The sequence below is a fragment of the Euleptes europaea genome, chromosome 4, assembly GCF_029931775.1.
Source record: "Euleptes europaea isolate rEulEur1 chromosome 4, rEulEur1.hap1, whole genome shotgun sequence".
In the NCBI taxonomy this organism is placed as follows: Eukaryota; Metazoa; Chordata; class Lepidosauria; order Squamata; family Sphaerodactylidae; genus Euleptes; species Euleptes europaea.
Window position 1 is genome coordinate 66,273,010 of NC_079315.1, and position 72,089 is coordinate 66,345,098.

The following is a 72,089-nucleotide window of genomic DNA, read 5'->3' on the forward strand; positions in this document are numbered from 1 at the left end:
GTGAGATGGGCACTCTAATCCTGAAGGGGGGGCAGATCCATGGCAACCGAGAGCAGTGCAATGGTGCCTTCTCCTCAAAAAACAAAAAAAGGGGGAAATCCCCCATTGCCACCAATGGGCAGCTCCTCCCCCAGGAATACCCCAGGACCCCCCCAAAGCCCGCGCCTGCCTGGACACTGGTGTGTTTACCCCCACACTGGAGTAGGTGCCACCTTATTCCATGATTATAACCCAGCATTAAGGCTCTACGATGAGTTTAAAAGAAATGAGGCTTAGAAAAGGGGTAAGTCATATTATTTGCTATACTAAAATTTGATTTCTATATGACAGAGGCACAACAGAACTGCTGCAATTGCAATTCTACTTTTAACTCAGTAACTTAGTGTTATTAATGTGTACAGAGTATGCACTAAAAAAAAAAAAGAATTAAGGCAATTAAGTAGAAAGATTCCTATCCTGTATTGTAGACATAATGGTACTTTGGAGGAAAACAAGAGAGAGAGTTGAAATTGAATGCAAATTGATTCATTGTTCACACACACACAAATACTTGGCAATCTGTAGTGAGGGATGTGGATTCTATAATTGATTTGCAGTTTCATACTAAATATTTCTTATGGTTCAAGCACCATACAGGTATCTGGCCTTGAGCTCAAGAGATGGGGTGGGTTTAGGATTATACAGCGTTCAATGTAACTCGATTTTTCACAACAAAATATTAACTTAGATTCACAGTAGTTTGTAATGAGTTTTCCACCTTTCCCCCCTCTGTATCCCTCCACACAAGCTTCATCCTTCTATCTCCCTCCCTCCCTCCCTCACACACACACACACACACACACACACACACACAAGATTAGAAGTGCTTTCTGTTCATTCAAGGAGTTCTCTGGATCCAAGCCTCTGTTTATCAATTTATTTTTAAACTGACCAATTGCCTTTCCATTGAAAAAGAGCCAAGGTAGTAAATGTTTTGACAAGATCTACCTACATTTGCTTAATGGGTGACCTTAATGATCTGAACTCTCACACATTTCACTCCTTGTTTTTTAGGTCTCAGACACTTTTTATTTATTTACCTCAAGCCACAATCCGAAGCTCCTGAATACCGAAGTCAATACTAATCTAGAGTAAATGGTTCCAAGACTGTAACCTATGGCAATGAACATCTGACAACAGGGCACTTAAAACCCTATTCAGCCATTTATTTTTTTCGTTATGTTGTTTTTAAAAAAGGCTATCCTATAACCAGACCGGGATGGCCCAGGCTAGCCTGATCTCGTCAGATCTCAGAAGCTAAGCAGGGTCAGCCCTGGTTAGTATTTGGATGGGAGACCACCAAGGAATACCACGGTTGCTGTGCAGAGGAAGGCACTGGCAAACCACCTCTGTTAGTCTCTTGCCATGAAAACCCCCAAAAGGGGTCGCCATAAGTCGGCTGCGACTTGACGGCACTTTACACACACACACTCATAACCAGAAAGGAAAAGCCCGTGAAATGACAGGCTTCTGCAGAGATGTCCATATTAGGGTTGATCGGCTGGCATCCAGTGGGAGATGGGGGGATATGAGGGGGTAGCATCACCTGGAAAACCAGAAGTAGCTGGTGATTTAAATCCCCCCCCCCTTCTGCCCAAAGAGGTGGAAGAGCAAACTGCCAGCAGGACAATAGGAGGCAGAACATTTCAGGGAACAGCACAAAAGGACAAAGATGGGTGCTAGGAGAAGAGATATTAGACTTTGTACACAGAATATCAGAGGGAAGATAAAGAGGCAACAAAGCAAAAGAAGAGAGGTAGTGAGGGACAAGAGAATGTAAAGTTTTGAAAGCGAAGAAGAGAAGTTTAAAAGGAGTGTGATGGGGAAAGGAAGCCAAAGAACAGTAGAAAGATGATGAAAAATATGAACAAGCCAGGAAGCCGAAATACTAGATGAACAACAGATTTGAGAACTAAAAACAGAGGTCAGAAATGAGCATTTAAGCAAGCCTGAGGGAATCTGTTGTTTAATGCTACAGGCACTTCTTTTGGAATTTTTAAAACTTTTTTTTTTTTTTTTTAGATTCTGCATTTTTTTGCAAAATTAGGGCTCTTTTTAGGTTTGTAGAAAGGTCTGTCTTGCCCATTCACAGCTCTAGTCACCGGATTTAAGCATCGTCAGATTTGGCCGACTTCACTATTAGTATATAGATCAGGAGTCCCGCTGACACCTTTCCTGGCACCCACCAAGTGTTTTTAGGAGGTGAACAGGGCCAGGTAGGGCTTCTGCCCAGCAAGGCTTTTGATTGACTATTGGAGATTTGATTGGCCAAGCAGATTTTTTAAAATGTTACTTTGGCAGTAGCTGCTACCACAGCACAAGGATCTGCATTGTGTTACTGAAGTTAAGCTGTGGCAATCATTTTGTGGGTGGTTCCGCCTCCTGCAGCAGCCATTTTGTTGCTTTGCTCACTGTGCCATGTCAGAATTCCAAAGGTGCCTGCAGGCTCAAAAATGTTGGGGGCCCGGGTACAGAAGATGGTTAAGAATAGTGCACCTGAAAGAAGCATGAAAACAAACAGATGAAAATAAAGGCTGGAAATATGAAGAAAATGGGGGCAAATGCATGAACCTGAGTGCTAACAAAAGTAGACAGAATGGGCTTAAGACACCAAGCAGCTATTCAGAGTTTAACAGAAACAGTCAAGCTCCAGCAGAGCTGAGAAACATGAAAAGAAAAATACAGAACTGAAAAGAGCAAAGATATGAAACTTCATCTATAAAGTCTATTACTTGCCTATTTTTAGAAAGTGGGTGGGGGTTTTGTCCAGCAGGGCTTTTGACTGGCTGTTTCAGCAGCAGCTACCATCACTGCACAAAGATTTTCACTGCATAACTGATGGTAAGCAGTATGTATGCAAAAAAAATATTTTTTCAACAATATGTTGATTTTAAAAGGTATCCTGTTAAACAGAACTTCTGCCTAAAATGTTGAACAGTTACTATTAGAGCTATGCATGGCCTCACTCTCTTCTAGCAGCCATTTTGTGGTTGCACCCACCATCCAGTGTCAGAATTCCAAAGGTGCCTGCGCTGTCAAAAGGGTTGGGGACCCCTGCTGTACCCAATACAACACATTGGGTCTCTGTGTTGAAGTTCAGTGCTAATGTTTTATAAGTACATTTAACACTTTTCATAGGAGAGAGCAGAACCTGTGAAAACCTATTACAACGTGCCTTTTCTAGGAATTAAAGGCCTTTTATACACGGGTTGTTCCCATCGTGGTCACGTTCCGACTACTTCAGGGATACATTTTAATTATGCATGTATTTCCTGACCTCCAGAAGTTGCCTTGCTCTCCCTTTATGTTTCCCCCACATTTTCAGGATGCTGTTTTACCCTGAGTTTCAAGTCTGCCTCAATCCCAAATCAAAAGCTGGTTCTGTGCATACTTGTCACTTTGTGTTTTTCTCGCCCATTCTCGCTTCCTCCCAAGTGTCTGTCTCCCTCATCCAACCCCTTCCCTTGAAGCCATTTACAAGCGCAATAGCAAGAGAATAATGCTGGAATACCATGAGGCTGCTTATTTGGTCAGTTTCACAGTGAGTGTGGGTCAGTTTCAGATCAAGCAGTTGAGAGAATGCTGAAACGATCACAAACAACCTAGGTGGCTGCTTATTTGGTCAGTTTCACAGCGAGTGTGGGTCAGTTTCAGTTCTTAGCAGGACGGAACAGAGCCAGGCTGATTTGTCACCCTCCCCTTATACGCGTCCTCTTATAGGCATTAAATCCTTTTCTTTCTTTCTTTTTTTGCAAATGCAAGACTACCGTTGGAATGACAAAATGGTGACAAATGACCATGTAAGTGTTTTTATGTTCTTATGACCCCTGCATTGAGGTAGCCAGAAACAAATTGGTTGGAGGGGAGGTTGTCCAGACCCTTCTCTGCTTTGGCTGTAAAACAGCCACTCGGTCCAGATCAAATGAAAGAATCCTGCTGCGGGGCTGGTCATGTCTTTCAAAAAAATACTATGGCCAATTACAAAGCAGCATTTTTAGGGGAGAGGGACTCACACATGGTTCAGAAACTCTGCTGAGGATGCATAATTGATCACAAAATACTCCTGGAATTTCTACGGGGGGAAAGCCCCTGTGCATAGTGTTTTGAGAATTCAACTGCAAATACTGTGCAGTTAGAAGTAGCAGATCCAGTGGAAACAGACCATGCATAAAAGGCTAAAGCTGACACAATAGGCAGTATAAGCATCTAACTTGGGCTACATAATACAGGAGAGACTGATATATTTGGGGAGGGCACAATTTACCCAATCCAGGCCCTTGGGACAACAGAGACTGGGACAGAGGCATCTGTGTTGAATCCCCTGCACACCATTTTCCTGACTGCAGCCTTTTCACCTAGAGTTGCTATGATTTAGGCCTCGGCCCTAAGATTCAGGGCTTGAGGCTTGTTCTCAGGGCCTCGGGTTGCCATGTTGAATTCTCAAGGCCATCAACTTGTCCACTCACTGGATGGCATCTATGTCTGCCTGCTTATGATTACTATGACACATATATACACTAGAGATTGGTGGCAGTGATTAGGCACTAACAGCCAACTACTGTATATGCTAAATATATCACACAATTAATTTCCATGATATTATTTTATTTGTGTGTGTGATGAGTCCATCATTTGCACATTCCATACAGTACAAATCTTAGTGTTATAAGGAAGTACAATGCAGTGTGATCAGTATTCACTGCTGTCTTAATATTTAGTCCCCACCTCATGAGTCGCAAAGGTTGGATGTTCGGGATCAGGCAACCTGACTTTCACTTCACTCCACTTACTTGTACTAAGCAGAAGAAAGATGATGCAATTAAGAACACACCTGGCAAGGACAACAAAGGATCCTCTCCAAACAATAATATTGGGCTGCGTCCACAAATTGTTAGATATTATGCTACCGTTGCTTTCACACTGGGATTTTCCAGTGAGGGCAAGAATCCAGGAGGTGAACGATTGCTATAGTGCAGCAATAGTTCAATAGTGTATGGATGCAACCTTTGTTTATGAGGAAGGATTAGTTTTCACACAGGATAACTTGAGCTAGATCTGTTATTAAATAAACAGGCTGCTTATCAGCAATTAGACCTTAAAGCAGACAGATTCAAGTAAAACATTGTGATGCTGCTTCCCTGTAAAATCAAGCTGCTACATTGTGGGCAAGAATATGGTACCAAACAGATATTCTTGGCTAAATACCATTAGCATTATTATACATTATTTATATATTTAAAATATTCATTACCTTAAACCAGCGGGCAACTGGCCCAAAATCACTTAAGTGTGCAGAGCGGCTTTTGTTTTCCCAAGGATGACAAACAGAGAATGATACATAATGGGGGATGTATTTGATTCCTGGTTCCACTAAGAAACAAACAATTATATGACTTCAGCAGAGCTCTTCACAGGTAGATGACTTTAGAACTATGGTCATGCAATGCACGACAAAGACACCCCTTTAAACGGTGTTATTTAACGGACTACAAATTAAATCTTTCTCTTTTGCTGCAGCTTCGGCACAAATCAGTACAGGAGAAGCAGAGGTGAGGGGAAAAAACTAGGAGAAGAAGTTCAGGAGTAGAGCCAAAGTACAATGGTGAATAAGCCATTGAACTGATATAGCTAAACTGTGACTTCCAGAAAGTACACAGCAATTCAGTAAGAAACACATGTAATTGAGACACTAGCAGATATATTAATTTTATTTCACCCTTTCTCTAAGAAGCTCAGGGCAGCACATATGATTCTCCCCTCCCCCACTTTATAATCATAACCGTCCGGTGAGATACTGACTGGCCCTGCAAGAATTAGGATTTGAAACTCAGGTCGCCTCAGTCCCAGTCCAACCACTACACTATACTGGTTCGTGCCAGATACTATTTTAAATTGCTCCCTATGGCAGCGGAGGCACCAGAAAACACAGTGGGGGAGAATGGGAAGAGTATGCTTTGACAGGCAATCTGTGTCACACATACACAAGTTAAGAACATTTTTCAGAACTTGTTTTCTCATTCTGTTCAGCAGCTGCCTGCAAGTGCTGCCAATAGTGACAAAACAGTAAGGTTGTTAAGATGGAAGAACCAATTTTCTAGAGCACAGTGCTTGTCCAGGCTTGCTTTCTTCTCCTCCCCCTAGTGTAATGAGACAACACACTATAAGCCGTTATGTGGAAAACCGCCTTTCTCTGTATAACCTCAAATCTACAAAATTCAATAGGTGAGGTGATATTTAAAGGGTTTAAAGATACATGAGCACCGCCAGAATAAGAGGCAACCAGAATCTGAAACAGAGAAAGAGAAGGTAATTAAAGTGGTGGCAGTGGCCAGTGCATGACTTTTTTCTCTCATCCATATCAAGACAGATGCTGGCCTACGACCACTCCTAAGTAATAGCTGTTGATAGAAGCCTACAGACATCTGAGTGGCTTAATCCATGTATAGGGTACTGTGATTTTACATTAGTAATAAGCTGTTAAAAAGGCAAACCATATGCATATAGAGAGAGACGTACAGGAGAGAAGAGGTTGCATCCCATTTAGCGTTCTGGGAAGCAGTTTCACACATAAGCCAAGGAGAAAGCACAAAACCATAATGAGGTAAAGTATGAGCTCCAGGCTGAGAGCGCAGCTGGAGTCAAGGTCGAGTAGCTCAGAGGTTTGTTATGACGGCCTGCGCCCCGGCGCGATAACTGTGATCTGTCATGGGAACCAGGCTCAGCCTGGTAGCCAACAGTGCCTTTCTGATGTATATGTTTCAACCGGCCCGCTTCCCCCCACTTGAGTCCTCGTACCTTTTCCTGTAAGTTGCTGCTATACACCTTATGCTTCCCAAATAAACTGCTTCTTAGACGACTCTGTCTGGATGTTGTTGTTTGGGATTTGACAGGTGGACTCAGACCTTACAGCAGGAGACCTTTAAGTGGTTCACAGTGCATTCCTGAGCCTGGGGATCGAATGGGCTTAGGAGGCACCCAGACCCCAACACCGGCATTCATGCCACTTGAACCGGCCCCTAGGGCTGCCATGGCAGTGCGGCCCTCGGACGCCGACTCAACCTCCCACTGGCATCATGTAGGTACAAGTGCTTGTGCCAACATCCCAGGAGGCAATACTGGGGTGTTTCTGGGGGTGGAGCTGCCGGTAGACAGACTCCTAACCCCTTCCAGTCCGGGAACACCCCCTTACGCTTCAGTGGTGTTGCTCCAGGTTTATGCTGGCACAGCATCACTTTCCTCTGTGGGGCTTTCCCCACTCCTTTTAAATTTTTAACATTAAAATACCCCCTTCCCCCCCTGCAGAGGCTGTGAAATCTCCTTGGAGACGCTGCAGCCACTCCATCCTCAGCTGCTGCAGGGTTCAGGAATAGTAAAACTGTCCGGATAGTAAAACTAAACTCACATCTGGCACCAAGTTTTCATCTTTGATGCCATATGAAGAATATAGCACAAGAGAAAGCGTGAGAGGAAAAATGGGAAATTTGAGTCCGTGTGAGGTGACAAACAAACATCCATGCAGGAATATCAAACAAGCAATGAGAGATGCAGAACGGCATGGAGGAAGAAGGTTCAGGAATTGTAAAACAGGTCATTCCTACAACCTGGAAAGCCATGGTACAGTATTTACTTGAGCGCAAGGCTAGGGTTGTTTTTCCCCCAGATATGCCATAAAAAGGGGGGGGGGGTCATCTTAAATTGGCATGCAAGTTACAGTTATGTTTAGTAATAAAATATTTGGGGGTATAACATGGAGGGAGTCATCTTGCACTCAGGGTCATGCTCCTTCTGAGTAAATACGGAATTTAATAAGGCAGCTCAGGGAAAGCAAGCAAAGAAGAGTTGGTTTTTATATGCTGACTTTCTCTACCACTTAAAGAATCAAACCAGCTTACAATTACCTTCCCTGCCCCACAACAGAGACCTTGTGAGGTAGGTGGGGCTGAGAGAGCGTGACTAGCCCAAGGTCATCCAGCTGGCTTCATGTGTAGGAGTGGGGGAACACATCCAGTTCACCAGATTAGCCTCCACCGCTCATGGGAGAAGACCAAGCACAGATCCCTGTTAAGAGTTCAACAGAAAGAGGAACTGCGAAGAGATAGCACCCCCTGAAGAAAACAGAAATTACAAGTAACGCGTAGGTGAGAAAGAAATAAGCCTTTAACTGGGAGAAGGGCAGAAAGAAAAAAAATTGAATATTTTATTAAGCTTCAACACATTTTATTTTTAATAGATATTTTAGCTTATTTCGGATATGCTGAGCTGTTCTCAGCTTACTCGGAGCATAACCTTAGTATATGGCATAGAAAAAGAAGACACCAACAGCTGTGCGTACTGCAATTCAACCCTGCCTACGCAACCCTCCCACCTTCTAGTATTCAATCCCACAAGAGCAGCGTCTCCTCCTCCCCATTGTCCCTCTCCTCGATGTGAAATCTGCTGCACCGCCAACAGGTGTCGCTGCCACGTATTCACTTCGCCGCCGCTCACGCCGCCGAGTCGCCATAGAGCGCGACAGGCGGCGCCCTTTTTGAACGGGGGTCGTTCTTCGGCGGCCGCACAGAGGATCCGGAAGTGGTTCGGCGTTTCGAAAGGGCCGCTCTTGGCCCCTTCCTCCCCAGCCTCGGTGTCTCTTCCTCCGCCCGGTTGCTAAGCGGCGGAGGCTGTGCCGAGAGCAACGTCGAGGCGCCAAAGGCTGTCCGGCCGGCGGGCTCAGGGAGACGCTTGCTGGGCTGGATGTGGAGGCCCGGCGCGGGAGGGCAGCCTCGAGGCCGGCGGCCCGCTCGTTTCCCCTAGAGCGGAGACCTCCGTGGCCCCTCGGCCGGCAGCCGGCCTGGGAAATGGGCTCCAAGTCCGACCAGCTTCTGATTGTGGTTTCAATCCTGGAAGGTACATTGCAGAGGGGGGCCGGGTGGGTGGGAAAGAAGGAAAAGGCGCCCGCGCGTCTGACGCTCCTGTGAATGGTCTCCCCGGTGTCGGCCCGGGTCATTGTCCCTGGGTGGCTCTTGAGCGAGACAAGATGCCGAATGAGCACGAAGCGAGGCTGGACCGACGTGCCCTGAAGTTTTCCTTACTGTTCGGCGAGTTTGGAGAACTCCTGGGGCTTATTTCCGTTCTGGGAACAAAAACAAACAAACAAAAAGAGGGCAGCAAAACCCCACCGAAAAACAAAAGCTGGGCACCCAAGGTTGGGTGAAAAGAAAACATAGATAAGTCTGTGTATAAATACTGAAAGTCTAATTTATTAGAAGCGCTGTGTGACATTTAAAATGATTTAAAAGCATTAAAATAGCGCAATGGCATATCCTGAGGTTGATAACTAACCACATACCAAACGCATTTCGGCCTATGGGGCCTTCATCAGAGGTTAATTGAAACCCTTTCTTAAGCCTGCGCAGATTTACAGACATACATTAGTGAATACAAATACAAACAGTTCAAACCCAACCAGGCATGTGTATTTGTTGTAAATTCTATTCCCAATTACTCAGACATCTGGTATAATAGGTTCTTGTTGTAATACTGGTTAGTATAAGTCTCTCATATACTATGTGTGCAGGTATCAACCTAGTAAAGCAGTCAGTTTGTCCTAAAGTGCGTGCTAAGTAATAGTAACAACGAGAGCATCCCTGTGCGTATCCACAGTACATCTCTTCCAAGTGGCTACCCTCCCTCCTCCAACATATTAGCTAAGGTAGAAAGGTTTCCAGGTCAGGCTGCAACTGCTTTGCCGTCTTGAGCACCGGTTTCCTTTTAGAAATGTATCTTTGCTCATCACTTAAAAATAAGTGTTTCTGTTTAAGTAGCTTAACACTGAACTGCAGAGGTCCTCTTTCTACAGTAGTATGATGTAGCAGGAGATAATACTGTTGCTCCACTTCAGTTCCATTATTTCAGGTTACCATTACTAGCCCTGCAGTCAGCTGTGAACATCTTAGTAAGGAATCCAAAAGGATGGTGCATAGTAACAGTTCCTGTATTAATAGGACAGCACAGTAAGTGTGCTTAGTTGTGTGGACAGGACACTGATGTTCAGTAATTGATTTTGAGCAGTTGATCATTGCATTCCTTGGTAATAGATTCTTACCAGATATATCAGTGGTGTACCATATGCTACTTGTTTATTATGGACAGCTGGATTATGTTGAGTTAAAATTAGTAAAAATTTGCCATAGATGAAAATGTTTAAAGTAGCAAGAGAGTTCGTGTGGATATATCTGGCGAGGGGGAAAAATGTATTTCTACTCATTCTTCAGTTGTGTTTTCCTGATCATTGGCAGCTCCACAAATATCAAAACAAACAAGTCTGTGAATATTTACTTAGGAGTAAGCTTCATTGCGTTCACATGGGCTTGCTACCAAGTAACTGTGCATGAATTGCAGTCATACAGTATGTTTCTAGTTCAAAGGGTTTCTAGAGTAAACCCTGTTTTGTTATAACCCATTGTTGCATGGATTGCATGTTGTAAGGATTCCTTAATCAGCCGTCTCCTCTCCTTTTGAGAGAAGTTTTTTTCTAATGCAGAATTGAGGTGGATCTTTGGCCTCAAAACAGCTTTTCAGCATTTGGGCCAGCTTCTGTAACATGCTTAGAAGCCCAAGATCATTCTGAAGCATTACATCATGTCATAGTATTAGGACTTCTTCTCTCTGTAGAGTACCATTAGTTGTGCTTTTACTTTAAGTAGACTGTTAGGCTACCCTGAGCCCTATACACGGGCTAGAAAAGCAAAATAAATACATAAAACACCATAGATTATAAAATAGGTATTTTTGTCCATAACATAAATTATGTCACTGTATCATCAGCAGCATTTAAAGCTACATCTTTGTATATATGAGATGCTATTTTTGACTTGTGCGAATTTGGATTAACAATATTTAAGACAGTCTTGGTGATTTTCATGCCCTTTCAGGATCAGCCCAGAGTTTGCTCTGTGATATATGATATCGGAACAATTACATTACAGCCACTAACGTGTGCATGCTTTTATGAATGCTTGTTTCAGCTTTGCAGGCCAGTCTTAAAACATTTATTTTGGTGCATATCCTAATATAGTAAATGAAGTCAGCAGGATTTACTTCTCAGTAAACTTGTTTAGAATTGAACTGTTCAGCTACTCTTAGTAGTTTATGCAAGAACTTCCAGTTAAATGTAGGTCTTTCTTTTTTCAGGGCGTTATTTTCCCAAACGTCCAAAGCATAAGCTTGTGGTAGAAGCCAAGTTTGATGGTGAACATCTTGCTACAGACCCTGTTGATCATACAGATCAACCTGAATTTGCCACAGAATTGGCTTGGGAACTTGACAGGAAAGCACTTCATCAACACAGGTTATTTTTTCAGAGTTTTCTTGATTCTTTGATACTTTACATTATTTGCTCAACAGAAGACATTGTATGCTAACTTCAGGTTACGTAGAATTTTGTGTAAAATAATTCTAGTAGACTGTACTGGAAAAGACAAAGGATGAATGTTCTTTTCATATAGGTTTCTGGGAGTGAATTGGGACACTCACTGAAAAGAGTCATCTTTTCACTTCAGAGATTGGGTCCATCTTCCTTGACTGTAGTAACTGGCATAATTTGTCTGGTGGCCATTGTATATAGATTATAAGCTTTGCGTTCATCATCTTTGTGTTCGTTATCTTTTTTGTAGGTATGAGATTAGATTGTAAAATCTATATAGAAATATTTTTGTTTAGCATTACTGTATTGCCTCTCCCAAGCTTGCTCTTAATTTGCTAAATACGTAACACTTCGAAAACAGTGCGTAACATGAGGGAACCACAAACTTACTATTATTTTTTGCCGTCAAGTCACAGCTGACTGATGGTGATCCTGTGAGGTTTTCAAGACAGGAGTTCAGAGATGGTTTGTCATTGCCTGTCTCTGCATTGCGACCTTGGACTTCCTTGGTGGTCTCCCATTCAAATACTAACCAGGGCTGACCCTATTCAGCTTCTGAAATCTTACAAGATTGGGCTAGCCTGTCCTGTCCAGGTCACGGCACAAACTGGTAAACAAATATACAAATCTCTGTTCTTATTAAATTGTATTTTTATTTTCTTGCAGGTTACAGCGTACCCCTATCAAATTACAGTGCTTTGCTTTGGACTCTTTGACTTCTACCAAAGAGACTATAGGTTATATAATACTAGATTTAAGAGCTGCTCAGGAGAAGAAGCAGGTATTGTTTACACCAGTTTTCAGAAATCTTTTTGGTATCAAATATCACAGCATAATTTTTAATTATATATCAAATGGCAGAGCTTTAATTGAGGCAGAAAACATTTGGGGTGTATAATTTCAGACTCAGCATATCACTTCATGCTGGCTAGTCAAATAAATGGATATTGATACATAAAAAAATCTAGTATACATAGCAAAACCAGCCATATTGGAAAGAAGGCTTAATATACTAGAACCCTTCTACTCTGCTGTGGAGATCAGTGGGAGACCATGGATCCATCATAGTTTCTCAGCTTATTTTCCTCACATGGTTGCTGTGAGGATAAAATGGGAGAGTGTAATAATTTCTGCCAAGATAAAACTGGGAGTAAGAACATAAAGGCCCTGCTGGATCAGACCAAGGCCCATCAAGTCCAGCAGTCTGTTCACACAGTGGCCAACCAGGTGCCTCCAGGAAGCCACAAACAAGAGTAATTTTTCCCCATCATACTTTCTCAGTTTATTTTCCTCACATGATTGCTGTGAGGATAAAACAGGAGAGTGTAATAATTTCTGCCAATATAAAACTGGGAGTATTTTTTTTTTGTATGGAAGAAAACTCATGGCAGCAGGTGAGCTGTCTCCTGGCAGGAAGTTTTCCATACTCAGATAGGAACACAGTTGAGTTTAGAATTCTAGCCCAATCCCAAAATGCTGAAGAACGCTTATAGCCTGTATAGTTGTTGCTATGCTCAAGTAACCCTTCTACACCCTACCATGTAGGGTAGGTATAACATAGTACATGGATGACCTCCATGGGTCATCCTTTCAACAAAGAAAGGGAGTGCTCCATGAGTACCCCCGGGTATGACTGGATTACTGTTGTCTTGACCTCTTGCTTTTAAAAAAAGCAAATCTGATTTAGGTAATTGGGTGGGGGGATTGCCTCTGTAGAGTAATTCAAAATCTGCCCATAAACAATTGATATAATTTCAGTTGTAATGCACTGGTATGATTGCTCTGTTACTTGTAATTTTAACAGCTTTGCAGTTTATCTGTATCCTATCTGATGACTTCATTGTGTATTTATTTATACTTTTTAATGTTTTCTTTTCTTTAAAAACCCTGTCTGCAGCCACCAAAATGGTATCCTTTACTCAGCAATAAATATCCAAAATTTAAATCTGAATTACAGCTAAGTGTAACGTTAGAGACTGATACCAAAGCTTCAGTGGGTGGTTTTAAAGCAAAGGAAGCCCCTCCCAGAGATATAATAGGTGAGTAATATAATGAGATCTGTACCGAAAAAGATTATATGCTGGGAATTGGCAGGAAGCTATGAGTTGTCTCAAGGCATAAAGATATCCTTGTTATTTATTGGCAAATTCAGTATACTAATTATCTGCATTCTCGTTCCTCTATTTCGTTAATACCACCTCTTCACTTTCTAGTCTATGCAATGTTCCCTAATCTGATTTTTTAATCCTGTCATATTCTCAAGAAGTTTCAGGTTTTATTAAGTTTAAGAACATACCATCTTTCTCCCCCATTTCAAATGTTGATCCGGGCTTTAGTAATATAGCCCAGGAAAAATAAAAATATATGCAGTTATTCTACTTTGTCATCTTTTTCCTTGTTCTCACTTTCCCTTTTTATTTTTCATATAACTCTGTATCTCAAAGCTTCTTTAAATTCTTTTGTCAAGATTAGTAAAGTACAACCTCAATGGAGTGTTGCAAGTGGTGAGTTTTCTTTCATCTCTCTCCTTTATAGCCTTATTCTCTATTGCCAGCTGTATTCATGCCGTTTGGTCATATAATAATGAAATTAAACTGTGATACAACAGAGATGCTAGGCTCGCAGGGTATGAAAGCAGATGTGCTCATATTTTCTTGCAGTTCCTCTTATTTGCTTACAGAAGAAACTGATGTGGAAGGACTTTGACATGATGGAACAATTTAATTTTAGACATGAGGGTTTTTTCAGTTGCTTTGTGATAAAATCCTTATGGTGGACTTGTAACTACATTAACATATAATTAGTTTTTCACCTGTATAAAAGTCTAGCACAGATTGCATTTATTAATATCTGTCCTCTGTAAACTTCACTGCAAAGTACTTTCCATCACTTCCATTCATAGATCAATATCTATGTGGTAGTTTTCTCTACAACATAACAAGAGGATTTGTTTATGTTTTGCAGTATCTCTACCTGGGTTGGATCCCAAAAACCTTGTAGCAGTGCTGAATAAGGAGGAAGGATATCATCAAATTGGACCAGCAGAATATTGCAGAGACTACTTTGTTTTGTCTGTTACTATTGCATTTGCTACACAGTTAGAACAGGTAACGACATGAACTCACCTTTTTAGCACCACTTTCTGGTTCACTTTAATTTTTAGTAGCGGTTATAGGTTACAGAATATTGACATGTAGAGAAGTGTGGTTATGTTTGATTACTCTGTTCCTCTTCCTGCTCTTTGATTCTGTTATGCTTTCTCTTAAATATGTTTGTTTATATAGTGGGTCCAATTTAAAACTACGCAGCTGTCAATGTAATAGTGTTACTTTCATGATGGGAACTTACACCAAAATGCACAGCATATTTGGCTATAACACCTTTAACTGACAAACCATCTAACTCCAACAGTTTCTTATTTATTCTAATCAGCAAGTGTTAAACAACACTCTAATTATACAAATTAATACAAAACATGAAAACCAGCACTCTTATCTTCTAAGACTTAGCCATACGATATACTACTCATACATTGTGCTTAACATGCAAATTATAAACTCTTCTCCTTCAGTCCTCAGAGGAGTTTGCACATTGTGACGCTGTTGCCAACAGTCTTCTGTGGTGGACTATTTACTACTTTTCTTCATAGCACAGCAAGACAGTGTTTTTTCACAACTGTTTCAGCATGTGAACTCCTCTGAGGACTGAAGGAGGAGTGTTTATAATTTGAATGTTAAGCGCAACGTATGAGTAGTATATCGTATGGTTAAGTCTTAGAAGATTGCTGATTTTAAGATTTTGTATTAATTTGTATAATTAGTGATATTTAACACTTGCTGATTAGAATAAATAAGAAACTGTTGGAGTTAGATGGTTTGTCAGTTAAAGGTGTTATAGCTAAATCTGTGTATTTTGGTGTAAGTTTCCATACAGCATTGATTATTTTGATTTGTTTGTGACTTTCATGAGGGAGCAGATTAAATGAGTGACCATTCTGCTACAACTCATCTCGAACACACAGGTTTTATTGGTAGCTTTTTGTTAATACTGCATCATATTTAAAACCTTGAATAATTGGAAATATTTGTTGGAATATGAAGCATTTTTCATAAACACTCTCAACTGAGGTGATTCAGAGTTTTCTTTTTCTTTTTTTCCTTTATAATAGTTAATACCAACCACAGTGAAACTTCCAGAACAGCAGCCAGAGTTCTTCTTCTATTACTCATTATTAGGCAATGATGTGACCAATGAACCATTTACTGACTTGATCAATCCAAACTTCGAGCCAGAGAGGGCTTCTGTTAGAATTCGCAGCAGCGTTGAAGTTCTTAGAGCTTATTTTTTGACACACTCAAAGTTGCAGGTGAGAATTTTCTTTTGCTTCTATTAAATTAGCTGCATTACCTATATTTTGAACAAAAAAGGAGGTCACAGACTTCAAAACAAAAGGTATCCTTTGCATTTGAAGAAAATTACGGGGAAGCAATTAGAATTAATGTAGCGCTGGCAGTATTCAATTAATAAACTAACTCGGTCAGCTATGAATATACAAAGATTTTAGACTCTTACTGTTGCTGGTCACGGATTCCAAAAATAGGTGCTCTAGATCATCCCAGAGTCCATCTAGTGCAGCATTCTGATTTTAGCAGCAGCTGTTCATGTGTCTCTGGAAACCCACAGGCAGGAAACGAAGGTGCTGACCATCCCCTGCTTTTCGCCCCCAGCATCTCCTATCCAAATTGCCTTTTGTATGTACAGGTTCCATGCAGTTTTTGTTAGACCTGATCTCCATGAATTTGTCTTTTGCTTTTAAATGCCATCAAAATCAGTAGCTATTGTCACATCTTGAGGTAGTGGATTCCAGAAGTTAATGATCTAATATACTTCTGAACAGGACAGAAAACTCAGGTCTGAGTTCCTTCTTCCTACAGATGTGAATACCTAATACTTGTTTTTTTAATAAAGCATGCATGCTGAAGTTGTGAACCTGGAGAAGAATGTGCTGAAACTTGGTGTTGGTATCTGAATTCTGCAGGCCTGTGCACACTCAGGGTATAAGGGTTTCCCTATCCCCTTCAGTACCAGGTAGCGGTTCTGTGTGCTCATGCTCCTATAGGTGGAGAGTTGCCAGTAACCACAGTAGCAAATGATTAAGCTTGTGCACATTAGTACCTGTGACACTCTGGATCAGACTCCAAATTTGTTAGTTACCTTAACTTTCTAGGCACCTTCTTTGTCCCTTACGGAGTGTGAATCCTGACTTGCTATGCACAGTAATGTGACCAGTTGAAGTCTGTTGCCAAATTTTGACACAGGGAATCCAGATTCTTAGAGAATGAGTCAGTTTGTGAAAGATCTGTTGCTCTGTTAGGTTCCAAGCTCCTTTTTTTCTTAAAGAACTTACTAATTCCACTTAATGGTTTTGCTTCTGTGAAATATCCAAGCAATTTTGTACCTACACACTTAAATGTGAGTCACATGTCAGCTGTTTTCATGGTGCTTTCTTGGATCACAGATCCATCTGTGCTGTAGGGACCAATCTCTCGGAAGCACTGAAATACTTCTTACTGGATTGGTGAAGAAAGGAAATGCAGATATCCGTCAACAACCAGTAGCTATTGAAGGAGCGTTCATTCTTGTACCACCAAATAGAGCCCGGCAAAAACTACCCCCAGTGCCTTTGGATATGGCACCCACTCTTGGGGTATCAGTATCTCTACAAAAAGATAATGTTTCTCAGGTACAGCTCTTTTGTTCTTAGGGGTTTTACGATGTCTAAATGTAGAAATAATAATAGGAAATATAAAGTTGCAATATTATTAGGGTCTTATGGATAACTTTACATTGTCCCCAGAATGAAGTTTCCCTTTTAATTACAGCACTGTATTGTTTTGTTTAGCCTATCGTTCAAGTAGCTACACAGGCTGAACCTGAAAATATGAAGAAAGCTTTGCCTCCAACACGTGATCAGGAAAGGAATCCTGAGCAAAGTTCCCATAATGCACCACCTCAGACTTGTCATTCTCCTCCCATAAAAGAGGATGCAACAGACAGTGAAGTGGAAAGTATTCAGTATGACAGGAATCCAAATCCACAGAAAAAAGGTTAGAGTTGCAATGCTTGTCAGTCTATTAGTAAATTGGCTGATCCCAGTTATGGTCTTGAAAGCAGACCACCTACAGAAGGTAGGGGTCACCTACTCATGAGATTCCCCCAGGTATGCTAACAAATACAAATTAATCGAGGGGAAGAAAAGCCCTCAAACTCAGGACAAAGGATGCAGATGCTATTGTCAAGTTAAAAGAGGGGAAAAGGTAGGCAGGTGAGTGGGAGAAAGGAGACGTTTTGAAAAGTGGAGATTTGTGAGCAGTGCAAGAGGATTTTGTAGACCCAGTACAATCCCTGATATTTCAGGTATCAGATTGTCAGTATGAAGTAGCGATTCTGATATTTCACTACCAATAATATTGGAATTAGAAATCAAGTCTTATGGGAGGAGGAAAGCCCTTTAAATTGTACAATGCACTATGGTCTACTCTACCTGGTCTCCAAAAGCAGGCAAGGAACTGGTCTACCGCAGTAGATTTTTAGTGTTGTGGTGTCATGGACCAGCCGCTTCCTCCCTAGCCACTGCTGGGAGGGGGCAGTGTTTTAATTTCACTTGGTAATTTTGGAAGGGGCTTGATTATCTCTTTCGATCAGTCTTTCATATTCTGATGCCCCATCTTTCTGATATGGTAACAATTCAGTATTTAATGAAAATGATAATGCCATTTCAGACTTTCTGATATGGAAGTAAAACGATAATTTTTGAAGTGCATACCCTTTGGAGATGGATTTATAAATCCCCTTTCCTTGAGATTTCTTGCATGCCCCCCTCCCCAGCTTATAACCTTCAGTTTACAACTGAGATCTCTGCTACTACATTGTTCATGTCATAAGCAATACAGTATCCTATAGAAAAAAATAGTTAATCCTGGAGAGTGAACAAAGGCAGCTTAAACTATTCGAAAAGTTCCACTCAGAAATAAACATGTAGCCCACCTTGGAAAATACAGCCAGTGTGTGGATGGCTGCTTGAAATGTTAAAAGCAGAATAATAAGTACTGTACTTGTTTGCATTATGGACAATGTGTCACAAGTATTTGGCAATAGCCTGTAGTGGACTGTAATTAGTTTAGAATATAGTTTTAGAAAGGGAAAAGTTAACTTATCTCTGAAACAATATCAACAGCATAGATGCTTATTTACCAGTGTTAGAACTGTATTATGTAGCTGTGAAGGGCGGTGAAGGTATATAATTCATTTAAAAGAATGAAAGCTAAAGCTTTTTCTAAAAGTAAACATACTGTTTGTTTTTCCTTGCAGCTTTGAATAGTCAAGTACCTGCATCCCAATCTCAGCATGTAACTGGATCTAGTACCTCTGAGCCTACTACAGGGCAAAAAATCGCCGTTCCAGCAGCATCTCATCACTTCTGCTTCTCTCTAGATTTAAGATCAATTCTTAATATGGATGCTGGCTTTCCTGTTAACTGCATATTAAGGTATGCTTTAGTTAATAGTTCTACGGATAAAAGAAGAGTGACTTTTGTTGCTGGGATTTTTCACTTGGAAATATGCTAGATGCACCTGAATCTGTGGCTGGTTGACCTTTTTCATATGTGTAGAACTGTGATTCTATCCCCTGTATTCCAGGGGATAAATTTAACTATTGAGCTTGTGCTGTTCCAAGCATCCAGGAACATGTACTCAGTTTTCTTCTTGCGTGTTGGGCCCTGTAAGTTCCAGTATGTTTATTTGGATGTCAGCTGTTCAGTGCATTTCTTTCTTTTGTAGGAATGTTTTTTTCCCTGAAATTTTTCTGTTTGTAAAATTAAATATTGACAACTAACATACTGTTATATATTCTGTAATGGTCATGCTTTTCAGGAATGCTCAACCAATTGCTGCACCACATTTATTGGGCATGCGTGCACTGATTTCTATTATTTTGAATTAATGGAAATTTCCCATATTTCCACATTTCAGTTAGCATCATGTCATTAATATAGTTAGCTTGGATGTCTTTTAATTAAAATAGCCTACAGTTACAAATTGCAAGAGTTCAATGTGGAATTTCTCCCTCCTTCCTCAATAGGTACTCGTATCCATTTTTTGGCAGTGCCGCACCGATTATGACAAGCCCTCCTGTAGAAGTGAGAAAAAACATGGAAGTTTCTCTTCCCCAGTCCTACTGTGCATTTGATTTTGCAACTTTGCCTCATCAGCTTCAGGATACTTTCTTCAGGTAGTATCTATGCTCAGACTGTTGTTTCAGCAATAGAAATGTATCTGTTGTCTAAATATCTGTGTCTACAAAACATTATCACCGGTATTGAAATGTTTTGAGGTAAAGGTAGTCTCCTGTGCAAGCACTGGGCCATTATTGACCCATGGGGTGATGTCACTTCACAATGTTTACTAGGCAGTCTGTGTTTACAGGGAAGTTTGCCATTGCCTTTCCAAGTGTAGACACACTTTACCCCCAGCAAGCTGGGTACTCATTTTGCCAACCTTGAAAGGATGGAAGGCTGAGTCAACCTTAAGCCGGCTACCGGAAACCAGCTTCCATCGGGATAGAACTCAGTCGTGAGCAGAGCTTTGACTGTAGTACTGCATCTTACTACTGTGCGCCACGGGGCTATGTATCTGTTGCAGGAAAGACCGTTTTGCTCAGTGTTTTTCATGTCAGAGACTTTGTACATCTCATTAATGAGACCTGCTTTGATCATCTGGGGTGGCATTTCTTTTGGCCATTTCATTTTCCTAACTGTGGGAATGATGATGCCTTCTGCAGGGAGGACAAGATGCATTGTGTATACAAACCCGGTCTTAATCAAAACATGATCCAGGTCCTCATTGTTCTGGAGAAGTTCTATTCTTCTAGGCGTTCTCATAAATAATGTATGGAGAAAGTAAATATGCTGGGGAATGGTCTTGAATTTTGATACCAATTATGAATCAAAATGTGAAATAGTCAAGAAGGGTTTTTTCTGGATGTTAGAAATGGGAAAGCCTTGATAACTACATAATTCAAATGTATCTTTTATGAGGAAAATTTACTATGAAAATTATTAAAACCACTTGTACAACAGAATCTAGAACTTCAACTGATTCTATTTTCAATACCTGCTGGCTTGTATCAGTCAATTAACCCATCCATCCTAAAAGCCAAAGAAAATTGCTGTTCATGCTCATAACAGTTCTACTTTGCTTTATTTAGCCTGTCTTCGTTGTATATTAGAACAGCATGCTAGTTTTTCACATGCATGCAGGAAAGCTGGAAGAAAGCCTCCCTTCTTTTCTGTGTTTTAGACTACCGTTGCTGGTTGAGCTGTGGCACAAAGATAAAACGGCCAAAGACCTGCTTCTGGGAGTTGCCAGACTGCAGCTTTCCCATGTTTTGACCAGGGAAAAAACTCGTTTTCTGGGTGCTGACGGAGAGCAGTGCTGGCGGCAGATCTTCAGCGAAACCGTCCCTTTTACAGCAGCCCAAGGGTATGGCGGGTTTTGAAACATGGGGGTTACTCTGTGAAAGCCGGTTCTGTTTGACATCCGAGTTGCCATAACAAACATCATTTCTGATTAAGTTGAAGACTATATTTATTATCAAATGGAGGATCTTGCATGTTTATTGCTTAGCCGTACAAATCTGTCCCAAACTGTACTGTTTGAATATGTAAATGGTAGTTTTGCCTCACTTTGGACAGGAAATACCGGAGAAACAATGCAAGGGGGTGTATTGCCTGTATCCTCTCTGTCCCACAGATATTTAAAAGGATACATACAGTAGAAGATGTGTATTTGGCGTTCATTCATGTTAATTGTCCATTTTTGTGTTTGTGTGCAATAGTTTAAAAAAAGTTTTCTTGGTCAGTCTTCCAGATACTGTCAAGGCTGAATTACACAACTCAAGATGATTTTTGCTTCTGTTGATTTCTTGTGTTCGAATATACTGAGCTTTCAAAATGCCTAACTCCTATTCTTCTATTCCAATATATCCTAACAAACATGGATGAGGATTGTATGTTAACATACTAACCACTAGATGGCAGTGGTCCAAACCTAATTGGCGTTGGTACTTTACGTCAAACCTAACTCACTGATACAGAAAAGTTACTTTAGTCCTATGTGTTAATTTGGTTTGTTTTATGGGTGAGTACCGCTTGTAACTTAAAATAGTTATTTCATGTTTTTGATGTTAGCATAATGAGCTATTTAATTTAAACACAGGACGAAAAGAAGCTCAGGAAATTAAAGACTTTTTGTACTCCAATATGTTTCTCATATTTTTATTTCTTGTAGCTTTCTGAGGTTAATAGTATTTTAGGTAACTTAAATGTGACACTTGCAAGACAAAAACATTAACCTGTGTGGCATGTACTCAATTTATTATTTAAATTGGGTTGCTATTAATGCAAAGTGGCTATACATGCAACTATTAACATTCCCGTGTAACAGCTGTTCAGAGATCAGTAGTCTGATGTGGTAATACTCCACATATCGCTGTTTTGCACACTTTATATGTGTGTGTGTAACTTGCTGTCAAGTCACAGCTGACTTATGGCAACCAAGTAGGGTTTTCAAGGCAAGAGATTAACAGAGGTGGTTTGCCGTTGCCCTGTTCTGCATAACCACCCTTGTATTCCTTGGTGGTCTCCCATCCAAGTACTAACCAGAGCCTTAGCTTCTGAGATCTGATGAAATCAGGCTAGCCTGGGCCATTCAGATCAGGGCTGCATGCTTTATAGGCCAGTTTAAATAAGAAATTGGCATGTGGGGAATAATTCAAGTAAGTTCTGTCCTGAGTCACATTTAAATCAGACTAGAGCTTCAGTAGAATCTAGAACATTTATCCTGTAAACAGTGATGGATCTCCATGTCTACAGCTTCTTGACAAGTTGCATGTGGACACAGTTTAAGGACTTAGTGACTTAAACCTGCATGCTCTGTAGATATACAAAAACTCGGATAATCTCTTTATAAGCTTGTTTAAATGAACATATTTGAATTCTGAATGAGCCCAGCTGAAGTAGGCCTGGACAGTTCCAAGGTAAAGGAGCAGTGGAATCTCATGATCAAAGGGGTGTGCGGTAGTTGCTCAAAGCAACATAAGTAGGAAAAGTACTCCATACAAGATGACCCAAGTCCGTAGCACAAGTTATTGGGAAGTTGACGATTGGGCAGGACAGGACTGCCTGTCATCAGACTCATTAGGAAGGGAAAGCATGAAAGCCTGAGGAGGAATACACACTCCAAACTCACTTTAAAAAGGGGCAATGCTTCTTGCCAATTATCTGTTGTCAAGCTCTTCACATTATATCAAAGCTGTTCAGCTTTCTGAGATATTTGGTGGCCTATGGCGGTCAAGCTCCCTCAGAAATTTGCTAGGAAAATTTATAGACACCTTTGGGAACTAAGTCTATCAACAGACTGAGCAAGATTTAGTAAACTTAACAGGATCTGCTGCTTTCTGAACAGCAGCACAACCAAAACCACGTTTCATAGGTTTCAACTGCCTTGAGAACTTAAGAATATGGCATAGGAATATATTAAATAAACTTGTAACCCAGTATTCATTTTCCCCACTGATATATATTTTGCACTCAAGGAAACTTGATTCCTGAGAGCACAAAAATTATTGGTTGATATTGAAATTTTGGAAATGTGTGGCTTCCCGTTTATTAAATACTTGCTACATTTTTACAATTTTGTCATACAGCTTGTTGTGAAGTAAGGATAGCTATCTTGGAAGAAACGGCCAATGAAATGTTTCGGGTATCTCTTGTAGGCCAAGCAGCAAGATAGCAAAACTTTCATACACCATGACTCTAGAAGACTATGGACTTGTAAAGATGCATGAGGTTCTGGTGTCTGATTCAGCCCGGGTATGTGAAATATGTCCTTTCATGGTGCAGAGAAAGTAAGGCAGCTTTCAAGGAAGCCTTCTCTAAAAGCATTTCATCCTTAGTGTTTAGGTGCTGATGCTGATGAACCACCACAGATTCCTTCATCTCAGCCTGGTAATGCTCAGGAAGTCCAGCCAGAACCACGGGAAACTTTAGAATACAAAGCAGCTCTCGAACTGGAAATGTGGAAAGAGATGCAAGAAGATCTTTTTGAGAACCAGGTTGCTGTATACTTTTTGTCAGTGTTCTATTGCAGGTTCCCACGGGAATATGAACAGTTTCACCCTTGTGTTGCAGTTCAAATGGCTGAAGGGGTAGGGTTAGGATTTTTTGTTAATAAGACACCAGTTCTTTAGCTATAAAGATGTATATTTGACAAGCCTATCCTAACATGTTACCTTACAAAAGGTTGCTACTGAATGTTAAACGTCAAGGCTGTGCCATTGTAAATGATTCCATGATTGTCAAGATAAGTATCTTTAGGCATGTCTCATAAGCAAGTTATCTGGTCACAACTAATCTCTGACATGTTATGCACTATACGGTTACTTTACATGACAGTATTACTTTGCTCTGCCACTGTTCAATGTTGTCATTATGCCCAAACACTGTTTGATAGGATTTAGACCATTGTGTGTTTTGGGATATGCTGTCAGCAGGCTTAAACAGTTCTACCGGAATATGTAAGAATATTTTGAAAATGTTTGAAATACTCAAGAGGAATCTTACCCATTGCAAGCCCTTAGGTTCCAAAGTCATTTACTGAGATAAGTAATGTTGCAGTCTGCTGCCCATCCTCTAGTCTCCACAATATAGGCCAGTCATGAGGTACAGATGGAGGCCTGGCCGCTTTGGATTTTACAGGGCATCCCAGGAAAACAGTCCTAGCTTCCAGGTTTCTAATGCAACTTGTAAGCAGTTTCTTTCAGATCAAGTTATAGGAGTAGGCTTATTAGTGAACCGTGAGGTGTCCTTTCAGGAGATGTAAACATTACTTGGAGGTGGAAGATTACTGTTACAGTCAGTTAACTTGTAATTCTTCTCAGTTATCACCGGTTAATCTTTTTCTCCTTTGTTAGTTTCCATACTTTAGTTCAGTTAGCTCAAGTGAAAACTTCTGTCTTTTGTCAGTCTCTTTTACAATTTTGTGCTTACAACTTGCAATGGCCAGTATCCATCCACACAGTTCCAAAGACTTAAGGACACCGGTTTTCTTACAAGAAAGAGGCAGTTTCTGGCGACTTCCATCCTGCTGCAATTCATTGGGCTCTCTGGAATTTTGTTCCTAGGGCTTAGTGGACCCTTGGGAGTAGCAGTGGAAGGGGGGAATTGGTGGAAGTTCCTTCCACCCCTGCTTAAGAGAATTTATCTTCAATAGGTGTGGTGGGTCACAGGCCATGGTAGCAGTGTTTATTAGCATGTGTATTGCCACAAGCTGGCAGTGTTTTCCTGAATGTTTTATGAAATTTGTACTTGTCACATAACGTTCTACAGTTGACTGTTATGTAGGCTTTGAATAGACTTGAGCTTTTCTTTGCTGTAAAAACTATTGCTTCTTAGTAACTTTCTTTTTAGTCTTCACAGCCAAATTATCTTCTGTTGTTCTGGAAAGTTCTGTCCTCTTCATGACATAAGGAGAGTTCTCTGGATAGAAAGTCCAGTGTTTTAATCTGGAATCTATTTGCGGTATATGAGAACTTGTGCTATTTGGTAGTTGCTTGAGGAAAGAAGACTTTCTCAGCAGGGTGTATAGCCATTCAGTCAGCATTCTTTCCCCCTTCACTTTCAAAATGAAAGTGTTTTTAATTGTGAGTCTGTTTTTTTTATAGCTGAAGAAGAAAGAGTTGGCGCACATGCAAGCTCTTGCCGAAGAGTGGAGAAAGAGGGACCGAGAAAGAGAAGCACTGGTAAAGAAAAAAGTAAGACTTCTTTCTCCTTGCATTTTCACAGTATAACGTAATCAACTAACTTAGGAGTTCAGCAGTCATGACAGAAGGTGCTTAGATATTACCTTACCAGAAGCAGACCTAGATGTACACTGTAACCTAAACTATATGAGAACAGTCCAGGTAAGAAACATAAGAAATACACTGGCATTAGAAGTGGTTTATATATTAAGTTATACCGTATTTTTCGGTCCATAAGACGCACTTTTTTCCTCCTCAAAAGTGAGGGGAAATGTCTGTGCGTCTTATAGAGTGAATGCTGGCTGGGCGCGTTCGCGTCGGGACAGCGCGAGCCGCCGTTCCCCGCCCCAACGGCCAGCTGGGAGGCGGGCGGGGCGCACAGAGCCAGCTGGGCGCGTGCGCATCCGGACAGCGAGAGCCAGCATTCCCTGCCCCGACGGCCAGCTAGGAGGCGGGCGGGGCCATACAGAGCCGGCTGGGTGCGTGCGCTCGCACCGTCCTGGCGCGCACGTGCCCAGCTGGCTCTGCGGCCCCGCCCGCCTCCCAGCTGGCCGTCGTGGCGGGCAACGCCGGCTTGTGCCGTCCCGATGCGGACGCGCCCAGCCGGCATTCACTCCATAAGACAAGTTTTTAGAGGAGGAAAACAAGATTTTTTTCTTGTTTTCCTCCTCTAAAAACTAGGTGCTTCTTATGGTCAGGTGCGTCCTATGGAGCAAAAAATATGGTATTTGGCCCATATCAATCCATGACCTCACGGTGCAGGACTTTCCCACCTCAACCTTCGATTGTAGACCAACAATTCCCCTGAAATGTTGTTCCTAAGGGTCAGCAGACCTGCAGGAATAGTATAGGAAGCAGAATCTGTAGTGGGACAGGGTATTCAGTGGAAACTTCCACCTTCTCTCTCAAAGACTTGTGCTCTTAAGTCTTTGCAACTGCATGGCTGGATATGTCATTGTTTTCCTTCCCAGTTGCTATAGAAAAAAAGGCAACTACCATCACTATTCTTTGTCCTATTGAAGTATTTTAGGAGAGCAAATCTGACTGGAACACTTCCAGTACTAGATATTTGGGAATTCACTATGTGCGTAAGCCGACGCTTAACAATGGCTTCTTGGGTTTCTTACTTAACCCTTTCAGAATTTCAGGCTCATTTGAAATCTAGCCTCCATTACAAGGAAAATTAATTTGAAATGACAAACGTTTTGATAATTTATTTTAAAGGGTTTTTGTTAAACTGCTTATGTTCTAGGTTGCGGAGTATACAGTTTTGGAGGAACAGCTTCAAAAAACTTTGACTGATCTAGAGAAGCGTGAAAAGCAACTTGTCTGTGCTGAAACTGAGGTAAATATACTCCAAACAGCATTGTCGTTTGTTGATCTTTATTATTAAAAATGCCCATGGAAAACCCAAATTTTTTAGCTTCTAACCCTGTCAGTTCCTCTTACAGCCCAATCCTAAGAGGGGGGTGGCTCTATGGCACCCAGGGACGGTGGAGCCTCCCGAGCAGCTTGTTGCTGAGTGCAGCAAGCAAAAAAAAAAAAACAATTTAGAAGGAAACCCCACGGAACTCTCCATAGAGTTCCACAGTGCTATGCCTGCCTTTTTGCTGGCATTACTCCTCACCTGCAAAAAGGGGCGTTCCCAGGCCAAAAGGGCTCCGCCCCAAAAAATGCCCCAGGTACAGCCCCATCGACACTGACACAAGGCCTTGCGCTACTGCACAACTCCCTAGTACTGGTGTAAGTGGTCCTGCACCAGCGTCCGTGCAAGTTTGGACGGTGCAAGTGGCACTTAGGCCAGCGCTGGGGTCATGCCCGCTCCTGAGAAGCTCCGCACCCCCTTTAGGATTGCTTGGTTTGTCCAACATGGAGTATAATTTTTGTCTGCCTTTCAGTATAGGCTTTTTGATACATAGTTCTGAGGCCTTTTTTTTTTTTAAGAAGTCTTTTGGCAGATTGGGATGGGTGAAAAGAAGTCTTTGTTTTGTGGTTGGAAATTACAAAATGAGGGTCAGATTACCATTGAACTTGGTACAGGACATCTTCATACAAAAAGCTGCCAATGTCTAGCCATTTCCCTGTGTCTGGTACCAGACGTTGTAGATAAATAACTGCTGCATAGCTAGGAGCTAGAGTTTCTTTCTTATAATTACCACAGTGGAATATATTTTTATAAACATAGCCTAGCTATATGGTTACTGTTAACTTAAGCAGTGTTATAGTCAAGAAAATATATGCTGACATGCTAATGTGGCTCTGACAGTAATAATCATCCTAGATAGGGTAGTTCAAATGTTCATCTGGGCAGCTTTGAAATTGTTGGTTTTAAAACGTTTTAAGCTCCAAAGAGTAAAGAGAGAACTCCAAGCAGAGCATGAACGAAATCTGCAGGAGCTTCAGGATGCAATGCGGCGGGTCAAAGAAGAGTGTGCTCATCAGGTTGAGTTGGAGAAGTCAAGGATCAGACAGCTGGAAGAGAACAAGATCCACCTGCAGCAGCAAGTGAGTGAAAGGTTCCTTTTGCCAAGTTGGCTAAATATTTGCTTAAAGCTGCAAACGAATATGCATCTTTTAAAAGACAAATGAGTCACCAGAACCAAATTAAAATTAGGGTTTGTTTGAACCATTCTAGTCAGCTGCCTGAGAAAGGCACCTGAGGGCACTTCTACGGTTTTTGTTTGTTTGCTTGTTTGTTTCTGTTTTAAGGACCCTAATTAACGCACTGTGTCTTTTCATAATGCTGTTTGCAAGTTCATTGACATTAGTGTTTGTAGGTGACTTGGAAACCTTTGTAATGAGAAACATGGCCTCTTAGTCTTCTAAGTAAGCAAATTAAGACATTCGACCTTGCGCATTGGTTAAATGCAAACAAATTACATTCTTTCATATTTTTATGTTGCTCGTCAATCATCAAGCCTCAAAGTAGTTAATTAAAAGACCATTGTCAAATAAAAATATTTGATCACACAATTGGTGGGAAAACCAGAAGACCTGAGTATCCTTCTGAAATAGTGGTGGAGATCTGGAAGATTTCCCTCAGAAGTAAGTTTCACAAAATGGGAGTTCTCAGTGCCCAAAAATTATAATTTCCACAGGAAGATTATTTTGCCTTTGGTGGTGATGGCACAGACAGCATTCCTTATAACCTTCTGGCAGAGAAATGTGCTGTATAATAGAATGATGACATCACCCAGTGATGTGGAAATTGAATACGTATACTTAAAGCCAGTTCTTCTCTTTTTAATATTAATTTCAGAAGATGGGGAGAATGGCTGCCCATCCTATCCTGTCTTCTCTGTGAATGCCGCAAGCTGGGGGCCTATGGGGAATTATGTGTCTTTGTGAACTATTTGGAGCTTCCCCTTCCCAGTCCAAATCTCCTCCTTTGGGACACTAAACTCTTTAAGTACTGAGCTGGCCAATTTTCCCATCTTCTCTTGCTTTTGTTTTCCCTTGAACTGACTTTCAGATGTTCTCAGGGTTATCTGGGCAAGAAGCATCCTTATTTGTCTTCAGGCCATTTGTGGCGGGATTGGAGAAGGTTCTCTTTATTTACAAAGCAATATTCTTCATGGGTACTGCATCTTCCAAGGATGCCAAAACTCTGGAAGGGGCCTTCATGGTATGCACTTAACATTAAAATTTTGTTTTGGAGGGAACAAGCAGGAAGCCGGCAAGGAATTGTTGCGCAGGGGAATTAAGTAACTTGGATGTTTCCTGTGCTTGTTTCCATGTGTTTTTCTTTTATAAAACAGCAGCATTACTTAATGTTGCACTTACCGTATTTTTCGTACTATAAGACGCATTTTTTTCCTCCTCAAAAGTGAGGGGAAATGTCAGTGCGTCTTATGGTGCGAATGCAGCGCCGCCCGCCCCGGGAGCCGGCTGGGACGACGCCAGCTGCAGCTGGAAGGCCCCGCCCAGCCACCCAGCACAGGGCAGAGACGTTTAACCTCCCCCCCCCCCCCGCTTCCCGGTCCCGAGGCTCAGCTGCTGGGCGGATCCTCGGAACGGGAAGCGCGGGGGGGGGGGGGTGTCTTTAAACTGCTCTGTGGTGCCTGCCCAAGCAGCGCAGAGCAGTTTAACCTCCCCTGCTTCCTGGTCCGAGGCTCAGCTGAGCCTCGGGACCTGGAAGCGGGGGGGGGGGGGGTGCGGAGGAGCAGTTTAAAGACCCACCGCCCCTCCTGATCGGGCTTGCCTGACTGGTCCCGATCGGGCTTGCAGCCTGGAAAGGGAGGCTGGAGCCTTCCCCCAAGCCCCGCTGTGCGCCCGCTCTGATCTCTCAGCGCGTGCACACAGTGGGGCTTTGAAGGCTTCAGCCTCCCTTTCCAGGCTGCAAGCCTGACTGGTCCCAATCCTGCTTGCAGTCTGGAAAGGGAGACTGGAGCCTTCCCCCAAGCCCCGCTGTGCGCACGCTCTGATCTCTCAGCGCGTGCACACAGTGGGGCTTTGAAGGCTTCAGCCTCCCTTTCCAGGCTGCAAGCCTGACTGGTCCCAATCCTGCTTGCAGTCTGGAAAGGGAGACTGGAGCCTTCCCCCAAGCCCCGCTGTGCGCACGCTCTGATCTCTCAGCGCGTGCACACAGTGGGGCTTTGAAGGCTTCAGCCTCCCTTTCCAGGCTGCAAGCCTGACTGGTCCCAATCCTGCTTGCAGTCTGGAAAGGGAGACTGGAGCCTTCCCCCAAGCCCCGCTGTGCGCACGCTCTGATCTCTCAGCGCGTGCACACAGTGGGGCTTTGAAGGCTTCAGCCTCCCTTTCCAGGCTGCAAGCCTGACTGGTCCCAATCCTGCTTGCAGTCTGGAAAGGGAGACTGGAGCCTTCCCCCAAGCCCCGCTGTGCGCACGCTCTGATCTCTCAGCGCGTGCACACAGTGGGGCTTTGAAGGCTTCAGCCTCCCTTTCCAGGCTGCAAGCCTGACTGGTCCCAATCCTGCTTGCAGTCTGGAAAGGGAGACTGGAGCCTTCCCCCAAGCCCCGCTGTGCGCACGCTCTGATCTCTCAGCGCGTGCACACAGTGGGGCTTTGAAGGCTTCAGCCTCCCTTTCCAGGCTGCAAGCCTGACTGGTCCCAATCCTGCTTGCAGCCTGGAAAGGGAGACTGGAGCCTTCCCCCAAGCCCCGCTGTGCGCACGCTCTGATCTCTCAGCGCGTGCACACAGTGGGGCTTTGAAGGCTTCAGCCTCCCTTTCCAGGCTGCAAGCCTGACTGGTCCCAATCCTGCTTGCAGCCTGGAAAGGGAGACTGGAGCCTTCCCCCAAGCCCCGCTGTGCGCACGCTCTGATCTCTCAGCGCGTGCACACAGTGGGGCTTTGAAGGCTTCAGCCTCCCTTTCCAGGCTGCAAGCCTGACTGGTCCCAATCCTGCTTGCAGCCTGGAAAGGGAGACTGGAGCCTTCCCCCAAGCCCCACTGTGCGCACGCTCTGATCTCTCAGCGCGTGCACACAGTGGGGCTTTGAAGGCTTCAGCCTCCCTTTCCAGGCTGCAAACCTGACTGGTCCCAATCTGGCTTGCAGTCTGGAAAGGGAGACTGGAGAGTTCCCCCAAGCCCCGCTGTGCGCACGCTCTGATCTCTCAGCGTGTGCACACAGTGGGGCTTTGAAGGCTTCAGCCTCCCTTTTCACGCTGCAAGTCTGACTGGTCCCAATCGAGCTTACAGCCTGGAAAGGGAGGCTGGAGCCTTCCTCCTAGCCCTGCTGTGCGCACGCTCCACAGAGCAGGGCTAGGAAACTGGAAGTGGAGTGCAGTAATCCCTCCACCCAGCCCTGGCCATAATAACCTCTCAGCTGTTGGTCGGGAAGTGGTGTGTGTGTGTGTGCGGACGTTAAACTGCTCTGCACTGGCCTGGGCAGGCAGCGCAGAGCAGTTTAAACCACCACCGCCCCCCTTCCTGGGAAAGAGAAGGAAAAAGGAGGAAAAAGAAGATAAATATATTTTCTTAAAGACGCAGCGGGTCTTTAAAAAATATATATATTTTCTTCTTTTTCCTCCTTTAAAAACTAGGTGCGTCTTATGGTCAGGTGCGTCTTATAGAGCAAAAAATACGGTACCTGTCATCTTCTCCCAACAATTGTGATATAGGATTCACTGTGTCTTCTGTCTGGTTTGCAAAATGCCCCTTTCCCAGTCACTTGCCAGATTGTCAACCAGATGTAAGCCCATTCAAGTGTTCTGTTGTTGTTGTTTTAACAGATATATGAAGCAGAAAACAAATATAAAGGTCTGGAGAAAGAGTTTCAACAATACAAGGATCAGCAGAGCAGCAAACCCGAAATCCGGTTGCAATCAGAGATAAATATTCTGACTTTAGAGAAGGTATGCCTGATGACTTCTATAACTGTTTCAGATCAATTTCTAAGGCTTAGAATGTATAATGGCATTTTATAACCTCATAAAAATATACAGCATCATTTTTTAAAAGACCTAAAATAATCACCGTACTTAACCCCTGCCACAAAACACTGACATAAATGTAAACAAAATCAAATTGTTTTTGGAAGAAGCTGTAGTTTTGAAGATGCTCCCAGTGGCGACAGTTTTCAGCTGTGCAGCACCCTCTAGAATTGTTCTTGACGTGCCTTTGCAGCTTATCTGTATCAATATTTTCCCCAAACTATTACGAACTGCAGAAGTGAGGTATACTTAAAATAAGTTTTGGATCATAAATGGATAATGGTCAACTTCTTAGCCTTTGTCTTCTTGTTGTCATGGTTGCCATGCAGACATTATCTTCTCATGAACTAGGAACTTATCTTCACATGAACTCCACGCATATCAGGAGAGCACATCCCTACAATGACTGTTGTATGAACTGGAAAATCTGTGGGTTTTTTCCATGAATTTAATCCTCCTTACATACATTCTGGCTCATTTTCTGGAGGCAGTTCGAAAATCATACAATATAATAAAGTCATTGAGAGCATGGCAGGGACCCTTGGCTATCAGTTTGCAGGAATACAACACCAGTATGTCCCTTGTGCATAGAGAATATAAGTAATGGACAGTGTTTACTGTTTGCAAATTGCTATTTCTTATTCGTGGACTTGAGACATATTTTTTGTATCTGTATATCTTGGCTGTATTTAGAATTTATTGTGCTTGGTAGCTTGGTGTTGGTTTTTTACAAGGATACTTATTTTTCATGGGTATTTGCATAAGATACCTGTTTCATAGCAATGAAGATGTTTATCTTCATAATTCCAGATCATTCACACTTAAATGTAGGATGGGTAACCACCCTAGGAGAAAGCTTGACTTTCCCTTGGGCTCGTCATGGCAGTTGATTCTACTCCTGTTGTGTCTGGGTTTGGGAATAGTTATGAAAGGTCTGTTGTAAAAGAATGCTTAGTTCAGGGAGTATCAAATTCCCAGACCATCACATGGTCTGAAATCTTTCTCTTGCCCTTGGGCCAATTCCTACACATCTTTAGCTCTATTACACTTGGGATGCTACTCAGTTTGGATAGACTAATATTGTGAAATATTCCCTGAAGCTAAAAATGCCCTTGTGAGGAGACTACCTCCTTCTTTTATTGCATTGTGGTGTTGTATGATAGCAACAACAGGGCTCCTTAGGCCCAGGGCCTCCGTTTCAGAGTAGATGTAATTAGTTAATTTATATGCCACCTTTTGGCCTCATTCAAGGTACCCAAGGCAGTTAACAATACAAAAATAATTAAAATGCTGATAATAAACATTAAAATATGTAGAAACAACTAAATTACTTCAGGGAAAGAACAACCACTGCCATCTGTTAAGTCCTTCAAAGGCCTTCCAGAATAAAAGTATCTTTATCCTACACCTGAATGCTTGCAAGAACAGCACCAATCTCTACTCCTCAGGAAGCAGTTCTACAATATGGGATGGGCAGTTGAAAAGGCCACCCAACCTAACTTCAGATAATGCAGGTTTCTGCAGGAAGATCTGTTAGTCTCAAAGGCCAATGAATCTTTCACTTTCTCTAGAAGAAGGTACCGCTTCTTGAATTGCTCTCCTGATGGTCGCCACCTTCAAATGCCCAAATGCTTCAGACTGATAGCATAGGAATCACCTTGGCTGTAACTTTCATCACCTTGGCTGTAACTTTCATATGTCACAACACCAGACCAAACACTGTAATTTATTTTTCATAGATGACATAGCAGTAGTGCTAATGGTGGAATTTTCAAGTCCTACTGACTGGTTGAGAAGGCCAGTCAGTGGGGTTAAGGGTACATCTTTTTTAAAAAAAATTATGATTCAGTGACCTTTGAAACGGAAGACTTAAGGTGCAATTTACTCAAATTAAAAGGGACACATTAGTTACAACTTCAAGGAAAACATGACAAGATCTTCTATCGTCAATTAAACTGGAATATGAAAAGCTAAATGGTTATTACAGAGAAATGAATGTTATCTTTGACTCTTTGAAGATTTTAAAAGCTGTTTACACAAACTCTTAGAGTATAGACTAATCTAGTTGCACTTTATTAGACAATAAAAAGGCTATTGCTTAAACAAGGATATGCCTGTGTGCCACAATATTTACATGAAATTACATAGCAGCTTAAGATGTTATGTGTCATTAGTATTTTTCCTAATCCGATCTCTATATGCATAATCAAGCAATGATTGTTAACCACTATCACAGTATTTGAGAGAATTTGATTCTTTAACAGGGAGATCTCGAAAGGAAATTGGAATCGGCCACCAAGTCAAAACTGCACTACAAACAACAATGGGCTCGGGCTTTGAAAGAACTAGCGAGGCTAAAACAGGTATGTAAAAGGGATAAAGTAAGTGATCGGAGGGGAAGTTCTCAGATTTAAGGAATGCTGGGCTGGTCTCATCCCATAAGCATTCTTGCAGCAGTGCTTTCTGATCGCTTTCCAGGGTGATAACATTTTTTCTTGATTACTCTTAGATTTAGGAACACTGAGTCACCTGGCCCTCCTCTTTTGCCTTTCGTTCGGAATTCACATACCTTTAGAGGAGGATTCCCCAAAATGGTGCCCGCCAAGATTTTCAGAAAGTGGATGGGGCCATAGTAAGACAGGGCTTTTTATGTGTTTCACTCGTTCAAATGAAATCGTTTTCTGTGGCTGCAATAGCAGCCACAGCTACTGGAGGATCAATACAACTGGTGAGTACCTGGGCTTTCCTTAGTCATTTTGTGGGTCCATTCCACCTTCAGGCTTTTGATCTTTTTGTATTCCCCCTTCTCTTTCTCCCTCCATTTCTTTTCTGTGATTCATTTTCAAAGTGAGAAAGGAGGTATCATGTTTGGCTCTGCCTCCTGTGGCAGCCATTTTGGATTTGACTCCACCTCCTGCTCTAGCCATTTTGGGATGGTGCTCACCACCTCCTCTCAAAATTACAAAGGTGCCTGCGGATTCAAAAAGGTTGGGGACCCCTACTTTAGTGAGTAATCTTAATCAGACTTACTTGGTATGTTCAATGGGGATTGATCCCAGGAAAGGGCTTTTAAGATTGCTCTATAAATTATACTCTGGTAATGATTTTCAGCTGAGCTTGTATAAATGAGTTGTGTTGGGCAAGGTATCAGAAGTGACTCTAGAGGCAGAGTGTCTTGGTTTTTTGTTAATGGATTCTGAATGTCACAATTATTACATAAATATATGTGTAGCCATGGCTTTCAGGAATGATATGAGATGTAACTCTGAATTTTAAAGAATCCCAAGTAGTCTTGATTGTGCAAATGCTAAAGAGCAATTGATATTGTGTGTGTGTGTATATCTAACTTTACACAAGTTATCTTTTTAAAGTAATGTTATTGGTGATATTAGTGAAGGAATGTTCATGTTAGATGCTTACAAAGATAGTCTCTGAGAAAATGCTTTCCTACTGGCATCTCTTCTGAATTAGAGATTGAATAGGATTCTGTGATTCCTGTACACTGGTAAAAATGTACACTGGGAACATTATTTGCCCGTACAGTTGGGTTGTATAGATAATACTTACCATGTACCTTAAGTGCATTACAAACCTTGTCACATTAATCCTTTCAACAGAAATGTGATCCCAGGTTTTCTGTATTGGTTTGTGGAGATGCCACCCATTAGTACATATACAGTAGGTTCATGGATCATGGAACAAAGTTGTCGCTAGTTCCAATACTACTTTGATTAGTTGCAGTAGGACTGTTTTATCTGGGTCGCTGTTTGGGGTGAGAACTGAATCAACTGCCATCGTTATCAGCACTCTTAACCAAATATATGAACCAGCGTGACAAATTATTATGATGCTTCTCAGTGTCTTCCCCTTTAAATTAGGATTGTCAAAACTTGCTTGAGGCTTTCTGGAAATACTTTAAACACATATGTGTTATGGTTAAACTTACAAAAAAGAAAATGGTCTAAAGAATCCTTAATTGTGTTTTGAATATAAAATTACAAATTTAGAAGCCGTAAGGAATGTTAAGTCTGCTTAAGTTCTGATGATTTGTGTTGTTTTTTGTTTAAGTTGGAGTAATACCATGATAATTTTACATTGATTCTGGTGAATAGCTGTGGGGTTGTAATTTGTGCCAGAAACATGTCACACCAGAGCTCTCTGGAGAACTATACAAAACATTTATGTTGTGAGAATTAGATGCAGAAAGCCATATCTTGGATTGTTAATAAATGTTAATGACAAAACCCAGCTGGCAAGCCTTTGCAGAACGCGATCAAATACTTTGTGGCCGTTGCCAAAAAAGTGTTTAAACAGATTTCCATTAATCAAAAGCGAACAGTCTAGTCAAGCTGTGAATTCTAGAACCATGACAAGCATCCAAGTATTTAGCATAATGCCCTTTTATTCAAGTATGTTTATTTAATTACTAACCCTCCTTATCCCCCATGTTCAGGGCAGGTGTCCTTTTAATTTCAAAGATTAAGCTACTAATAGAAATTTTTTAAAAGCTACAAGTGCATGTAATTTTAAACTAACATTGGCAACATGTTTAAAACAGCATCAACATTGTTTCAGAAAAATCAGTGCTGCTGTTTTTGAAAATGTTGGTGCCAGTATAAGATAGGAGAGAGCTGACCAAAATCTTCAGAAGGGGAGTGGTCACAAAGGCCAAGGTATTTCCATAGGAATTAAAATAGCATCTGGTCTCGTGACATACACAGCAGGAAATGTTGTCCTACATTTCAGGCAGTTGGGGACAATTAACGTTGTTGCAACAGGAGATTTGTGGGAGGGAGAGCATAGATAGCCCCTATAGGAGGAGGACTTAATGTTACAATTCACTCCCCTCTGGTTTAAGACCTGAAACTTTTGCATATTCTCCTGCACTGCCCTTCATTCCACCAAGTATATGCTAGATATGGAATCCTTACCTGAGAGCCCTATCGGAAAAGGAGAGTTGTGGAAAGTCTTGCGTTGACAAGTCAGTGGAATACTGGTAAGGTGAAGTTAGGCAGACTCAGGTCTTCAGGCTTTGCTGAATAACTGATTCTTAAGGAACTCCAAGATGGTGCAGGTTTCGCCATAAAACCACATCTGTAGGAAAATTAAGCCTGCATGCTGCACTTTTCAAAACTTATTTGTATAATCATGCTACCTGAGATTGAGAGGATGAAAAAGTACTTTATTATCTTCCAACAAGATCTATGTCATGTTTTAGAAACTGAGGAATGTACAAGTACAAGTTTTTAATTCTCAATATTTTATTATAATAGTCCAAATAACAACAGTTCTCTCATCAACCTCGGGCCCTTATCCTAATTTTAAAAATAAAATGTTGATTGAAATATGTGCAAATATCTGAATGTATTTGCAATTAAGCAGATGCATTTTTAATGTACCAGTCTGCTTTTCAGTGAAATGCAAATGATTGCATCTTCACAACATGGCTACACAGTAGTATAGGAATAAGTATGCTTCACGTATACAGGATTGTTCTATGGGGTCATTTGCGTACATGATGCACGTGACTTCTTGCACACAACTGCTTTCCATCTAAGATTTTTTAAATGTGACAACATTCTTAGATGACCACTGAGGACTGTAGAATCAGAACTATATATGGAGAATTTCAGAAGTCAATGCTGAAATGAATATTGATTCCATTATACTTGTTCACATCTTCCCAAAAACTCAATCCAAAATATAAACATCACAGTGAGCAGTACTTTTGACTGTTACATTGGAGAACTGTAGTATATTGCTGTTGGAGTTGTAACAAAGAATGTCACAATTTAGCTTTGGTGACTAAAGAGGGATCTGTCTGGATTTTCAATGTTTTTCTACAAACCCAAAAGTATGAACACTTAAGATTAGTGGCTATTGGAAAGTTTAAGGTTTACCATTTTTGTGCTCCGTGTGGATTTGTTCACAGCAAACCAGTCCATTTGTTTTAAACAAACACAGACTTCATTGGCTGACACGGACTCTATCTTGTCCAGCCTCCTGCTTAGCCTTTCAGAGTAATTAATGTGATTAATTTGAGTAATTTAGCCAAGGAGAGGATGTAAATCTTTGCTTAAAAAAACAGAGTCCAAATCTCAGTTAAAAACTGTGTCTTGAAACCATCCAGACCCTTTTCCCGACTTGTCAGCTCTAGGTTATTTTCAGAAAACTTGAGTTGAGTTCTGTAGCTTTAGTTGTACGTTTTTTCCCACAGCCTTGCTTGGTATGCACAAGTCAGAGAGTGAATAGTGGCCGCTATTTAGCCATTGTTTAGTCTAGGGTATGTATGTTTACATCTTCCCTCTGGATTTATAAGCTGCTATGACAAAATAAAGATCGTTCTCACTTGATTGAAGAGCCTCTTAGCTTGAGCACCTGGCAGCCTGCAAGAATCTTTTTGCAGATTGAACTTAAATATTTAATTTTTCTTAGTGATTTACTAGTTGTTTGTATTTTTATTGTCAGACAACAAGGGAAGTCCAAATAAAGAGTTGGTATGTTGGGATACCATAAAAGACCTCCCTCTGATCTCACAGAAGAGTGCAAACTTTGCAATGAGGGATTGAAAAGTTTCACATAATAGGCATACAGAGGAAAGGCAAAAACAGAGGTAACAGAAAAATTACAAACGTGTGACCTGTAGCTCCTGTGGAAGGAATGACCAGTCAAGGTCATGGTAAATCCAGCGTAATGGTTAACTTGGCATTAGGAATCTGCTGCTGGTTTGGGGAAAGAATGGTTTCTTTCCCGTGCATTTGAGTCCAGGGGGGAAAAGGCCATCAACTTGCAGTTGTTTGTGGGAAATCCAGGTTCACTGTTACTGGGGGGGGGGGGAAACATTACATGGTGGAACAACTTGTTCAGTGGACACCATTCCATAACTCCTCTCCAGAAAAGCTACGTAAGTAGCTTTTGGACTAGATGGCCTCTAGGTTCCTTTAATTATTTGAGTTTTTGAAGCACTGCTCAGATGTGACAGTAAAAAACAAGAGCATGAAATAAAGGTTTTCTTCTTGATGGGGCAGTAGCCCACACTATCCTGTGTATGCAAAAAATAAACCATTTCAAATCCTTGTTTGTGCAGTTAACAGCCAAAGCAACTACAGAGTGTTGAAGGATTACATTATTGTTTATTTACTTCATTTACCTGATGTTTTACCCCCCAATGGGAACCCATAGCGACTTACCTCCTGTACTCCATTTTATCCGCAACCAACCCTGTGAGGTAGATTAGGGTGAGGGTGTGTGGCTGTTCCCTGATCTCCCAGCGAGCTTCCATGGCAGAATGGAGATTCAAACCCAGCTCTCCCAGATCCTAGTCCAACACATGAACACATAAAGCTGCCTTGTAGCGAATCATATCCTTGGTCCATCAAAGTCAGTATTGTGTACTCAGACCGGCAGTGGCTCTCCAGGGTCTCAGGTAGAGGTCTTTCACATCATCTACTTGCCTAGTCCCTTTAACTGGAGATATCGGGAATGGAACCTGGGACCTTCTGCATGCCAAGCAGATGCTCTACCACTGAGCCACAGCCCCTCCTCAATACATCATGCTAGCTCTCTCCGGTTAGTTTACTTTAGAGGTTTTTGAAACCAGGGTCAGCCCAAGACATCCTGCTATTCCAGGATGAGAGCTGAAAAGTTTAATCCAGGATTCTCAAAAATACACCCGGGCGGCTGCTGCTTGGACTGCTGACTGCTTCATTGGTGTCCCCCAGAACCTTGCTGCCCAAGCTAGTACTTGAATTATTTCTGTTGTCAGGCCAGCCCTGGGAGCATCCAAGATAGCAGGGTAGGGAACCTTTGACTGGGTTATAAAACTTGTACAAAACAGACAGGAGCAATTGTCAAGAGTTGTCAATTGTTTCAGTAATTTTACAAAAGAATTAAAATCATCAGTGGATTCTTGGACTCTTCAAGATGGTATAAAATGGATGTATTTGAAGAAAGCTGTGATAAAATAGCCTCCAGGTCAGCACCAAACATGGATAAAGAATCTGTTCCCCCAGAAATCAGACTTTTACAAACAGTACATTCTTTTTATAAACGTCTGATCTAATAATCATAAATCTTGTACTTCAGACATAGTCTGGTTCTCATACTTCAATTTTATCATTAAATGTAGTTATTTGGCTGCTTAATTATGTTCTAATAATGTTAAAGATGCCTTGGGTGTTAGGTACCACTAGATGGCTTTTACATTCCTTTTCTGTCTGGTTGTGAAAGTTATTTTCAGCTGTATAAAGCTCTATAGCATAGGTAATTCTGTGTTGCTCACTATTTGAAGTGTGATAAAGTCTTAGATAAAACAAGTTTCTAATTCTCATGATTTTGGAGAAGTGGAGGGGGTAATAAGGAGGAGAGTGTGACATTTGCTGATAAACATTGTGGTTTGGGAAGGGGAAAGGCACAGGTAAAATTTCCTGTGTCAATCCCTATCCACCCCAGTTTATTTTCCTTCCGAGGCTATTTTCTTCTACGCTATTTTTGAGGGGGTGAGTGTCCCATCTTTTCTCAGTGTTAGGCAATATCAGTCATAGCACTATTGGTTAGGCCTCTGTATTGTGCTTTGGATCCAAGTCAAGCTGGGTGTAAAAATACTAAAAGGGGTGAATGCAGGGTGGAATCCAATTATCTTTGAAGTGTGGTCGCTGCTGTAATGGTATGTTAGCTGAGTGATGCTGAAGAGGCTAATTCCATAACTCAAAAAGTCTGGACTCATATGAATTTTACAAAGTCGTACTTTTTGTAGTTTGTTTAAATTGCCATTCCGCAAACAAGTACACATTAATCCATCTCAAAAAACCAAGGTCTATAAGGGCATACAAATTCCTCAGCTTTGGAGTTCCTTTCTCCTGGGAACTTGCCAGCAATTGAGTTTGGGTGCCTTTTGGAAGCAGTGAATTCAAATTGGATTTTGGTGGTTAGGGGTGAGGAAGAGTAGGGTAAGATTGGCATTTGTAATTATTCAAACAAGCTGTTTGGATGGGATGATCCATCAAATAATGTTAGGATTTGAAGGTGCTTAATATATGTAAGCCTATACTACAACTAACCTTGTGTTAAGTATTCTGCTTAAACTCTAATGACTGGAAATCACAGAGGAATGCAGTTGGCTTTGAAACTATTACCGTATATACCCGTGTATAAGCCGACCCGCGTATAAGCCGAGGTGCCTTATTTCTCCCCAAAAATGGGGAAAAATTAGGCACCCGCGTATAAGCAGAGGGTCGGCTTATAACCCCTCCCCCCCCCAGCATGCTTACCTGGTGCGCAGGCAGGCAGGCGGCGGCGGCGGGGGCCCCCCCCACGGCCCAGGAGGCCCGCAGGCGCTCCTAGGCCGCTCCAGGCCCGGCGGTGGCGGGGCAGTGAAATTCAGAATGGCTTGCATTTTGGTAAATTTGTTAAAAACACCATTCCATTAAGTGGACAGCTTGGGAGTCAGTCGAGTTAGTATTTGCTTTTCTACCAAGTTAGAAGTGGTATGACACACTACTTTCATCTTTTAGTCAGCCCACAGGTTATTGCATTGCTGGGAGGACCCAAGTGTACTTGAAAACCATTCAGCAGCTTCAAAAGAAATTTGGGGAACATGTGTAACATCTGTGTATGGATGTGATGTTTTTGGGAAAGCTTATGTGCAAGAGGAGATGAATGTCCTTCTACTCGAGGGAGGTGAAGTTATTTTTGACAGTGAAGAGCTATGGGGTGCTCTGAATCTGACCTTACTTTTTGAAAACAGGTCATTGTTGTTGCTAAGAGCGTTTTCATTGATATGATGAGGATGCTTTCCTCCTTTCTAGACTCAGCAGGTCTAGATACGCAGATCCAGTCTTCTGTAATCCCTAGACAGGATGGCGGTTAACATGTTTTACATGGGGTTCCCTTGAAATTCACTCAGAACTACAATTAGTGCAAAATACTGCAGCCCGTTTGTTAACTGGTACATGCCACCAGATATACATTATGCCCATTTTGAAACAACTTAATTGACTCCCTTTTAATTTCTGGGCTGCATTCAAGGTGCTGTGAAGCTTTTCATACTCCATGACCCTCATACTTGACCGTCTGTCTTTCTTTGTAAAGATTCATGTCCTGGGATATCATTCTGCGTTTATACACATGCCAAATAATGCCCTTTCAATGCAGTTTGCAGCTGAATTTGACTGTGTGAAGTGGCAAAATCCACTTGCAAATGATTATTAAAGTGCACTGAAAGTGCATTATTTAGCATGTGTGAAAGCGCCCTTAGTTTCATGTCATTTGAAAAGACTTGTTGTTGTTGTTCTCCCAGTCTCTTTGTAACCTTTTCACGAGTGGCTGATCTAGTATGCCTGTGTTTAAATCTTTAGATTTTACTTTTTTAAGTGGAGACTTGTGGCACTTAAACTGTAACAACTTTAAATGAATTTCAGAATTCAGTCAGTCATAATCACTTATTTGCTTGTCTGTTTGTATAACAAGATACACCTTTATCTGCTTGTCTGGCACAAATGTAGATATTTCTGTGCTATTTCAGACCAGAGAATATTCTTCAGTCATGCCTCAGGTTTCACTTGCCATGTGAAGCCAGTGTGGCGTAGTGGTTAAGAGCGGTGAACTCTAATCTGGAGAACCGGGATGGTTTTGCTATTCCTACACATGAAGCCAGCTGGGTGACCTTGGGCTAGTCACAGCTCTCTGAACTCTCAGCCCTACCTTCCTCACAAGGTGTCTTTTGTGTAGAGAGGAAGGGAAGTAGATTGTAAGCTGGTTTGATTCTTCTTAAAAGGTAGAGAAAATCAGCGTATAAAAACTAACTCCTCTTCTTCCACGTGCTCAATCGGAGCTATCTTTGTGTTACTTGTAAATTACCTTTATGTGAATGCTACGATGTTTGCCCTGGCGTGGTATTTGTCCATCACATGCATAGCAGTAAAAATTAAGTTGGAATCTGCATGCAGTAAGCTGTGCAGTAAATGAAAATTATTGGTCTTTCCTTAGCGTGAACAAGAGAATGCAATGATGCGTCTTAAAAAGCAGCAGCAAGAGCTGGAGCACATGAGGCTTCGGTATCTGGCAGCAGAAGAAAAAGAATTGGGGAAGGCTCAGCGGCAAGAGCTGGAGGAGATCAGAAATGAGCTGAACAGGTATTGTACCATTTGTTGGATTTTTACTTCCACTGCTGAATAGGTGAGGGTTCAGCTAAGTCAAACTTAATTGGCTGTCAGTCCAGTAAAAGAACACAGCTTTTGGTCCCTTAGGTAATATTTGCCCATTTATAAAATGTAACAATCTTGTATTATAGGAAATCTATGCCAAAGGCCACCAGACCCAGTTTTTTATCTTGACTGTAGCTATATTACAGCAAGCCTTTTTTCCCCTCTCTTGTTCTCAGCAAACCTGTTTGCTGCATAAAAAGACTCATAAATGGTGCCTGTTCTCAAATCTCTGGTGAGCACAACAGTTTGTTTTAAATGGCTCAGTAGTTTCAGTACCTTTTGACTTTGTCTTCTATGTGTTTTTAAACAGGTTAGTTCTTGTTAAAAATCACCCAGGTACATAGGCATTTGATCAAAGGCATTCTTGGCTTCTAGTAATAGCTTTATGCAATAAAGTAAGCGTAAAAGCTCTTAATATTGGGTGATAAGTGTCTGTTTCTGGGACAGTACAGCTTAACTTTTTTCCATTCAAGTAATTTCCGTAGAAATTTGCTCTCAAAACCAGTTAGCCATGGGCGAATCAACTGACTCTGTTCATTTTTTCTTCTTAGATTAAAACAGCAAGAAGACAAAAAGCATTTTCCTGATTCCCAAGAGGTTTTTGGTTCGCAGTTGCTAAGTGCTCGCACTCGGCAAATAAATGAGAGTCTGGACGACTATCTTGCCCGTCTGATAGAAGAGAGGGATACATTGCTGAGGACAGGGGTGTATAACCACGAAGACCACATCATAAGTGAACTGGATCGCCAGATCAGCGAGGTGCTTGCCAAAAGAAATAGCAGCAAGGAGCAGAACATAAACAGCTGAATTTTTCCTTCATAAGGGAGGACCTAAGTTTCAACTAGTCGTTCATTATATCTTCAAAGGCCATATTCTGAAAGACTTGGACATATGCTTTACTCTTCTCTCAAAACTTTCTGCAGTATGCATAACACAGTTCTACTGTTTTGAGGTTGTAAGAGAGAAGAGCGTCAATGAAAACGTTTTAGATAATTTTATAATGTCTGTGTATATATTTAATAATTTATTGGGGGGGATAGCTGAGTTTTTCTGTCTCCCCCTGTTGCCTCAGCTTGTTTTATTTGATAGTTTGTGTTTCTAACTCAGTTTTATATTTCTGTTCGGTAGTTTGATTGCTTGTTTTATACCTAGATACTTACCGGTTTGTCTAGATATTTATCAACACATCATTTCAATAAAATTGCACTAGGAAAAAAGGGTTGCAGTATCTTGGGACTTTTTTTTAGAAAGTGCCCCTAGAGGTAGATATGTTGTTCCTTGTCCTCTTTGAAACTCTGTTCATCACATTATAGAAAGTTTTAAACAAACCACCATACTTTATGAATATGTAAACCATATATATTATGTTGACGCTCTTTTGCAGTTCATATCTATTCTCAAAGTATAATCCTGGTGAGTGCTATGTTCCATCCATAATTTTAGTGGGGCTTGAAATGAATGGTGGTAGCCTACTGCAGAGATGCTTGGCAGAACAGGCTCAAACTCCCTTCTATCAAAGAGAGCTATAACCACGGTCAATTAATAGCACCTCTGATTCTGTTTCATGGGTCATGGTTTCCCTACAGTGATACTATTTCCATGCAGGAAAACATATTACAAGTTCTGCATTTTGTTACTGGAAGGCAATGTGTATAAAAGGTACAATCCGTGCATCACCCTAAGACTACTCCCCTGTTGCCATTTGATTAGCATATCCATGAATCTCCTTACATTAGAAAAAACATACAGTATATTCTGCAGCCTCAAACAGACTGTAAATTGTATTTATTGATTTATTGTTTGAGAGGCTTTTTCTAAATTTTGTGAAGAAACCTTAGGAACGATTTAAAGAAATTTCTGTTTGATTTAGCATGCTGCGTGCATTTTGGAACAAGAAACAACAAAAATATCTGTCAGCCACATATCAGAAAAAGGAGTTTAAAAATAAAAAATTGCTGATTTATCTGGTTTTTTTACCTAGTTACCTGTTATAACAGTAAATGGCACAACAAAGAGTATTTTCACCACAAATAATTATGCCTACCCCCAAGTCAGCATGAGAAAAGTGGCTATGGAGCTCAGCTTCTGCATGTAGACTCCTGCGCTCTGTGGAGAAGACTATATAGTGGTATAGCTGGGAATGGGCACATCCAGCCAGTAGACTGTGTACATGGCTTCATACATTGCATTGGGTACCATGTGCAACATATTAAGTGCATGGTTAGAATAGTCTGGATGCAAGTGATGCCTTCGATCCATGCACCCACCCTTCATTGCATAGCATGGATGAGAATGCTTATTCCCCTCCATTATAGGCACCACTGTATATGCAACCTGTGCTTGGACCTCAAGGAGAACTTTGCCTATGTTAGCAAGACTGCTGTCTTGTAGTATTAATGGTGCCAAAAGTGATCCAGCTCAGTAGGCAGAAAATTTGAAGCAGCTACATTAAGCTAGATTTGCATTCCTGTGTTTGGCCCGTTAGTGTTACTGTGTGAAAGAATCAAATACACCTCTTTTCAGCAAGCAGGGTTTATCTTCTGCAGTTAACCAGCTCTAGTCTTATAAGGATTATCAGCAATTGGGAGATGCTGGCTGCAGTTTTTCAGTGTTCTTTGAGGTAAAGCTGAATAAAAAAACAGCCACGGAAGTTATGTTATTTATTAACCTGGGTTTATTCACTATTTTCTTCAGTATTATAGACCACAGATTTTGTTTTAGTTGTGAATTGGCTGAATATTGGGCGTAAAAAGGTCTGTATTTCTTGTTCAGCAGGGCTGCAATATAAATAACCAAATGCAAATCTGGATAATTTTCAAAGGACCAAAATGATGGGGGGACATGAAGTATAGTATTTGTTAACTAGCTGTATCAATTCTATTGTAAGGCTTTTTTTTAAATATCAATTCTTAGGATGTGTGGAGGAAACATTTCTATTCAATATAATATCAGTTTGATATCCTGAGAACATTCAAAGTACTAATAATGACATTAAAGTAATGAATATTCTTATTTTACAGAAATATGTGTAAATATTAATTATGGTTACTTATGATACAGTCCTAGGCAGTGTCATTTTAGCCTAAACTTGACTTCTATGGAGTAACTGAACTGAGTTGCACTACTGATATATTACTGATTAATATATTGAACAGAGAGGAAAATAAATCTGGAAAGGTCCTTTTTGTCTCAGAAATGATCAGTTTAATTTTAAGGAGCCAAATTATCTGATCATGTACACGTTTGCAGTTGTTTTCAAACACTAGAGGGGGCTTTAACATTAAAGGTGGTTTTAAAGATCCAAAGTAATTTTTAAAACCTTTGCTGAATGTAAATTCAAATGTATTCTATTTAATTATACATTTGTATTGTTTCCTTTGGGTCTTTTTAACAAATAAAATTAGTTATATAAAACTCTTTTGATCAGTCTTAAAATATTTTTCTCTTAGGGAATATTTGTTGCTTCAACAAATAGTGTCATAGCACTGAACTATGGATGCAGCAGTACTTCATGCATGTTCTACTGCTTGCAAATATCTGTTTGTATTTATCAAACTGATTGACTAATGAGGGTTCAAGCACAGGCCCACACATGCATCTCCAAGCAGATTGCCCAACTTTAATTATGCCGATCACGGGGGTGGGGGTGGGGGTAAGAGCCAGTGTGGTATAGTGGTTAAGACGAGCAGACTGATCTGGAGAACCGGGTTTGATTCCCCACTCCGCCACATGAGCGACAGACTCTAATCTGGTGAACCGGGTTGGGTTTCCCACTCCTCCACATGAAGCCTGCTGGGTGACCTTGGGCACTAGTCACAGCTCTCTTAGATCTCTCAGCCACACCTACCTCACGGTGTCTGTTGTGGGGAGAGAAAGGGAAAGTGATTGTAAACTGGTTTGAGATTCCTTAAAGTAGAGAAAATCGGGGTATAAAATCCAACTCTTTTTCTTGTTATGTAAATCTCCCCACAGTTGATAAGCATGGTCAAAGCTGACTCTTGGCCATCTGTTAGTTGATGTATGGGCTTCATCCAGAAAAGATCCCCAGTGCAAACAGCTAGATGCAGAGGTGTCCATAGCTGTATTTGCTTCCTATGTATGTGGTCACCCTGAATGGATTAGGATGAATGTTTTAAAAATCTGTAACTTCTGGCAAGCTGCTTGCAATATGGTGGATGGTTTTAACATGCCTTATCAGAAATCATAGTGGCTTGTAGCATTCATCACTTTGTTCTTTATAGTTATATTTGAAGGTGTTTCAGATTTTAGAAGATCTGATGTACTATATATATTGAAAAGATCTGCTTAGTTCTAGGTATCAAAGGGAGTATCACAAAAAAAATAAACATTTAAAATGTGAGGTGGGTTGTATTCAAAGGTTCTGCTCTCCTATTGGTAGAACCTTTTCTGGTGCTGAGGAGCCTTCTTCCAGTGGAAGCAGTACTAACATGTTTTTAAAAATTGAATCATCTTCCTAGGATTTACCTTATACTGATTACGCCTAAAGTCTTTAGGATTTTTAGGAAGAGAAAGTGATTGTAAGCCCAACTACTTTCCCTGTAGTTAAAGTTGAGTTGGGGAAAACAAGGTTCTATGGTATGCTTGGAGTTTTGGGGATTCTGTGGGGAACAAGCAGGGAAGCAGTAGTGATGGACTCGAGTTTGGTGGTTATGTTAATGTTTTACAGTTCTTGTTTCTTGTTTTTCACTATTAATTTATACTGTGGGCTGTGAAGAGACTTCCTATTCTTCACCCATTCTCCCTCAGGGGACACTGGGTAAAAAACTTCGTTCTCATCCTGGTTCGTGCTCTTCCTCTTAAAACTCCCCTCTTTCTCGCCCTGCTGAGCATCTAAGCGGTGAAATGTGTTCCATGCAGGAAATTCTGTGGTTACTTCAATATGGGGATTTCCAGTTCAAGTTTTTATCCTCCCTGGGATAGGAGGAGGAAGGATTTGATGAAAGACACAACCCGAGAGCTTTCTCCTCAAGTTCCAGTGGAAAGATGGGAGGGGCTGTGGCTAGAGCATCTAGTGGTAGAGCATCTGCTTGGCATGCAGAAGGTCCCAGGTTCAATCCCTGGCATCTCCAGTTAAAGGGACTAGGCAGGTAGGTGATATGAAAGACCCGTGCCTGAGACCTTGGAGAGCCGCTGCCGGTCTGAGTAGACAATACTGACTTTGATGGACCAAGGGTCTGATTCAGTATAAGGCAACTTCATGTGTGTTCATGTGACACATCATCTTAAAGTGACAATTAAAATTAATGAAGCATGTTCATAATTAAGTGCTCACATCCTCTTGGTTTTTGTGGCACTTAATCATTACTAATTCCCCTTATTGTGTGTTGGATGGATTACAAATTAAATCAGTCTCAACATTGGGAATATCAAGTTTATTATTGACAATTTAAAAATGTGTCCTTTGTGCGGGGCTCAAAATTGGTTTAAAACAGGGGTGGAGAACCTTTTTCCTGCCAAGGGCCATTTGCACATTTATGACATCATTCAGGGGCCATACCAGGTGTAGATCTCCCGTGGGGGGGGAAGAGGCTAGGGTTGCCAGGTCTCCAGCCACCACCTGGAGGTTGGCAACCCCAGGGGAGGCCACACAGAGAAGGCCTGCAGGGTGCCCCCACTTCCCCCTCCCAGGCGGAAGGGCAGCCAGCAGTGCGCCCGAGCAAATGAGGTGCCAGGGGGGCACAGCCCACAGTCGATCGGCAAGGGAGGAAGGAAAACAAAGAGGAAAAGGGAGGAAGGGAGAGAAAGGGAGAAAGAAATGGAGAGAGAGAGAGAGAGAAAGAAAGAAAAGGATGAAGGGAGACAAAGAAAAGGACTGAGGGAGACAAAAGAAAGAGACAGAAAAAGAGGGAGAGAAAGGAGAAAGTGACAGAAAAAGAGGAAGAAAAGAGAAAAGCCTTCCCCCCCCACACACACACACACCCGCTGGCCCCGCGTGACCGGGCCCCAGCCTCCCCTGCCCACACACACACACACGGCGGTGCACAGAGCCTTTGGCGACCGGGCCCCAGTCTCCATGCCCTTTCCTCCCCAGAGTCCACAAAAGCCCCCCCCCGAAGCCCAATTGGCTCCTGCATGCATGCTCTGCCGCCGGGAGCAGCAAGCCTCTTTCCCCCTCCCTCACGCTGCTCAACAGCCGACAGTCGGCGAGAGGAGGTCCAAAGGGCACCGCAGCACCACTGTAAGCCGTGGCGCCAGGAACACCCTCTGGGAGGGCCGCCCTTCGCCCCGCATCTGCAGCAGGGCCCTGGAGCTCCCGAGGGCCACAAAAAATGTCCTCGGGGGCCGCATACGGCTCCCGGGCCTGAGGTTCCCCACTCCTGGTTTAAAATCTTGATAGTATTAGGTTAGCTTTACCATGTAAAATTGGGCCCCAAAGGTTGCTTCTTCAGGTGTTGTTATTTGTATGAGATAGGTGTTTCTCACTTTCAGGCGGTTGCTTGAAATTTTGGTAAGATTGAGATCTAACTGTAGATTTAATGAAATCTACTGTAGACATGAGGAGCCCCGTGGCGCAGAGTGGTAAGCTGCAGTACTGCAGTCCAAGCTCTGCTTACAACCTGAGTTCGATCCCGACAGAAATTGGTTTCAGGTAGCCGGTTCAAGGTTGACTCAGCCTTCCATCCTTCCGAGGTCGGTAAAATGAGTACCCAGCTTGCTGGGGGTAAAGGGAAGATGACTGGGGAAGGCACTGGCAAACCACCATGTAAACAAATTCTGCCTGGAAAATGCCAGGATGTGATGTCACCCCATGGGTCAGGAATGACCCTGTGCTTGCACAGAGGACCTTTACCTTTTTTTACCTTTTGCTGTAGACATAAAGATACTTTTCATCTGCAGCAATGTTCTAAATCACTTAGCATTCACTTTAGGCTCAATATTTTTAAAATGCATATTCTGATTAGGGATACTGTGAATTTCACAGAGTTCAACCACCAAACTTACCATTTTTGAAGGTGGCTGTCAGATGTGAGCTGATCACTCTGTTTGGTTTGTGCCAAGCAGGCATGAACCAGTTGGCATTGGGTTTTCCCTGAACTGCTGATCCAAACTGATTGGTGAACAGAAGCATCACTAAACACTACTTCAGTGAATACCAGAGGGTAGGATGTTTTGGAAATGCAACGTTTATTGATGATTAATTTTATATTTTATAGTGATCTAATTCTCTTTAAACAATTGCCTGCTGAGCAGAGCAGTTATGCAGCAAGGAACTCATTCAGGCTCTGTGGAAATGCATGTGCATGAAAAGCAGCTGTGCTGTATTGCAGGGTTAGGAAACAGCCTGCTGAACATCCAAAAAGAGATCGCCAAACTGTTGAACTGATCATCAAAAAATCAGATTTCTGTTTGCAGCCAGCAAACAGAACATGAGCTTAAGCAGAGGGTGTTCAAGCATCCCTAGTGCTGACATTAATCTTGGCATGCTAACCAAAAATACAGAGTTCTTGTATGGTGACCAAGGATGTAAGTCCATGATCTAATGAGATGAGTGTTACTGCAGGCCCATTTATATGAGCAACTGTATTTTATTTTATTTTGCTACTACTATTCCTGAATGATCGTTACCTGTCTCTGAACAGGAAGTCCCAATTCTGCTATTGTTACAACTGGTGAACGGCGGCAGCCATATACTTAGATCTAATTTCATTTGCTACTCCAGGGGTCTGTATTAGTGTTTTCATTAGAAATGTTTTTACAGATGTTGGCTCTCCAGATAGGAACTCTCCATGGCGGAGAGGTGGTCAGGAGTTTGGCATCCAGAACAAAAATGGAATCTGGTCTGAAAGACTAATTTATAGAAAAATAATTTACTGTCTTTATGATGTATAAATGTATAGTAACTCTACTGAGGTTTTAAGATAGAGTAATTGAATTCCATCTCATATAGAAATGTTCGCTGTTAGTCTTTTTCAAAGAGATGTGCCATTCGTCAGGATATAGGATTAAAAAAGAACCTATAAATAACAATGTTACAAAAGTTATGCCTTCTAATTTATATATCAATATTTTCTTTTTTCATTTGAAATAACCAGAGCAATGTGACCATATTTCTAACAGTACGTGGTGTTTTGCCCTTTGTCCCAACAATCTGGTGATGCAGAAGATCGTCAAGAATTTGACCCCAGCGGTAGGGCTGTTGAATTAAAAAAAATTCGGTATAGTTTGGATTCGGCTGAATTCGGCCCGTTTAGATTCGGCATAGGCCGAAGTCCGAACTCCCCCGCTTCGGGTCCGTGCAATTCGGCGGGAATTCAAAGTTCGGAAAAAAAATTCGGCCTAATAAAGCCATTAAAAACACAACCGCGCCTTTCCGCGGCTCTGGGGGGGCATTTTTGGGGGTAGAGGTCCCAAACTTTCAGCAGAGCTTCAAAGGACGTTTCTTGAAAGACCCCCCAAGTTTTGTAAAGATTGGGTCAGGGGGGGCTGAGATATGGGCCCCGAAAGGGGTCCCCCCACCCTTAATGTGCATCTCTGAGCAGAGCTTGCCGCCCACGCACAAAGCTCCCAGCCCCGACAAACAGCTGAGAAGTTTTTTATGAATGAGGGAACGCACAACGGAAACCCCCCCTCAAACCAGGGAGAGAGAGACTCGAGGGGGAACACACACCCCAGGCAGAACCGGCAAAAGCCCCCTTTTGCTTCCCCACCCACCCACAGAAACTGCTCCCTCCCCACGCACACACAGACTCTGCTTCCCCCCCCCACACACACAGACTCTGCTTTCCCCCCCCACACACACACAGGAGAAAAATTATAGATTAAAGCCCCCAAAGGGGTCTTACTGTGGCTGTCTTCTGTTCCATCAGGAGGGGCTGGGGAGGACTGGGTAATCCAAGACGTTTCCATTTAGGCATGGGACGTTTTGCTCTGGAGGAGATGCATACAGGATCCCATTCATCCCAATAGGGAAAAGCGGAAAGCCCATATCTCGGGACCCCCTGACCCAATGTTTACCAAACTTGGGTGGTCTCTTAAGAAGGCTTGTCTGAAGCTCCGCTCAAAGTTTGGGATCTGCACCCCCAAAAATGCACCCCCTGCAGCCACAGAAAGAGAAAAGGGGGGAGCCGATATTTCTGCCCCCACTGAACCCATCTTTACAAAGCTTGGGTGGTATCTTAAGAAGGATTGTCTGAAGCTATGCTGAAAGTTTGGGGGCTGTATCCCCAAAAAGCGCCCCCTGCAGCCACGGAAATGGAAAAGGGGGGGAGATAAAAGGGGTGGAGCCCATATCTCAAGACCCCCTGACCCAATGTTTACAAAACTTGGGGGGTATCTTAAGAAGGCTCATCTGAAGCTCCACTGAAAGTTTGCGCCCCCTGCAGCCAAAAATGCGCCCCCTGCAGCCATGGAAAGAAAAAAGGGGGGAGCCCATATCACGGGACCCCCTGACCCAATGTTTACAAAACTTGGGTGGTCTCTTAAGAAGGCTTGTCTGAATCTCTGCTGAAAGTTTGGGGTCTGTACTCCAAAAAATACGCCCCCTGCAGCCACAGAAAGGAGTGAATGTGCACAAGCACCCCCCCCCACACACACATGAGGATTTCCCTCTCTGTCTCTCCCCGGCCGGGCCGCACATCAGCTGATTCCTCCAGTACTCAATCCTGACTGATTGGCCAGAAGAAGACCCAGCTTGGCCACCGATTGGCCGGGGAAGGAGAATGCTGCTTACTGACGGTTATGCTGCTTACTGACGGCCCGAATTTGCCGGATTTATTCGTGAACTCCCGCTGAATTTGCCCCCCCCCGGTTGCCCGCCATTTTTGAGTTCGGTTCGTCCTGAACTAAAAACCACCGAATCAGGGGAAATTCGGCTGTTTTTCATTTTGGGCTGAACCGAATCAACAGCCCTACCCAGCGGTACATTATGTGGAACACCTTCAATGTTAGAATGCAGTGGTATTAAGGCACTCTCAGAATGGAGAAAATTTCTCAAACCTGTCTTTACTTGACGTGTATTAAACTAGAAGTAAATCACAAAACAGCAACAGTTTTTTTAAAAAAAATTATTATTATTAATAATATCAAAACAATATGTATTATATTGATTTTAAAAGATATATACATTATTAATTTAATCAATACCAAAAAAAAGAGATTTTTTTTTTACTTCCTCTATCCGTTTATACTCTTAGTACTCTTTATCCTGGGATTATATCATATACTTCAATGTTTAAAAACTAATAATAACACTCTTATATAAACCTGTACATTCAAATTAATTCAAATCCTTGGATATTTGCTAAGTTAAATTCATTTCCACAGTACATTCTCCATGCCTCCCACAAATCCTCTGTTGTCCTTTTGATTTATTAATGCTGTCAATTTAGCCATTTCTGCTAGTTCCATCATTTTATTTATCCAGTCCATCTTGTCCGGTACTTCGGACATTTTCCATTTTGCTGCATACACCAATCTTGCTGCTGTGGTGGCATATACTAAAAAAGATCTCTGAGTTGTTATAGTATCTGGTACAATACTTAGCAACATCATTTCCGGTGTTTTAGGACTGTTATGCTGTAAAATCAATCTAAGTTCGTTATAGATCATATCCCAAAAGTTTTTTGCTTTTTCCACATGTCCACCAAATATGGTGGAAGGAACCAACTTCACTTTGACATTTCCAACATTTTGACGACATAGTTCCATACATTTTTGCTAATTCTTTTGGAGTCAAATACCATCTGTATATCATCTTATAAATGTTTTCCCTTAATGATTGTGAAAGCAAAAGCTTCATATCCTTAGACTTTTCCCATCTATTCAATGGTATATTATGCCCTAATGTCTGTGCCCATGTTATCAACGTAGGTTTAATTTGATCTTGTTCTGTATAAATCATCAATAGTATTTTATACATCTTGGAAATTAAATGGTCATCTGTATCTAATAATGGCCGTTGCAATAATGATTCCTTCCAAGACGATAGGTTCTTTATAGTGTTGTTGCATCATAATGTCTTTCATCCTAACATCATAAAAGGAAATCATAACGTCTCTTGCCTTGGCTCTTTTCAGATTGGGAGGCAAAGGTATCCTGTAGATTCTATTAATTGCATGATCCAATTCTTCCTCATCTATGTGGAATAGGTCAGCTATTGACTTCACCAAAGATTCTCTTGTTTGACCATAGTCCTCAGATAAATTGCGCAGATGCAGGTTTGGTTCTCTGGCTTTTAAATCCATCATTGCCAACTGATCCTTTGTATTGTCATCTTGTTGTTGCACTTTTTCAAATTGTTTGTCATGGTTATCCACTTTTTTCTTGATTTCCTTGTAGTCTTCTGTCATTTTCTTAACTGATGTGTCCATTGTCTTCATATCAGCTTGTAATGATGAAACTTGCGTCTTCATCTCCTGTACTTCTTTAGTTACCATATCCAGTTTCCCTGCCAGCATATCAGCCAATTTACTCACTTGCACTTCTTGTTGTTTAGAAAGCTGTTCCATTTGTTTTTCTTGTTGCTTGGACATTTGTTCCATTTGCTTAGTAAAATATCAGTTTGTTTGGCTATAAGGTCTTGTAGTTTTTTATCTTGCTTTTCCATTGCCATGTCTGTAGAGGGTTTAGAAGTTGCAGGAGTATGCAAAGAGCCAGATCCTGGTCTTGATACAGACATGTACAGCTAGCAAAAAGATCGAGATTTAGGCAGGTTCAAATCAGTTAAATTTCCAGAATGCTATGTCAACTGAAACCTCCAAGCTGTTTTGCTATATTTATTTTTGTTTTAGTCTTTAATTTGGTAGAGAAAATCAATTTAAACGTTTTCGGGTACCATAGAGTAGATGAGACGCTCTACCTCGGCTTAGACAGGAAGTAGGAAGTACCGCAGACCTTCTGCCTTTCCTTTTTATGGTTATTGAAGAGGGACTGGTTAACCTGTTACACCAGGAAGCGCGCTTCAGGTCCTACAGTGGTGGTTTTGCAGCCGGTATTCTCTGTCTTTGCCTGTTTCCTGGTACCTCTATGATGCTACATAGTCTGAGTTCTTTGCCGCAGCAGCCATTATGAAGAGGAGGGTCTAAGGCAACTTCCTCTTTCTTTCTCCGATTTCCCAGCTTTTTATTGGAGGTCAGTATGTCATTTCAGTTACTCCTTTGTTTAGTCTAGCATGCCATTTATTTAATAAGCCTCCTGCCAATTATCCGCATATATTCATGAGTCCAATAGTTCCAAAGTTTGGGGGAGGAGGCAGGGATCCCCGGTTAACACAGTCTTAATATGAAATTGATTTCAAGATAGAAAGCAGAGGGGGTTCTTATCACTCACTCGGATTTCAGAAGATGAGGATTTCACTTTTAAAGTTGGTTACTAAGATGGTATAGGATAAGGGAGAACGAAGCCTTGAAGCCAAAAGAAACGTCTGCGGCGAATTCCAATCCCCTCACGCCCGCGGGACAGACATCCAAGCCTCCGGGAGTCTTAAAAAAGCACTCTCGGAGTAGCTCAGGAGTCAACCGCTCTTCAAGGGCAGCAGGAGTAATCCTGAGTCCCGATCCACTTTTTAGGCATTGGGGGGTGTCAAGCCCCCCAAATTAGACGTTTTTTGGGTCTCAAGCCGGGACAGCCCGGTGAGACAGAGCGCTTCGGTCAGCAGCCTTATCGGAAGTCACAAAACAGCAACAGTAACATAGTTTCAAAATCACTATAATAAGAGAGTTTGGACCGGTCTTTCTGTATTCTTGTAAGACATGAATGGCTCTCAATTCTAATTTAAATGGAATGAGTACGATTTCTAATTGATACAGCTTCGAGTTCACATTTCTTTGGGAAAAATGTTAATTCCATCATTTCTTTGTGAAGAAGTTCTATCTCTTAACTGCTTATGTTGAAGGATGCAGTTTGGCTGGTGGTGTCTTCAGCTCCAGCCAAGAGACAAGAGATAGATGATACTGCTGGATTTAGATAAAAGGTTACAGAGTGTTTGTTAAAAGCAATTCTCTGTTTGGAGTAGGTTTGGCATCTCCGGTGGGACACATTGGCTAGCCACAGACTACTTTTTCCTATTTGCTCTGAGGACATACAGAGAGGTTGTTCATTTGTAATGTCGGGCCTTGTGGTAAGAAAAGTCTTTCATACCCATGGTACCAGTTGAGAATGTGGGAGGCGTGATGGTTGTGAAATTCTCGCCAGATGGTGCAGATTTCAGCCTTCTTATGGGGAGGGGCATCAGCATTGCATGTGCTATGACATCACTTCCATGGAAAACCTGGACACAATGTTATGGTGCATGCAATGCTGGTTTTTTCTCCCTCCTGTTGTCATTTGGAGTGGGCAGCAAGCAAGAAAAGGTGCCAGCAGGAGGTCTCCCACCAAAGCAGATGGCTTGACAACTGTATTTTTGAGCACTTTTGTGAGTAATTCCCCTCAGATATATGTCCAAAGTAAGATGAAGGAGAAGGAAGGTGTTATGAACTGGGCCTACAATCATTCTGACTTAAGTCAGGCCAGGTTCCATTTTACAAAAGGCTAACGTTATAATCCCTTTTCAAAGGGAGAACAGCTATGATTAAACTGAGATCTAGGTGCTGCCCTGATAGATCCTAAGTAATGTGCTTATGGAAGCCTCCTCCCTGGGTTACTATGGAACTGGCTTGCAGTTCTAATACTCCTACCTTCACTGTCCAGCCCAGACTTTTCCCCTAGTAAACAAGCAGACTTTCCCCCGGTAAACCTAGTTTTCAGGTTGTTGCTCTTGGCCATCCATGTTCTGCCGCTAGCTATGTTTGGTTTACCAGAAGATTCAAGTTCCCTGATGAAGGATACCTGGAGATACTGTAGCTGTACACATTATTAGTTGCTATCCTCTCATCTACGGGGACATGGAACACCTCTGACAAGGAAGGTACTGAGGGCTTGTACTAGCAGTGTATTTGTGCCTTGTGAATAGACTGTACAGAGAGATTATGTCATTATGACATTTGTCCTGTCATAGTTGTTGATTGGTGCCTTGATGTATGGTCAATGTGGTATAGTGGCATAATTGCTAGGTGCTGTAAAAGGGTATTACTACAATTTATCTTTTTTATGCATCTGGTCCTGTGTTATCTTCCTGAGAGCACATAGGATTGTCAATACGTTGTTTGCGTTAACAGCCTATGGCATAATGAGACGATAGGTTGTTTGCCTAAGTCTTGGGTGAAGTGAGTACTGTATATGTAATCTTGCACTAATTTTGGGAGGTTAGAGTGCATAAAACTGCACTTGTGCTTCTTTGAAGAAACCAGAAAACATGGTGAGTATATTTTTTAATTGTATATGATTATTTTTGTTAGCGTTGCATTCTTTTAAAAAAATCAACATCCTAAAATATTCACAGTAGCATTTAAAATTTCTACTGGAAATGTGGAAGGTTAGAATACTATCCTGATTAGCTCACACGAAGCTACTCATGGCTTGGATCTCTTGTGAGATGGGGTTGTCTGTACACAATTCTCTCTGTCTCCTTTGTTGGGACATACATCCTTCTCATTCATCCAGGGCCATTGCAATTTAGTCCTGTCCAACTTCTACAGGAGTTGTTCTTTATGGATTGTGCTCCTGGCCTCCTCTTCTTCCATCCAAAACATTTAACAAGTCTAATTGTAAGGCTGTAAATTATCGAAATGTGCTTGGAAGTTAGTGTAAACACTCCAGAGATCTGGTGCACCACAGAGCCAATAAGCATGACAAAAAAGGCAAGCCTTTGCTGTTTTCTTGCAAGGAATGTTAATCAGAATCCTGTCCAGATTGCAAAAACCTAATTTTTGCCCTTGTACATCAATTCTTGACATTTTTGTGAGATGAAAGATATCTGCCTCTGACCTCTGAGGAGAACCAAATGGCTATAGGGAATGCGGTCCGGTGGATGTATTTTATTTTAGGCCTTAGTTAAAAGTGGTGCAAGACTTTTGCTACTCGTTTCTTTGCAGTACAGAGTCTACTGAATCTCTCCATTTTAAACTAGTGAGAAAAATCTGATTCCTAGGGAAATTATTTCATTGTATAATGGGGAGAATAAGTAAAAGAAGGGATAGAAGCTTCCACAACCATCTGTAAATTATATTTTCACCAAGTTAACTAAATAAATGTGTTGTCTTTAAGGTAAAAGGTTTTCATTAATGTGATAGAGAAGGAATCCTGAAATACTGAAGCTATTTCAAATATGTAAATATTTTAATTTTCAAATGCCAATTACATTTATTTAATGCATTTACATACCGTTCTCTTGATTTAGAAAATGTTCTGATTTTCCAACAATAAAAGCATGTCAATACTAAAATGCAACCTAGAATCCAGTTTAAAGTTTTAAGTACAAATAAGCTACAAGTAAAAGGAATAAACCACCTCACTGCATATATAAAGAGCTGAAACAAACAAGTAGCTCTCATATTAAATCCCCTGTATTAAATGCCCACAGCAAGCTGCTAAACCAACATTAGCAAAAATGTGGAAATGAAAGAAAATTCCAACAAGATCTTTCTTAAATAAAATTAAGGAATGCTATGTACTTGTCAGATTTTACAGCCTTACAGAAAAAGGAAGATGTACAGGATCAAGATTCAGCATGGCATGACGTTTATTTTTTCCTGAGTGGAACCAATTATGTCATTTTTCTTTTAAAATAAATTATCTGGTTAAAATAAATACCAAAGCAAAAAAACGATCAACATAAACTGTGAGAGCAGCACAATTTATTTATTTATTTAGCAAATTTATATGCCACTTCTAGTAACTAAGTAATAGCCAGTGTTGTTTTTCCCCCTTGCAATAATAGATGTTCGACTATAGTAGGTAAACTAGTGAGGGAGACCCTGTATATTTAAGTTCTGTATTAGAACACTCCCACTAGCCTAAAAACCTTCTAAAGAACAATCACTGAATAACATCTCTCTCTGTGTGTAAAGTGCCGTCAAGTCGCAGCGGACTTATGGCGACCCCTTATGGGGTTTTCATGGCAAGAGACTAACAGAGGTGGTTTGCCAGTGCCTTCCTCTGCACAGCAACCCTGGTCTTCCTTGGTGGTCTCCCATCCAAATACTAACCAGGGCTGACCCTGCTTAGCTTCTGAGATCTGACGAGATCAGGCTAGCCTCTACCCTCCCAGAAAAGATGTTAAATTTGTGATTGGGGAAATATGCCAGTTTAGAAAAAATGTTCTGTAGATGAAAAATATATTGTGGCTCACAGCTTTATTTTACCTGATGCTTATTATCTGTTACTGGAGATTAGCAACTCTATGAGGCTGTGCTTGTGTGATACCTGTATGTGATTTCATATCATATGTATTGATTCCCTCTTCCACCATGCTAATGTGTGTCATTAAAAAAAATGATATTAGGGGAGGTGTTTGCATTCTAAATATCACCTGCACATAAAATAGGATTTGCACACATCCCTCTTGTGCTGCATTTGGTGCTGGTCTTAATCTAAAAATGTTGTCTATTCCTCCAAGCAACTTTATAATTTATTTGTTTTATTAGCCTTATAGCCCACCCTCCCCGGCAAAAAAATAATTGTTGGGCCTTCTATAATTTCTCACAGAGCTCTGATGGCTATACCAAAAACTGTCTTTTTTCATAGACATCACTAATCCATCCAGGAAACTCACCTTTCATGACAGTTTTTCTGTGGGGGTGGCAGCTCTGTTGTTAGTTACTTCACAAATACCCATACCACATTGACAGCATGCCAGTTTTTCATAGCTTGTGTGCCTTTTACTTCAGCCTCACCACCCTTTAACATATTCCTCCTTTTAAAACAAAAATCCACCCTCCTTTCCTCCCCAATTCTGGTACATGAATATTTTTTGGCAGCAGAATTTGTAACACAAAGTTATATGCATATGAAGATATTACTTCACATAGCTTGCTAGGAGATGGAAAGACTGGGAAAGAACTGTAATTGCCAGTGGGAAAAGAGAAAAATCCCTTCCCTCTTCTTTTTCACCTTTTAAAACTTTGTTGTAGATTTTTGGGGTGGGGGGGTCTGGGAAGGATGTAATATCCCATATTTATTGATGTATCCCTTTAAATATACTTTAAAAAACATCTAAATGGATTCCATTTTTGTTATCGTAGTGCCCATTGTAATGGCTGTTAAGTTCCAGCTCGGGTACCTTATCTTTGTCAGTTAATGTATCTAATTCCATTCCCAGAAGGAATAAACCTGAAACTAAAGCTGGCAATATATTATAGAATCAAAAACGCTTATGCAGAACAAACAGGGGATTTAGCTTGGATAAACAGCAGAGAGCCTTGTGTCTTTTATGTCCAGAGTTCAGAACTGGAAGAAGAAAATGACGATAAATCATTCTGACGAAACAACATAACATAAATGTATGTTTATTTAAAACGTTATACAATCATTTATCTGGGCTATTGCTTAGTTTCAAAAACTGCTCTGCTATGATGAGGCAACTGGGGGAAGCAGTGACTGAGATACCACCAACTGTCTTCCAGCAAAATTTGCTTCTGCGGGGAAAAAATGTTTAAAACGGGGAGAGGGGCAGAGTCCATCACGTCGGTTGCCAGCAGATCAAGAATGGGCAAAGGCAGCAGTAACAAAGTGGATCTGTTCACCGTGCTGCCTGTCCCCCTTCAAAATATCACAAGTTTCTTAAAGCTTCTTGTAACGTGATCCTGTTTTGAAATAAAACGTAGGAATATGATGGATATTGGTATTCAAAAGTTAGTGTGTGTGTATGTTTTCAAGACGGCATTGGCCAATCCAGAAAAGATATTCTGTATCAACAAACTCTTGTCGTTCCCGTAACCATTTAAATTTGAAAAATGCTTCACAGTCTTTGCTGTGATTGCTTTATGAGACTTGTATGATAATTCACCTTGGATAGCTCAGAGAAAGGTGGGCTTTGACCAAGATCATATAATGAATTCTTGACAGAGGTGGAATTTGAATCCTGGTCTTTCCCATTCACATCCAGCTTTCTACTTGCTAGGTAAAGGCATTACTGACCCATGGGGTGACATCACATCATGACGATCACTAGGCAGACTGTGTTTACAGGGTGGTTTGCCAGCGCCTTCCCCAGTCATCTTCCCTTTACCCCCAGCAAGCTGGGCACTCATTTTACCGACCTCGGAAGGATAAAAGGCTGAGTCAACCTTAAGCCGGCTACCTGAAACCAACTTCCGTCGGGATCGAACTCAGGTCGTGAGCAAAGCTTTGACTGCAGTACTGCAGTTTACCCCTCTACACCCAACTAAATGCTTCCCCCCCATATAAACATTAACGCAATCCAAGTTCCTCTCCAGCTGTAAACATCTGACACCTCCATTTTACATAAAGTTAAAAATGTAGACAAAAAGCTAATCAGATGGAAAATTAGCTCCAGAAGCCCAAGGCACTGCTGGTTAGACAGGATGAGGTAAGAGTTGCTGTGCTTTTCCCCCCTATCCCTGTAAAATCTTGCAGATCTTCATGAGGCTCTGCATAGTTTGCTAAAAAGAAATAAAATGTAGTTTTTGATAATTATGATAATGATACTTCATATGTCAATAGCTGACAATAGCTCCAGAGGCAGTGTAATATAGTGGGCTAGGAGTGGGGAGGCCTGGGTTCAAATTTCCCTTCACCCTGAAGCTTGCTGTTTGGCTTTGGTCAGTCACTGTGTCTCATCCTCTCTACCTCACAAGATTGTTGTGACGATAAATAGAAGAGATGACCATGCACACTGCCCTGAACTTCTTGAAGGAAGGGCAGGATAATGCAAATTAGACCATTTTGTCCATTTGATGAAAGCTACAGTGTGCTTCAATGTGTGATGCTGACTTTGTTTACTTAATACGTTTGAATGAAGTGCATTGTAAAAGGTACACTAATCCTAAATTAGTGGCTTGAAGTTGGATACCATTGAAGTCAACATCTTCTTACCCTCACTGTGTAGATATTAACTGCTCTTCAATGAATGCTTTTATAGTTAAAATCTGAATACAGATAATCAAATGCCAAGGCTGGAATTCAGTTGCTTCCTTCTCCCCCAACGTGTATTACATGGAAATGTGACCATTAAAAAAAAACTGAGCACCAAACTTCAAATTCAGACTTTTTGATTTCTATTAAAGTACTGTGCTTGTTTTGTTTTAGTCCTAGCCGTAAATGTTTCCTGGTCCTGAGTTGATCCAAGAATATTTTTTTCAGCTCGGAATGGGGAATAAGAGGGTATCAGTAGAGGCATGTGGCAGTGGAGACAGGAATAGCAGACACACCACTATCAGTGGGCTTAACAATAGTGTCTGGGAAGCTTCAGAGAATGCTAATCTCATTACTGTTCAGGTTTTTATTCTAAGGCACAACATTTAAGGAGGTTGCAGAGATATGAGAACTATGTTGATCCATTTGGGACACAACACAGGCGAATGGTTATTCTGTTTTTACCCCCAGCTATGTAACACCACTGAAACTCCCCGGAAAGGGAACCCTGAATTCAGAGCAAGGTGTTTTTTTGTTGTTCATATCAACAGGAACAGTTTTATATAATGTACCTACAGAGAATTCGCTGTCCAGCTTACAATTCACAATGGCTAGTTTTAATTGTATTCTTCAGTCTGTTTTTCTTTTTTGAACTATTTTCTGGGGACAATTTTATTCCTGGCAGTGATTCAGCAGTACAGCACCAGCATTACATTGAGAGTTGCGAAGTGTTACCAGGACCATTCTGCCTCCATTTTGTGGTCCCAGCCTCTATCCCTTTTGGTCTGTGAGCAGCCTGTCTGTCCTGCCATCTTGAAGTAATATTGCTCCCCTCTCTTTGTCCAAAGAGTTGTTTACCAGATAGGTTTGGTTGATCTCAGCTGGAAGATGTGTGCGTGCAAAATAAAGGAGGTTAGATCGGCCAGGAGAGAAGCAGAAGGGGACCACGTTTGCATGATTGGATTTCAGTCCTGGAGTATTAGGACCAACCAGCTTGGCCCTGGACAGCTGAAGTCTTAGTGCAAAAGGTCAGGATGGAGAGGTGGATTCATCAGGCACAGTCAGCTCCCTAAGCAGTATTCTAGGATGATTCAATAAAATCAGAACTCTATGCCATGGTTGTCTTGTTTTCATCATACGTTGCTTCAGTTCTGTTTTTCGACTTCCGATTGGTTCTACGACCCTATTTCCTATTGCATTGTTCATTAAATGTCCCATCCTATCTATTATACTGACTTACTCTGTGTAATCTTCCTTGAGTCCAAGTTGAGGATGGCGGACTGTAAATAATGTAAATAAAATAAAAATAAAGGGATGAGTATTCGTGGGCTCTTCAGCAGTGCCATGTATTATTTGATACTTTAATTTATCTGCATGCTTGTACCATGTTTTTATTCAGTAATCTTCTAAGTTCCCAACTCTGTCTTCATTCCAACCTTGCATTAGAGCTGTCACTGTCATAAAGATACTATAGTATGGTGGTCTAAGAACAGGTTGCAGAACATATTCCCTTCTAGCTGGGTGCTAAACCCTAAGTCAGCAGCTCCTGCTGTGGTAAGATGTGAGAGGCTGAGGGAAGGGAGGTTTCTCTCCTATGTTTGGCTATTTTGCATGGCCCTGAGTCAAGTTTGGGAAGTCTAGAGGGCTAATTCACACAAGACATGTCTGGCTGACACGTGCACAAGTCCACACACTCTTTGCCTAAGACCCTGGCTATCCCCTGCCAGTCAGAGTAGACAACAGAGCCATGGTTTGACTCTTGATAAAGCAACTACACAGGCCCATGTGTTTCCACATATAAGCACTTTTATGTGATCAAAAACAAAATGTTCTGGAAGGACGTGGCAGATGAGGGGGGTTTACAAAGTCAGAAACTGAGCATAAGCAGTTTGTTCTAAACCTGAAAATGTTTAGACAAATATCTCATTGATATCCATGGAAATTACTGTTAAGTATGTCCTTAAGGATAAAGGTGTCAGAGGGTGAGAAGAGGCAGAAAGGCGGTCTGTCATGATACAGTGTTGGGTTAATAAGCACGATCCTGTTGGCCTTTGGATTATTCCTCTGCTACTGCCCTCGCTCCTTTTTGGCAGGCTTCCTACAAGTGAACAGCAGTGCACATGCTACAACAGTGTATGTATCATTCTGAAGCATGTGTACATTTCACTTGAATGGCTCCTCAGGCCCTTTTCAGGTTGTGAAAACCACACAAGGAGAAAGCTGAAACTGCTTATCCTCATGTGCCACAGTCATGAAACATATTCCCAACAAAACAGAGATGCTACTGGTGGGGGGGAGGCATGGCCCAGGAAATGGGTTATCCCCTGTTCTGAATGGGGTTGCATCCTTCCTAAAAGGGCAGGTCTGCTGCTTGGAGGTGCTCCTGGACCCAAGCCTCCAGTTGGATATAAACAGGCAAAGACTGATTCCCTACATGTTTTGCCAAGAGGCTTCTTCAAGGGAATCTGTTAGTCTTGCAGTGATTTTCCAAAAAGAGTACAAGATCAATGGAAAATCACTGCGAGACTAACAGATTCCCCTGGAGAAGCCTCTTGGCGAAACGCTTTGGGACCAAAACTTTAGAACTCCCTCCCCAGAGAAATTCATTTGTCTCCCTCTATTGGTATCTTTCATCAGCAAGTAGGGTTGCCAACCTCCAGGTACTAGCTGGAGATCTCCTGCTATTACAACTGATCTCCAGCCAATAGAGATCAGTTCACCAGGAGAAAATGGCTGCTTTGGCCATTGGACTCTAAGGCATTGAAGTCCCTCCCCTCCTCAAACCCTGCCCTCCTCAGGCTCTGCCCTAAAAAACTCCAGCCGGTGGCAAAGAGTGACCAGGCAACCCTACCAACAGGTGAAGGCTTTTGTCTCATCTGGCTTATGCCTACTAACAGCTACTGACCCTCCTTCTAGTGTTGTTTGTTTGTGTTTTAATTGAACTATTTAATAATTTTAACTGTGTTTTTAATTGTTTAAATGTTTTTAATTTTTTATGTTTGCCTCCTTGTGGACCCTGATCAGATGGTAAGGCAGCATGAAATGTTTTAAATGAAGAAATAAATAAAATGATCAGAATCAGATCTGTATATATCTAAAAGGCACAGAACTCCCATTGGCCATCTGAAACAAAGTCCTCCTAGAGGCCATGAGGCTTTTTAGCATGTGACTGGGCCTTAGATGGCTCAGGTCCACTATTTTTAAAATTAATTTTTTGGGAATAGATCATTATCCCAGTCTTTCTTTTTAAAAACAATTCTTAGTGATCCTCTGCTCGGTTAGAGTATATCTATATTTCCCCCCTTGTCTGTGTTATAAAATGTGCATTGAGATTTGCATAGGGCCGTGCATTCGGTAAAACCCGAACAGAAAAAATACCGGAAAGAAGCCATTTCAGTAAATTTTGGGTTTGGGATTGTCGAGTCCCTAAAGCTGCAGAGGATGGCAAAACCAAATTTGCCATCCCCGAAAAAGCTGGATAAATATCCATCTGGATAGATAAATATCCATCTTTTTCTGGATTGGCTTTCTGCGGCGCCTGGGGGTATGGGAATTTGGCTTATTTTGTGTTTTCCAGAAAAAATCAGGTCCAATAAACCCAAACCCGAAATTTACTGATTTTTTTTTTTTTTGCACAGCCCTAGATTTGCATGCTGAAAATTTAAGCGCCCAATTTGAATCAAGCCATGGTGGATGAGGAGACAGGTCTTAAGTTTGGGGAGGAAAACTGAAGCCCCTTTTGCTCATGTTGCATGGTACCAGTCTATATCAAGCCTGCACATTGTGGGATTAAAACTCACAATATGTGCTTCATCATGAGGACCAAGGGAAAACATTTATCATGTAGTTAGACTCCAACAATGTTGTCTCTGAACACTGACACAATCAACAGTCCTAATTAACAATTCAGTTTGTTAACATATAAACTATATATGAAAACAGATGCTTACAGTGGTACAAACAGATGAGCAATGGCTCATTAAAATCTAGGCCTATAAATATAATCTGAATCAGCCACATGACATGGCTGAATTAAAGGTTCCAGGGCTCTGTAGTAGGAAAACACAGTTATAAGAACATAAATATGCAAAGCCAGCAAGTTCTAGAAGCTAATTTCTCTCTTTTTTCCTTATTTCGGTGTCCCATGTTCATTGCTTTGTTATACGTGGCCACAGTCACCTATTATGTCCTGGTAAGATTTCCCACACTGCTTCCAGAGCAATTCATGTTACAAACAGAACTCATTTGAATCACTTAAGAAGTTATTTGTGATAGGTATTGAAATGTTAACCTATAGAAGAATAATGTATATTCTCTTTTGCTGACAATCGCTGTAATAAACTGACTGACTGAACCTTTTTTTTTTGCACAACCCTAGTTGGGATCCTGGTATATATCAGACAGGGATCCTAAATTTAAGTTGCACAAAGGGACACGTGTTTGACCTGACATATCCAAGGGGGATGCTCTGACATTAAGAGCCCTACACATGTACTTCATTTGGATAACAACTATATCTTATAACAGAGGGGCAGGTTTATTTTAAAAGAGCCCAGTTCCTTCTTAAGAGGCTGTGTGGATCCCCTTGGTTGATTTTTAGGAGCTTGACACAGTATGCTTTTAATTCGTTCATTTGGAAAGACGGTTCACACAGACAATGTTCCCTTTTTGTTCCATTGCCATGTTGTTGTCCACTAGCTTAATGCAGGGAGAGCCTCCTGTACCTCTTCCCAAATATAGTTTAATTAAGGAGAAGAATATTATCAGTCAACAAGGCCAACTGTGTGGATACTATGTAGATAGCAACATTCCCTATTTTAATATTAAGATGTCCACAGAACCAGCATGGAATTGTGGAGGTTGCCTTTACTTTCACAATTACTGAAATATGCATGTGGAAGAGAAACAAAGCTTACAAATGTGAGCAAGGACTTCGTTTTCCCACAAAACGTTCTGTAATTCTGACGATAACTTTTTAGGCAAAACTCATTTTGAAGGTTCTGCAATGCTGTTTCTTTTCTTCTTTCCATTCCACCTAAAACATTTAGCCCTCTTTAAATGCATTAGTAAATGCACTAAAGTTGGTGTGCATTCAGAAATATCAGAGTTACTCAAATGGCATTTATACTCTACTCCATCTCTTGTATCTTTCATAAGGGAGTTTTTATATGTCACTTGGAAATACTGAATAACACTCTTTATTAGCCTCATGATACTGAAGCCCATCAATACCTGTCTAAGCCTGATGAGATCATGCTATGATTGTTAATCAGAGTGAAAGAAAAGGCAAGAAGATGAAAAATACCTTTAAGGAAAAATCAATTTTAAAACTAGAGGATACAAGTAAATACACTGAATGCTTCTGTATAAAGTAGGAGACAGCTGATTGGCTTCTTGGATAGTGAGTACCAGATATTTACTATGAGATCCATTGCATTAGTTGAAAGAAGCAATGGATGTTGCTTTTGCTGCATGGCGTATGATTTTGTGAAAATGGAGTGGAGTGCCTTTAGCTAGCTTCAGCTGGAACACTAACTGCAGCTCTTCCTTGAGAGACATGGACTTGGATCCTGCAATGCGCAAGCGGGAACATCCATAGGCATAGTTCAGTTACACTTGCAATACATAATGCTTTCCTCCCTATATATTATAGGTCTTAGAAATTGGTTGTGCAGTGTTTTGCACAAGTGGAAACATAAATGGGGATACAATAAGTCTGTCTTGATGCAGCAGCTACCAATCCTTTTCTTGCTTCCCCAAGAAAAAAGAGCTGTACTCTTTTACTTGAGCTCTAGCACAAGTAAAAATTTCACACTGGATCCAACCCATGATCTGGCAGTAGTTCTCCATACTCCAATTGGATCCAGACAAAATTATTGCAATAAATTTTATGTGAGGTTACAGTCAAAGGCCATTAACACATGGCTAGGTTGTCATTTGTTTGACCCTGTTTTCTAATCCTGCGTACAAAAAAATTAAATGAATGGGGACAGGGACAAACAAACGACAACAGGGGCGCCTTCCCCGCCAAGAGAAGTGGAGGCACCTTTCCACCCCCTGGACCCCACACCTTTCTCTCCCTCTCCTTCCAGCAGCTACAGCTCAAAGGTGACAGGTGGAGGAGGAGCCTGGAAGTGGGCAATGTTGGCGCTGGAAGGAACTGCTGCCGCTCCGTCTCTGATGGTGGGGCTGCAGGCTGCTGGAATGTGGGCTGAACCTCTGACTGGTGCGGGGTGGGGGGAGGCAGAGGAGGGCATGGGAGCAAGGGGAGAGACAGAGGCACAGGGACTGAGAGGCAGAAAGGTGATGCTACCGCTCCTGCCACCGGGGCTGGGCAGTGGCTACTCCCGGCGAGGAGTCGACCCGAGTGCTAAAACACACCGGAAAACACCTGCGGCTGCTGCGAAGCTTCCTTTTAAATTGGGACAAGGCAGGAACAAGAAAACCTGGGGAAGTTTTGGAAGGAGGTGGGTTGATCTTGGAGGTGCGTTGATCTTGGAGGCTGGCAACGACCGTGCATGTTGCCTGGGGAGATTTGCTACATTCGCAGGAGAATCAAGCGACAACACTGCCATGCATTTTTGACCAAAAAATGTTGGAAACTCTAGTTGGTATAAAATACAATGACAAGATTAAGTGAAATGCATTTCACCCAAAGGGCGGCCAAAGAGTGCAATTGTATGCATATTTAACTGTGAATAAGTTCTGTGGTGCTTTGTAGAATTTATATAGTAATTCACAGGTTGCAAACCTACAGAACTGTACAGAGCCTCCAGATGTATTTTTACAGCCTCTTGCGTTTGAAAAGTGTAGTCAGCTATCCAGTTCTATTACAGAACCCAACTGGGAAATAAGTAAGATCTGAGCTGGGAAATGGCCATGGATATGTCAACAGCTCTTCTCCTTCACCTGTAGGCAACTCTGTCGAGCAAGCCTATTGGGATCCTTGCAGGCAGTACAGATGGGGACTGATCATCTGAACATAGGCAAGGATCATAGAATCATAGAGTTGGAAGGGGCCACCAGGGTCATCTAGTCCAACCCCCTGCACAGTGCAGGAAATTCACAACTACCCCCTACACCTCCAGTGGCCCCTATTCCATGCCCAGAAGATGGCCAAGATGCCCTCCCTCTCCGGATCTGCCTAAGGTCATAGAATCATCATTGTTTGCACATTGCTGGATCCAAGTCCATGTCTCTAAAGGAAGAGCTGCAGTTAGTGTTGCTCCTGAAGCTCGCTAAAGTCACTCCATTCCGTTTCCACAAAATCATATGCCATGCAGCAAAAGCAACATCCATTGCATTCTTCAACTAATGCACTGGACCTCATAGTAAATCCAGCAGCCTAGAGTGCCCATCCTGTGTGGTGGAGATCTGGTACAGCAGCTAGGGCTTCCAGGTCCCTCTTTGCCACTGGCGGGAGGTTTTTGGGGCGGAGCCTGAGGAGGGCAGGGTTTGAGGAGGGGAGGGACTTCAATGCCATAGAGTCCAGTAGCCAAAGTGGCCATTTTTCCCAGGGTAACTGATCTCTATCAGCTGGAGATCAGTTGTAATAGCAGGTGATCTCCTGCCACCACCTGAAGGTTGGCAATCCTAACAGCAACACTGAGGCTATTTGCTTCTAAGATAACTTTAGGACAAAACAAGAAAAAGTTAAATGTTTGGACTAATGTCATTTCAGTTAAAAAAATTCAAAGAAAAACAATGAAGGTTGAAAGCTAAACAGAAAGCTTATTGAAAGCAAAATGCATGAAGCCAAATTTAGCTACACAGTAATGGGTTCTGTTCTCTTTGGTCTTTTTCATTTTGTTGCTTGGCTACCTAGTGAGGTGGGTTTTATGTCCCACTTCCTGAAATATGTGAGGTGACCTTTTATGGAAAGAGAGAAGGCACCTCATAATCCCACATTTGAATATATTTACATTTCTGGGCCTAGATAAAGGTTGGAAGTATTAACGGATAATTTGAGAAATGAAGCTCCCCTTGTGTATGATTTCCATCAATTTTCTTACCTCATAATAAGTAGTTCACATTCATGAAGGTCTAAAGGGAGAACCAGCAATTCATGAAAGTGAAGTCAAGATGACATCAGACTAATACATTAATAATATGCAATGCCAGCCAAGAGAGCAACATCTAAAATAAATTAGATTAATATGCTACTTTGGGGGCCTTTTGCAGTTAAACATTGAGAGGGAGTAAGTGTCAGTGACTTCTTTTAACATTTAAAGCAACTTAACCCCCTAAATGAGAGGCAAGTAAAAACATGACACATCAGCTGTTTGCTAATTGCCTTTAAAGATTTAAGGCTTGCAATTTATTTGTCAAGTGTGCACAGAAGAGAGGCAACCCTTGAGAAGCACAGGCAAGCTCAATCGCTTTTGAAAACCATCTGCAAGTATTTTGCTTTAAGCTCACGAGTGTCAGATGCAACTTCAACCCTCTTTTTTTGTAAATTAATTTTCTATGCAAGTCTGTTTTCTAATATAGTGGTATCTTAATTGTTCCCTGCATCAAGATTTCTTTGGTCTGGGACAATGAGATCCCATGCATTACCATGAACTGATATGAAAAAAAGTTTTTTAACCCTTTCCTTCTAATTAGGGTTGCCAACCTCCAGGTACTAGCTGACGATCTCCTGCTATTGCAACTGATCTCCAGCCGATAGAGAGCAGTTCACCTGGAGAAAATGGCTGCTTTGGCAATTGGATGCTATGGCATTGAAGTCCCTTCCCTCCCCAAACCCTTCCCTCCTCAGGCTCCACCCCAAAAACCTCCCACTGGTGACAAAGAAGGACCTGGCAACCCTACTTCTATTCCCTAAAGGACTTTTATTCGGGCCTGTTCAAATTTTAGCAGAGGTATATTGCTGTATATATTACCTCAGCATAGGTATGAAGCACTGCATCTGTGAAGGTGCCCCATGTTAAAATCTTCCTTTGCTTGAGAAGCTATCAGATCAGACAGAACTCTTTGTTGAACATTTTAATGCATTTTCAGGCTTGCAGAAACAAAATATTTATAATTGCTCAATTCACTGTGGTTTGGTAACTCATATCCATACTAAATGTAAACAGTGGGTTGTATCCTTTGGAGGTTTTCTGCAAATGGAAGGTGGAAATTTTTGCCGAACCCTCCCCCCCCACACCCCAGTTGCAAACGTTTGACTCCTCCATCATGCTGGTCCTGGGAATCCCCTGTCTTCCTACAGCAGTGTTTCAGGGGACTGGAGAGGACCGGAAGTCCCTTCCATTAGCAGAAATAATAGGATCCAGTATGGGGATCTCAAGATAATAGAGTTGCCCCATTCATTAGACATACCTAGGCCTAACTCACTTGAGACAGAAGAGGGCCATGGCAGACTCCAGTGCCTAAGAGGCAGGCTCTGTGTGGGGCCAGGCTAGCCCTCCTGCAGCACTGAGATTGGCCATGGCAACAAGCTGCCCCGGCAGCACCACAGCTGTGTGTGTGTGTTAAGTGCTGTCAAGTCGCATCTGACTCATGGTGACCCTATGAATCAATGTCCTCCAAAACATCCTATCCTTAACAGCCTTGCTCAGATCTTGCAAATGGCCGCTTTGGCAATTGGACTCTATGGCATTGAAGTCCCTCCCCCAAACCCCACCATCCTCAGGCTCCGCCCCAAAAACCTCCCGCAGGTGGCAAAGAGGGACCTGGCAACCCCTAGCCCCATGTGGACTTCTAGCTGTGTTGACACTTCATGATAAATAAGTGGGTTTTGGGTTGCAGTTTGGGCACTTGGTCTCTAAAAAGTTCGCCATCACTGCTTTATAGAGTCAATCCATCTCTTGATGGGTCTGTCCCTTTCCTGCTGCCTTCAACTTTTCCTAGCATGATTGTCTTTTCCAGTGACTCTTGTCTTCTCATAATATGACCAAAGCCTCAGTTTAGTCATTTTAGCTTCTAGGGTCAGTTCAGGCTTGATTTGATCTATAACCCACTGATTATTATTATTTTTATATATATAATTTCCCCCCCAAAATATTATACTGTAAGGAAATACTTTTCAACAACATATACATTTTATGAATAGGTAGCGTAAGGAAAAATCTAACAATATTGTCGAAAAGCTCTTTCATCATTAAGAAAATATAATGTAATAAAAAGACTTCCCCTTCATCTTCCTTCGTCTTGCTATAAATTTATACACTCTTTTGTATTTAAAATTCTAATCCTACTAAGATATTCCAAACTGTATTTTCAATTCTGTTTTCTAACACTATAATAGATATAACAGTTA

At 41.7% G+C, this 72,089-nt stretch overlaps 1 protein-coding gene across 1 annotated transcript; it reads left to right on the forward strand.

Moving 5' to 3' along the window:
* Positions 1 to 8,869: 8,869 nt before the first annotated feature.
* Positions 8,870 to 43,705, forward strand: CEP120 (centrosomal protein 120). Its single transcript, XM_056848033.1, has 20 exons — positions 8,870 to 8,925; positions 11,212 to 11,368; positions 12,110 to 12,224; positions 13,341 to 13,482; positions 14,408 to 14,550; positions 15,612 to 15,809; positions 16,962 to 17,186; positions 17,346 to 17,550; positions 18,815 to 18,992; positions 19,586 to 19,735; positions 20,803 to 20,985; positions 23,279 to 23,375; positions 23,459 to 23,617; positions 25,226 to 25,315; positions 26,556 to 26,648; positions 27,647 to 27,808; positions 31,494 to 31,616; positions 33,959 to 34,057; positions 42,681 to 42,826; positions 43,450 to 43,705. Exons 1-20 carry the CDS (start codon positions 8,877 to 8,879, stop codon positions 43,703 to 43,705), a joined length of 2,970 nt encoding a protein of 989 aa, XP_056704011.1. The 5' UTR covers positions 8,870 to 8,876.
* The last annotated feature ends 28,384 nt before the right edge of the window (positions 43,706 to 72,089 follow it).

Coding starts and splice junctions, on each gene's coding strand:
- CEP120 (XM_056848033.1), top strand. CDS start 8,877: ATGGGCTCCAAGTCCGACCAGCTTCTGATTGTGGTTTCAATCCTGGAA. Junction 17,551..18,814: donor TCCAAATCCACAGAAAAAAG/GTTAGAGTTGCA, acceptor TTTTCCTTGCAG/CTTTGAATAGTCAAGTACCT. Junction 26,649..27,646: donor TTGTCTGTGCTGAAACTGAG/GTAAATATACTC, acceptor AAACGTTTTAAG/CTCCAAAGAGTAAAGAGAGA.